The sequence below is a fragment of the Oryza brachyantha genome, chromosome 10 (genome assembly GCF_000231095.2).
Source record: "Oryza brachyantha chromosome 10, ObraRS2, whole genome shotgun sequence".
Classification (NCBI taxonomy): domain Eukaryota; kingdom Viridiplantae; phylum Streptophyta; class Magnoliopsida; order Poales; family Poaceae; genus Oryza; species Oryza brachyantha.
This window is the reverse complement of record NC_023172.2, coordinates 9,218,994-9,286,683: the sequence shown is the minus strand read 5'-3', so window position 1 is coordinate 9,286,683 and position 67,690 is coordinate 9,218,994. Positions and strand designations below refer to the sequence as shown.

General features: G+C 39.6%; 10 protein-coding genes and 1 pseudogene across 15 annotated transcripts in view; 9 read left to right on the top strand and 2 right to left on the bottom strand.

The window, feature by feature from the left end:
- LOC102708368 (general transcription factor IIE subunit 2) overlaps positions 1-69 on the top strand; it is a 4,424-nt gene extending 4,355 nt beyond the window's left edge. The window contains exon 5 of the mRNA XM_006661684.3: positions 1-69. This exon is cut by the window's left edge and continues 645 nt beyond it. The gene's annotated coding sequence lies outside the window, so the exon portion shown is untranslated.
- A 13,450-nt stretch (positions 70-13,519) lies between these two features.
- On the top strand, positions 13,520-14,819 carry LOC102704456 (annotated as a pseudogene).
- Positions 14,820-15,371: 552 nt separating this feature from the next.
- LOC107305147 lies at positions 15,372-17,629 on the bottom strand. Its single transcript, XM_015841806.2, has 4 exons — positions 17,576-17,629; positions 17,162-17,497; positions 16,187-16,308; positions 15,372-16,109 (listed from the first exon to the last, which is right to left on the bottom strand). The coding sequence occupies exons 1-4, from the start codon at positions 17,625-17,627 to the stop codon at positions 15,534-15,536; spliced, it is 1,086 nt and encodes a 361-aa protein (XP_015697292.1). The 5' UTR covers positions 17,628-17,629; the 3' UTR covers positions 15,372-15,533.
- Positions 17,630-19,184: 1,555 nt separating this feature from the next.
- On the top strand, positions 19,185-27,934 carry LOC102704182 (F-box/LRR-repeat protein 15). The gene is made up of 17 exons (XM_015841901.2): positions 19,185-19,677; positions 21,241-21,502; positions 21,587-21,719; positions 22,401-22,500; positions 22,581-22,778; positions 22,872-23,142; positions 23,259-23,357; positions 23,445-23,533; positions 23,633-23,732; positions 23,846-24,016; positions 24,321-24,473; positions 25,043-25,203; positions 25,285-25,483; positions 25,960-26,423; positions 26,505-26,568; positions 27,302-27,391; positions 27,475-27,934. Exons 1-17 carry the CDS (start codon positions 19,250-19,252, stop codon positions 27,550-27,552), a joined length of 3,060 nt encoding a protein of 1,019 aa, XP_015697387.2. The 5' UTR covers positions 19,185-19,249; the 3' UTR covers positions 27,553-27,934.
- Positions 27,935-30,927: 2,993 nt separating this feature from the next.
- LOC107305196 (MOB kinase activator-like 1A) lies at positions 30,928-33,632 on the top strand. 3 transcript variants are annotated; one of them, XM_015841997.2, is made up of 8 exons: positions 30,928-31,145; positions 31,239-31,363; positions 31,854-31,905; positions 32,188-32,296; positions 32,400-32,493; positions 32,580-32,713; positions 32,826-32,989; positions 33,308-33,632. In XM_015841997.2, the coding sequence occupies exons 2-8, from the start codon at positions 31,338-31,340 to the stop codon at positions 33,380-33,382; spliced, it is 654 nt and encodes a 217-aa protein (XP_015697483.1). In that variant the 5' UTR covers positions 30,928-31,145; positions 31,239-31,337; the 3' UTR covers positions 33,383-33,632. The 3 variants fall into 3 exon arrangements, with proteins under 3 accessions (XP_015697483.1, XP_015697484.1, XP_015697485.1); XM_015841998.2 differs by having other exon boundaries at positions 31,228-31,363; XM_015841999.2 differs by having other exon boundaries at positions 30,929-31,363; positions 31,857-31,905.
- A 1,274-nt stretch (positions 33,633-34,906) lies between these two features.
- Positions 34,907-37,255, top strand: LOC102703903. The gene is made up of 4 exons (XM_040527991.1): positions 34,907-35,165; positions 35,274-35,578; positions 35,756-35,815; positions 35,897-37,255. The coding sequence occupies exons 1-4, from the start codon at positions 34,907-34,909 to the stop codon at positions 37,253-37,255; spliced, it is 1,983 nt and encodes a 660-aa protein (XP_040383925.1).
- A 909-nt stretch (positions 37,256-38,164) lies between these two features.
- On the bottom strand, positions 38,165-41,181 carry LOC102707712 (proteasome assembly chaperone 3). Its single transcript, XM_006661682.3, has 8 exons — positions 41,025-41,181; positions 40,522-40,616; positions 40,117-40,164; positions 39,988-40,034; positions 39,384-39,450; positions 39,263-39,306; positions 38,706-38,763; positions 38,165-38,518 (listed from the first exon to the last, which is right to left on the bottom strand). Exons 2-8 carry the CDS (start codon positions 40,597-40,599, stop codon positions 38,468-38,470), a joined length of 393 nt encoding a protein of 130 aa, XP_006661745.1. The 5' UTR covers positions 40,600-40,616; positions 41,025-41,181; the 3' UTR covers positions 38,165-38,467.
- A 136-nt stretch (positions 41,182-41,317) lies between these two features.
- LOC102703620 (probable glutathione S-transferase BZ2) lies at positions 41,318-42,898 on the top strand. The gene is made up of 2 exons (XM_040528458.1): positions 41,318-41,729; positions 42,305-42,898. Exons 1-2 carry the CDS (start codon positions 41,370-41,372, stop codon positions 42,689-42,691), a joined length of 747 nt encoding a protein of 248 aa, XP_040384392.1. The 5' UTR covers positions 41,318-41,369; the 3' UTR covers positions 42,692-42,898.
- A 1,945-nt stretch (positions 42,899-44,843) lies between these two features.
- On the top strand, positions 44,844-45,942 carry LOC102707432 (stress enhanced protein 1, chloroplastic-like). The gene is made up of 4 exons (XM_015841784.2): positions 44,844-45,017; positions 45,155-45,208; positions 45,328-45,518; positions 45,643-45,942. Exons 1-4 carry the CDS (start codon positions 44,957-44,959, stop codon positions 45,745-45,747), a joined length of 411 nt encoding a protein of 136 aa, XP_015697270.1. The 5' UTR covers positions 44,844-44,956; the 3' UTR covers positions 45,748-45,942.
- A 2,989-nt stretch (positions 45,943-48,931) lies between these two features.
- LOC121055597 (myosin-15-like) lies at positions 48,932-54,126 on the top strand. Its single transcript, XM_040528457.1, has 9 exons — positions 48,932-49,692; positions 50,171-50,316; positions 50,396-50,552; positions 50,878-50,936; positions 51,259-51,415; positions 52,760-52,909; positions 53,011-53,147; positions 53,850-53,973; positions 54,065-54,126. Exons 1-9 carry the CDS (start codon positions 49,615-49,617, stop codon positions 54,071-54,073), a joined length of 1,017 nt encoding a protein of 338 aa, XP_040384391.1. The 5' UTR covers positions 48,932-49,614; the 3' UTR covers positions 54,074-54,126.
- LOC102707155 (protein OPAQUE1) lies at positions 54,120-67,299 on the top strand. Of its 4 annotated transcripts, XM_040528453.1 has the most exons (28): positions 54,120-54,166; positions 54,542-54,643; positions 55,376-55,413; positions 55,487-55,613; positions 55,712-55,885; positions 56,453-56,584; positions 56,946-57,055; positions 57,165-57,225; positions 58,367-58,544; positions 59,116-59,321; positions 59,842-59,961; positions 61,146-61,244; positions 61,419-61,640; positions 61,930-62,048; positions 62,260-62,350; positions 62,445-62,489; positions 62,572-62,655; positions 62,926-63,096; positions 63,162-63,311; positions 63,766-63,942; positions 64,210-64,347; positions 65,458-65,528; positions 65,619-65,718; positions 65,789-65,845; positions 66,169-66,225; positions 66,343-66,423; positions 66,709-66,791; positions 66,916-67,299. In XM_040528453.1, the coding sequence occupies exons 2-28, from the start codon at positions 54,554-54,556 to the stop codon at positions 67,046-67,048; spliced, it is 3,114 nt and encodes a 1,037-aa protein (XP_040384387.1). In that variant the 5' UTR covers positions 54,120-54,166; positions 54,542-54,553; the 3' UTR covers positions 67,049-67,299. The 4 variants fall into 4 exon arrangements, with proteins under 4 accessions (XP_040384387.1, XP_040384389.1, XP_040384388.1 ...); XM_040528454.1 differs by lacking the exons at positions 54,120-54,166; positions 54,542-54,643 and having other exon boundaries at positions 55,383-55,413; positions 55,474-55,613; XM_040528455.1 differs by lacking the exons at positions 66,343-66,423; positions 66,709-66,791; positions 66,916-67,299 and having other exon boundaries at positions 65,796-65,845; positions 66,169-66,226.
- Positions 67,300-67,690: the final 391 nt, after the last annotated feature.

Below are 67,690 nucleotides of genomic sequence, written 5' to 3'. Positions count from 1 at the left end.
AGGATGCTGTAATGCCATATGGTATGCTTACAATCCAGAACAAGCTACACAACACATGATTTCATCTAATTAGTTAGTGCAGATTGTATCATTTTGGCTGTGTTCTTTTGTTTGATTAAGATGAAAAACAAAAGATTATCTGATTTTTTAATGTTATCTTATGATATAAACAATAAATATGATATGATTAAGTTTAGAAACTTTTTATTAAAACTAGAAACAGTGTCTGCGTTGCAACAGGAAAAAATATACGTTCTGCGGTGACAAGTGACCTGATTTAAAATCAATTGTGCTGAAAGAAATATTTAAGAGATATTAAGCTTTCTATCCTCTCTGGACAAAAAACACTATATGAATTTCCATTGCTATGCAGTACTTGTTTGCAGAAGTCAAAATTCAAGAACGCGTGAAGTGAATTAGTAGTTAGCTCAAATTCCCAAATACAGAAATAAATTGCTCTTTATTTCATCAACAGTTTGAAATTTAACTGATACCAAATATAAACTGTCCATGCTCACAGTGAATAAGCACCGATATGTGGATCCAATATTCCCGTCACATCAAAATGTGCCAAACAAATTAACCACATCCCAATCAAAGAATCGAATTTATCTTAAGAAAAACAAAGAATCAAAACAGTTCACAGGAAGAAAAAGATGTGCCAAAAAAACCACAGCCCAAACATGCTCCTCGTTCGAAAATTCTTGGTAGAAACAGCCCATAGCGTGAACGGACGAAAATTCTTGGCAGAATCAATACTGTTTTTTATAATAGTATAGATATAGATATACCATTTATCCCTTTGACAAATGTGCGTAAAAAACCGATGAATAATGTGTCAAAAATAACGCAGCCCTTGTTCTTTCAGAGTTGAGGAAGAAGGGTTTCCCGTGGTATGTCCCTAAGGTAGAGGTTGCCACTTGCAACGCACCAACGCATCTCGTCCATCGGTAAAATAATTTTATTTTATATGGAGAGAGGTGTCTCAGGTTTGTTTATTTGCAAACATCTGGTTACAAATTCTGAATGCAAACATTTTATTTGGTCACAGTGTTATATCATGGGCCTGATTTCGCAACATACTTCCCCTGCCTCAAAATATAATCATTTATATGATTGAAATCTTGTTTCACAATATAAATATTTTTATAATGGCTCACAGATCATATCATATTAATCATTTTCCATTGAAAAATCTTTTTATTCTATCTCCACGTAATCTTTCAACTTCGTCCATTTTTTTATTTATTTAAGGACACCGTAGTCTTTTCTACTCGTCCTTAATCCTTACTAAATCAGCTAAAATTACTTATGTTTTGAAGCAGATGCAGTATATTCTTGTTTGGCAGTACCTACTAGGGTTGTATTTGCTACTAGTACATACATACTTGTTTCATCGTTCATGCAGGTTAGGGTGAGCATTTTCGGTCGTACGAAAGAATATGGTCTCTATTTTTGGTATTCAACAAATTTGGTAGTCCACTGTCAACTTGACCACTAGTAGATGGATGACAAGACAAGTTTGCCCTTGTATAGCATTTCCCATGTAGGCCCCGTTCGGCAAGGCAGCTTAGTTCGTCTTGGTTATCGTGTGCACGCTTTTCGAACTGCTAAACGATATATTTTTCGTAAAAATTTTCTATAGAAAAGTTGTTTTAAAAAATCATATTAATTTATTTTATATTTTTTAATAATTAATAATTAATTAATCATGTACTAATCTATTAGAACGTTTTCCGCGCCGGATAACTTATCCCCCCTCCTCCACCAGCCGCGGCCGTAGCAACAAAGCTTATTGATTAATAAATAAAGTATAGATTGGATTTTCATCGTAAATGTTAAGATTCATCCAAAGGAAATCAACCAAGTAAAAACAGTTTAGTTCTTGACTTTTCTACTTATATTCTTAGGTGTTCGAGCCAAGATGGATTTTTATAGAAAAAACAAAACCCTTTAAAAAAATCAACTCTAGAATTGAGTTCTAAAATTTAAATTCTGCTGGTAGTAAAAGAAAGTTCCTTTTAGAAGAAAATATTTTTAGAAGCGTAGTGTAAATAATAAATTCCAATATTATGGTGAATAATATGAAAAGAACAAGAAGACTATGGTCCACCCAAATAATCACTGGGGCAGTTGATTATTACTATCTTTTTGAACGGAACAGTAGTTTTTTGGTGATACAAACAAATAACAAGTCAGTCAATGATCAATGTGTAACCTCAAAAGGTCCCACATGACAGTGGGTACTTTCCATGAGTTCTTACTCCTGACCACGTATAGGACAATTATTTTCTTTCTTTTTGTTTCTTTTGATATCTGGTAGAAAGCTTTCTGGACCGTTCATATAAGAGATAAAGCAACAAGCCAACACCTGTTAACTTATTACCGCTCCCTCAGCCTAGTAATATAAGACATTTTAGTATTTTTTTATCAATATATATTGTTTGTATATATATATAGGTTTATTGGTATCTATAAAAATCGATTTAATGCTAGAAAATTTTATATTATAAGATAGATGGAGTACTATTCAGGCCGTGCTCGGTAGTAGGATAAGTAATCCGCACGGAAAAATAGCATAAATTAGTATAGGATTAATTAATTATAATTATAAAAAATCAAAAAATGGATTAATATCATTTTGAATGCAACTTTCCAATAGAAAATTTTCAAAAAAAAGCACCGTTTGGTAGTTCGGGAAACGTGTACACGAAAAAGAGTAAATCTAACTTAGAGCAAGGCTAGTATAGCCAACTACTAGCTTCAATTCATCTATAGTCAATCTAATAGTTAATTTATACAATAGTTACCTATAAAACATTAGTACATGGTCCCACATGTCATACGCACTCTGTCTTGGAGTCCGTGTGCAGCTGGCTATAAATTAGTAGCACACCTCTCTTCTCTCTTCCATCTAATCTCTTTAAAATATGTTTATAGCTGGCTTATAGCCTGCTATTGTACATGTTCTAATAATATAGCGAGCTTGCTGGCTATAAGACTCTTTGTAACTTTTTTATAGCTCACTCATATAGTAGTTAGTTCTTCATCATTAATACATGATCCACTTAATTTTTTCAGAGTTTCTTGGTTCGTGTGCCCGACCAGGCTATAAGCATAGCCCGTATCTCCTCTCTCTCCTCCTCTTTCTCGCCCACTTCAGTATTTAGTCAACATACAGCTTGCTATTATAGCTCACCGAACGAACACGGCCACACAGTGAAGGCTATCTCGATTCTTCTCCTGGTCATCCAGTGAAAGCAAAAACTAAATGATAGAGAGATGAGAAAACAAAGGCCATCATGCGCTCAGTCTCTTCTCCTGGTGATTGTGCTAGTGATTGTGGTTTTTGCTATGTCTACGCTTGGTACTGGTACGTTTTTGTAACAAACATTAGCCTATTTGATTTTTTTCTCTTTGAATTAAGAAATAATTAATCTTCCTTCATCTAAAAACGCTTCCAACGTTGTGGAAAGCATTGCCATGTTTTATTTCTGTTTGAAACAACGATTTTTCATAAAATTATTGTTCTCTTCTTTAAGGCAACATGTTTTGCTGCTGCTTTAATTTTTCATGTCAATTAGAAAAAGCTTATGCTAATTACTTCTGAAATCATGTGTTTCTTGTGTAGTTTTTCCATCTGGAAGGCGAGCTCAATCCACGAATAATGGCGGCTCAATTGTAGGCTGTGCTTCAGTGCCATGTCCATCACCACCACCACCTCCGTCACCATGATGCAGGGTTCCTACGCAATTGGATCTTTCAGATTAAGAGATCTGCAGCTTAAACTGTGATCATTTGTTCAAGCGGTTTGAGTCAAGAAACTATATTTCGAAGAGCAAGAATTGTCCAGGAAACACCTAGCTATATATAGGGTTAATTTATCCTAATTATCCTAGTCGTGTGAAATGTGTGTATGCTAATTGTAATTGGCACAATTAAAAGTAATACTCCTAATTTCACTCGAGTGAACAAAAAGAGTAATGATATACAGTTGGATCTTATCTAGATATCAGATATGTGTGTGTGTTTGTATGCGTTAAATAAATAAGGAGATGAATTTGGTTGACAGGGCAAGCCTCTTTTGGTTTGTTTATGAGCGGCGAGTGGCAACTTAATATGTATAAACAATCAATAATCATATAATTAAATGGCCATAACTTATGAGCAACATAACTGACTTTTTATTTTATTGAATCGTTGTTCTATTAAATCAATAATTATATAATTAAATGGCCATAACTTATGAGCAACATAACTGACTTTTTATTTTATTGAATCGTTGTTCTATTAAATCAATAATTCAAGCTCATATTGTCCATGGTTTGCCATATATAGGAAATAGAATACAATGTTTAGAAATCAGAACTTCTTTTTACCAAATTTTTTAGTATAAAATTTATTCTCTCAAAGATATAATATATCTTATGGTATCAGAATTTTGAAATAAAATTTTTGGTATCCTAAGATACTTCATAAGAGCAAACCCATTAGATCATCCATTCTTAATATAAATGATGTGAGGGAAAAAAGTTTCTAACAGATCATCTATCACATCATCCAAAAATAGATCATCATCCATATTAAAAAGAGAAACTCCAAATAAGGACGTTCTCTCTACTCCATCCATATCTTAACATTCAATCATAATTAGAGAGAATAATATCAACATGAGAGCAGATGGTTGTAAAATATTAATAATATAGATAGATGATGCAATATGTATGTTTTGTTTAGAGTGATGAATGATATGAATAAAAAAATCTATTCTGTATGGTTATCCAAATGATAATATGCATGATAAAATTTAGATGACCTTGGGTTTGCTCTAAGGTCGACGGTAAAAAAACCGTAGAAATAAACCCATGCCCTTCACATGGCAACCAAATATCAAGTGAACACTAAATAATTTTTACAACATATATTATGTCATCGTAAATCATTGTGCAAACAAGCGCCACGAGATTAGATCAACAGTATCTGGAAAAAATATATAATGTGAGGCGTGAATAATATTTTAGCGTACCTTTCGATTGAGGCTTGTTTGGACATCATTAAATTTAGCGCATTTAATTAGGAGCGTAGCGAAGAGTTGCGGTCTTCGATCGGCCGGCTGATTAATTAAGTGGCCAAATGAAATGCCTGGCTGCTGGTTAATTGAACGCATTGTTTATGAGAATTATAATTTCCAAATAACATCGATCAACAGAGATGAGTGCTTATTAACCCGGTATCCAGTTATTTTATAAAAGACCGTGGTATCCAATTATTTCCTTTGTCGATTGGAGGTTTGCAGATTAATTAATGTAGTTAATTAGCCAGTGAAGGAGTACCAACAATTTGGTTTAGACACTTCTTTGTTTGGACAATTATATTACCCTTACAATTTTTGAGAATGCTCCATTTTGCCCGTTGCATCAACGTATTACAACGGGTATTGTTATGGTAACTTCGGTAGGAAGGGTAACCATATTTTTTTATAAGTATATTAAATATTTTATTTATAATTTTGTTAAGATATACTTAGCAATTTATCTATTTTAATATGAAATATTATACACAAATTTATTGCAATGTTATATATTTTAGTTCTAATTTTATCCTTATAAAATTTTTACTACACTATTACACAGTGTAGTATAAAAAAATCAGATCCGTTGGATCTAAAGTAATGGACGGCTCACATTTACAGAAGGGTACCTTAAAAAAATCCATTACGTACTCACAATCATAAACAGTTAAGAACCTCTTTCAAAAATAATAATAATAATAATAAACAGTTAAGAACCACAAATAATAAGCATTGGGACAGTAAATTTTTAGTGACACTAGCAAGTGACAAGTCAGTCTGGGGGCAAGAAGCCCTCTAGCAGAAGAGATTTTCTTTTCCTTTCTACCCCTTATCCTTTTGAGAGATGATCTTAATTTGCATGGTCGATACAAGGCGAAGCTACAACCAATTAACCAGTTGAGTTGAGCATAAGGTGAAAGCAGTGAAAGGCTGGAGATTGAAAATACAGAGGTGAAGTCAAAGAGAAAAAGAGATGAACAAGCCAAGGTTCTCCTCTCACTCCCTTATCTTGGTGGCTGTGCTAACAGTTCTAATTGTTCTTGGCATGCCAACACCTTTGCTGGGGCTCAATATAGGTACTGTAGGATCGAAACAGAGTTAAACAGACCTATCAGAGGAGGGTGAATGGTAGAGAAAATCAAAACCCAAAAAAAATCTTTCGCGGAATAAAAGATTTCCTCTGTCGAAGAATATCTTGATCGCCTCGCTACTTATGCCACCGCTACCTTTATCTCGCCGCTCTTGTGCCGCCGATCAGATCATCGAAATCCAGAAAGTCACCAGCGCCGATCAGATCGTCAGAATCCAGAAAATCACTAGTAGATGAAAGTCGAAGACGTAGATCAAATGAACTTGACTTTATTGCATCAACTAGAATTTACAAATCGCACCAACAACGCTCCTCTCAAAATTATTGATCTAGAACCAACAACTATTCAACTCAAATTTTCTAATTCTAAATCTCACAAAAAAGCATACCGAAGACAAACCCCTCGGTACCTATTTATAACAAAATAAATCTATCTACTCCGGCCTCGCACGCTCGCAGCCGCACGAAGACCGAACCAAACTCCCGTGCACGTGCAGAGTCCAACCGTGACCGGTCTCTTGTGCACGTATCGGACTCGATCCCATCCAGCCTTGCCGCATAGCTAATCCAGCCCTGTAGCTCGCACGACAGCCGTGACCTGCTCAACTTTCCAAAACAGCAAACAACCCGAACACGATGCTTGCTCGGGCCTTGAACCCACGCACGACAGCACTGCACGCTATAGCAAAACACGCTACAGTAACGACTCCGATTACTGTAGCAGGCATCCTTCCATCTTTTCAATTACATAATTTTTCCCGGCGCTAACACATGCTACATGCGAAGCCCGTTACGATTACATCCCTACACGGTATCCATCTACCATGTGTCACATCGTATTCAACATCGTCACCCGGCATTCTCGATCGTCCGGACCTCAGCTCCTCCCTGAGCGTAGTCACGACCCCACTGTCGTTGACCGATATTGACCTCCAAGGATCATAACTTTAGTCTAACCATGTCATATGACATCCCAACCATCCAGACCTCGGTTCCTCCCTGAATCTAGTCATGGTCCTCGCCATTGACTACAGTTGACCTTAAGTCACCTGCACACATAGAGACAAACCAACCGTTTCCGAGCACAGATATCACAACCTGACCCACATTAGTCACACACACTCACACCAACACAATAACTGTTTACAAACTAAATCTATCAATTTACAAGCCAATTGTTCATCACAAAATATAGATCATGACTATGATCTTACAGGTACTACAGCTGACTTCCTTTTCCCCCATGTTTTCTTTTCTTCTTCAGTTAAGTTTCAGTTTGGAAACACAATTATGTTTGGCCGTAGTCATTATGTATCTTTAAAAAGAAGCAAAATTTTCTTTGCAGGATTGTTTCATCATCTGGCTTGTTGTAAATAAACATAAGTTATGTTAAACGGCTTCCTATAACTTACTTTAGATTTTTCGTAAGTCAAAACTTTCAGGTTCGACCAAATTTGCAGAGAAATATACTAATATCCATGACACCAAGTTAGTTTTATCAAATCCATCATTGAATATATTTTTATAGCATATTTATTTTGTGGTAAAAGTATTATTATATTTTTTTATAAACTTGATAAAACTTAAAATATGTTTAACTTAGGATAAACCCAAAATGACCTGTAATATAAATGAAAAGAAGTTATCTTATATATTCTACACAACAATGGGAATCTCTTTTAGATTATTTGTGCTGAAATGATCTTTACACCAGGGAGGCGTGCTTTAGGTGATCCTGATGGAGTTCAATCCACATCGGCCATGCAACAAGATGCTCATGTAGGTCCTGCGTGCAGAACAAATGATCCGAATACTCTATGCCCACCTTCATCATTACCTCCCTCGCCATGAAATGCTGAAAATTTGTAACATGTTGCAGAATCAAAGTTGTGCTCTCTTAATTACTCAATCAGGGGATTTTGAGCCATATGGCCGGTTGCACTATTAGGTAATTATAATAAAGCTTTGTCTGTAACATGACAATTATGAATAAAACGTATAGATGAACTCACATCTGAAGTCCTTTTGTTTGGAATGGGGCTTAGAACATCCTTTCAGGATGTTGTGCCTACACAATTGTGTTGAATAAACGAAGTCATGGATTTGGTGAACCAACAAGAACTCTTCTTGTTTGTTTTCAGGAGGTTTCTAATGCTATTCTTGTAGAATGTGTTGCCAAGTAAGCAGTCTGTACAATATATTTTAAAAAAATGTTTCTCATAACAACTTTAAGTTTGATCCTTAATATATTTTTATTAACACATGCTCCATGACGAAGTGTGGGACAACACCTTTTGTTTCAAAATTGATGTATATCTTGTCCTAAATTGGCAAAAACTATCAAAGAGCTAGGATGCTTCCCATAACTTTTTATCAGTCAAACACGACGGTACAAATTGCTTTGAAACTCACACATTGTTCGAGAGTGGGGGACTCAATTTGCATGAATATGCTTTCCGGACTGCTAAATGGTATATGTTTATAAAAGTCTTCTATAGAAAAATGATTTTAAAATAACCATATTAATCCACACTACCCGAAGCCGCTCCCACACTTCTGTCAGATGGTGAACAGTGGGGAGATTGTTTCATGCATAACAAACTAAGACTTCACGAGATCTAACTACACAATGTGCCATCCCATATCTTGGATTTAGCTCAGTTTCTATAGCTGAAGAACAGGTAAAAGCTAGCCAAATTCTAAGCCCATTCCGTAAAAAAATGTTTGCAGAAATTCATAAAGAATTTCATCTCGCACATAGGCTGTCAAGTGATATTTCCTAGGCAGATACCATATCACCACTGAGGGATCTTCTTCTTGTTATGTCAGTACGAAGCAATTTCCTCTTCATCAACAATATCATCATCCTCTAAAGATCGGTTAGAATATGTATCGAACAAACTAGTCATAGTAGATTACATTTGGACTTGGAGTTGTATTAGGTGGTAGGGATTAGAGTTTGTGTCGAACTCTGCAACCTAGTAATCCTTTAAATAGAGAGGGGAGCGCCATAATGTAACCATGCTAACAACATATAGTGTAGACACGCAGGGGAAGGATGGCGGCGTGGCTATGGATCCGTAGCAGTTAGGTGCTATGTTGATTGGCGAGCAACGCCCATGACAAAGAGCCTAATGATTAGGCTTCGGCTAAACCTCACTAACAAATATTGTGTGTTCCTATGCCATCATTTGGCGTGTATGAGTTGATCAATGTCTCACAAGATTGGGGAGGTTAGTCGTGGTTTTGTTTTATTCGGCTAACTTTTATAACAAGTGGTATTAGAGCCAATGGTTTCAACATTGGATCCAGTTGACTCGTGGAAGAGCAAACATGAAGTGGGTCGTGCAACGATAGAGATCGTCAACTAGGGCTGGGCAAAAAAGCTCAGGCTCGTGAGCTCAGCTCAAGCTCCTAAACGAGCCGAGCTCGAGCCTAGGTTTTAGCTCGTTTGTGAACTGAGCCGAGCCCGAGCTAGCTCGCGAGCGGCTCACGAGCTAGATAGGTTCGGTTTGTACTGCTGCTTGCTGTTTCCCGAGGGGCTCGTGGTCTTGGCGGCATCACTGCCCTTCTCGTCGTCGACCGCGCTAGCATGCTGCCGCGCCTTCTTGTGGGTGTCCCTGCGCTCGGCGGTGGGGAATGCTTGGCTCGAGGACGACAGGGCTAGACTCCTGCTGCTGCTTCCTCGCCGGAATGGCTGGCTCAATGACAGTGACGTCGACGTGCTGCTCCTGCTCGGGTTCGCCGTCTTGTTGCTATCCCAGCGATCGCACGCATCCGTGCGGCAAGTGCTCCTGCCTCTGTTGGCAGCACGTCGCTCGGTTAGTGACCAAAGTTGTGTTGGCAAAGCTCACCAGCCGGCTCGAGCCGGACCACGAGCCAAGCCGAGCCTCGTTTGCAGCTCGGTTTGAGTATCAAGCCGAGCCAAGCATTTCGCAAGCTTTCACGAGCCGAGCCGAGCCTGGTTTCCATCCCTATCGTCAACCATAGTGATGATGAGATCGATGGAGATAAAGAGGATATTGCGAAGGTGACAACCTCGCTCGTAATTAGACTAGCAACTAGAGAGATCAGAGAATATAATGTTATGGGGACAATGTGCCTGACACGTGCGGTGATCACGAATTTGCGGTGGCGAGGAGGCCAGGGCAGCAGGCGAAACCAGCTAACATGGCATGGCACAATAGACATGCAAGGCTAAGGACAACAAGGTTGCCAATGGTGAACACAAGGGCTATGACTACAGTGCGTGCGAAGGCCCAAAGGTCATGTACATATATGCAAATTATGCACACATGCAACAACCGGTTGGTATCATTGGTGATGAATAGTATTGTTTAGTGGTACATGATATATCCAAGATCTGTGGGTTAACATGATAGGTATTTGTGAAACTGCATTACTGAAGGGATAAGAGTGAGCTATTGTGGTAATTTCTTCGAGTGATTTAAGGCAACGATGAATTTTCTCAAAGTATCATTGCCATAGTCTAAGGATACAATAAACATAGATGTTGAATTTGTTAGCTCAGTTCATAAGACACAAATGAAGAAAGAGTTCTTTTCATATGGTCTGGTGAATTTGAATTTCTCTATGTTGTGATGACATCGATTTTCTAGCCATGAAATAGATAAATAAAACTTAAAACGGAAGATAGAGATGAGCATATTCTTCAAGGAGTCGGACATGTGGCAATTAAATCTCTTGGCAAAATGTTTGTGATGGTAGCGAAAAAGGTGGAACAATGTTACAGGTGGAGTCCAGAGGAAGAAGTTATAGTTATACTTGGAGTTGTATTAAGTGGTAGGGGTTAGAGTTGGCGTCGGAATCTGTAACACGACAACCTATTAAATATAGAAGGAGAATGCGGAAATATAGCATAGACTTGTAGAAAAGGATGGTGGCGAGGCCATGGATCCTTAGGGGTTAGGTGCTATATCAATTGGAGATGAACACTCATGAATCAGAGCCCTAGGAATTAGCCTTTGGCTGAACCTTGTCAACAAATATTTCTCTCCCTTCTCCCCATCACAATCTGTCCCTTATATATTACTTAGGGGTAACACATTGACCAAGTAGTAGGAAGGATTATAGTGTAAAAACGAGGACTTGTGGCCCCCATAACATGGATTAGGTATGACATGTTCAATCGGATGATAGAGGATAGACATGCAGCGTTGTGGCAATGTTCAGTTCTCCACACCACCACCAATATGAGCCCTGCCAGTCAGCCCTCATATCGGAGAGAGCAATGTGAATGGCTAGCACATAGGTCCGCTGTAACCTAGCCACCCACGTGCATGGGGAGCGATAATCATCTTGTCACATGTCTTTTGTCCATCAAGGACGCTTTTATTTTTGTCTCTCTTACTAATGCAATCACGTGAACTTACATAGTGCAAGGCACCCTGCCTACCATATTGAATGTGGTAGATGGGGTAGCTAGGGCTACCTTAATGTCGTGCTTCCTTGGGCCTAGTTTCCAAGGGGGAAGAACAAAAACTCAGGAGTAAGTGTCAGTAACTAGTGTCTCGAGGGGAGGGGAGGTCCTGAGGCAATCAGATCAGATAGGATAGCTCGGGATGATCTCCTAAGCTGGTAAGCTTGGGGGTCGATAACTTAGGATTGAAGGTTGCCTATGTCCACCACCTGAGCTAGATGCCTTTGGACCATAACCATTTGGACTCAATGCTTCTTAGGGAGTTTTACCTCTCGAGTGACACCTGTCCATCTCTTGGCTACCCGAGTGGGGACTTGGTTCTGACTTCAACAACATACAATATTTAGTATGAATTATACAAGTTTTATTTTTAGTTTAAAACGTGGCATAAACATTATGACTATTCAATTGACTTCATGCACGTTATTTGCTTGAATTGCGTACATGCACATGCATGATTAACTTAGGAAGATAATAATGTATATTAATATTTCTCTTTTCTTAGACAATATATTTATGGTGAGAGATATTTTTTAAAAAGAAACTATCAAAATGTATGGCTAGGATATTTCAAAACTCTCTTACCTCTTCAGAGGTAATATAAAACACTCTAAAAGAACTCTTAACAATGATGTAACATTCTAACCCAATCATCATACACGAAATCATGGACTATGGCCATGTTCGGATCCCCTACCAATAACCCCAGATTCCCTCGTTTTTCGCGCCCACGCTTTCCAAGTTGTTAAATAATATATTTTTTGCAAAAAAAAATTCTATAGGAAAGTCACTTTAAAATATCATATTAATCTATATTGCAATTTTTTATAATTAATAATTAATTAATCATGTACTAATCTATTAGTATGTTTCTGTAAGTTTTTATTCTCATATGATTGTCTTGCAAATGCATGAGGTTCATCATTCTCAATTACATGGGTAAATGGCTTTGATAGAACCCTTGGTTGGAAGATTAGTTCTGGAACAAATCGAAGTATACCTGATATAATCAATTTACTGTGCACACGTATATCCTGATTTCTAAGACTAGATGAAGATGCTCATCTAGTCACCTAGGTACCCATCTTTTCACTTATTCCACGAATAAGCAAACAACATATTTACAGACGAAAATAATGCGTGAATAGAATTTTTATATTCGTGTTCTCAATTATTTAAAAGACAAGACTGAAAAATAAAGTATGATGAAAAGCGTACTAAATTAACTCAAAATATATGGTTAAAAATTTAAATTTTGAAAAGATGAAGGTGCTTGAGCTTATGCTAGTAATGTCCAGCAAATTTCACCCATAATTACATAAACACGTAGTCGAATATGCTACGAAATTCAAAAAAAAAGGATAAGCATCGAGGGAATATCCTTAGAGCATGCCCAATGGTCCCCTTAAAATTTTTCACCCCCAAACCCATTTTAGTGGGTTGTAAGATTTAGGTATGATTGAAAAAAGAGTTGGTGTCCAACAGATTTAGTATATTTTACTCCCTAAACCAAAAGGTGGGCCATGCTCAATAACAACCAACAGAAATTTGCTAGCCTCTAGAGCCGCACGTCCTGGCCCAGTTTGACGTCGTGGAAATTGCTTCTTTGCTAGTGTTGCCCTATACCCTATGCCAGCAGTAGCCGTGGTCCAGTTTGACGTCGTGGAAATTGCTTCTTTGCTAGTGTTGCCCTATGCCCTATGCCAGCAGTAGCCGCTGCCCATCTCATCCGCCTACTGCCGCTGGCAAGGAGCAATCCCCTGTTTTTTTTCTACTGGACAACACCATTAGCCATCTCCATCCGCCTACATGCAACACCATCACCTCCCCTACTACCGATTAGAAGATCTCCTATAGATCCCCTCTCATCAAGAAGAAGGTATTGTCCTGCCCTGGTAGAAGAAAAAAGGTACAAGAGATGAGCAAAATAATTGAGATGCTTATGGATGATGAGTCTTCATCGGATGACGACAATGGGTTTTTTTATATGGCTACACAAGTTGTAAATGAAGAATTCATGGACGATGAAGAACCCAAGCGTGGAGGTTCTGTTTTTGGTCACCAAGTTATTGATCGAGATAGGTTGGGTGGTCATTCGAGACTTTATAATGACTACTTCTCCGAAGATCCGACATATGACCATGTTTTTTTTCGGCGCAGGTTCGTAAATGAGTTGCAACTATCAATTCATGATATATTCGTTTTTATTTAAGCATTGTGTAGAACGTATGTCTCAATTATGAATCTATGATTCTTTTTAAATACACAGGTTTAGAATGAGCCGTCCTCTTTTCTTACGTATAATGAATGCCGTGGAAACACATGATGACTATTTTGTGCAAAAAAGAGATGCAACAGGAAAACTTGGATTGTCATGTTTACAAAAGGTAACATCGGCATTTCGGATGTTGTGCTATGGATTTGCAACAGATGCAATTGATGAGTATGTGCGTATTGGTGGAAGTACAATAATAGAGAGTCCAAAGAGGTTTGTCGTAGCTGTGGATGAGATTTTTGGAAAGGAGTATATGAGGACACCTAATGAGAAAGATATTGCTAGATTACTTGCGATTGGAGAAAAAAGAGGTTTTCTAGGTATGTTGGGGTCTTTAGATTGTATGCACTGGAAGTGGAAGAACTGCCCTACCGCATGGCACGGTCAGTACCATGGTAGATCAAAGGATGTTACAATGATTTTAGAAGCTGTTGCCTCACATGACAAATGGATTTGGCATGCTTTCTTCGGTTTGCCTGGGTCTCATAATGACATAAATGTTCTTCAACGGTCACCGATCTTTAACAAGATAGCTGAAGGCCAGGCACATAAGGTTAATTATAGTATCAATGGCCATGATTACACAATGGGGTATTATCTTGCAGACGGTATTTATCCGTCATGGGCTACACTTGTGAAAACTATACAAATGCCGCAAGGTAATAAGAGAAAATATTTTGCTAAAGCACAAGAAGTCGTTAGGAAGGACGTTGAACAATCATTTGGGGTTTTACAAGCCCGCTTTGCTATTGTTCGTGGGCCAGCTCGTCTATGGGACAAAGAAGATCTCAGACGAATAATGAGAGCGTGTGTAATCATGAATAACATGATTGTTTAGGATGAACGAGATGATGATTTAGATATAGATTATGAAGAAATGGGCGAGCAGGTTGCCGCTTCACATGAGCGTACTACATCTTTTGATGAATTCATAAATAACTAAAAAAAAATCCAGGACAAGACAATTCATAACCAGCTTTAAGAAGACCTCATTGAACACTTATGGCAGCGCCATGCAGACCTATACTAAATTATGTGCACTTTGTTTTTTCATTAGGTATGTGTGGTTTCTTGCTATATGTAATAATTTGAGATTTAGTAATGTTTTCGGTCCATATTTTTCCAACAAAATAAAATATGTGTGCAACCATATATATCTGTATATTGGTGTATGTTATTAATCCCAAGGTGATCAAGATCATCAACATTGCATTATGTCAGCCTGAAAACATATGAGAGAACTTAGAACACCATTTCAGCACTTTCCAGCTGAAACCAAAACCATTTAAGCAATTCCCAGCTGAAATCAGCACCATTTCAATAACTCTTGCTCAAATCAGCATCATTTTAGCAATTCCCGGATGAAAACAGTGGCATTCCAGCTGAAAACATCATTTCAGCAAGTATACAGCCCTGGACAGCTTTATTCATAATATATTGGCACCATTTCAGCACACTGGAGCATTCAACAGTATCATTTCAGCATTAAAAAAAAGGACCACTTAAGCTGACAACAGAACAATTTGGCTAACAACAGAAGCATTCAAAGGATAACAATACTTATAGTTCATCCAAAACATACATGTTTAAATGTACACAAATTATAAAGTTAAAGTCTAGAAATTTATCCAAGTAAAAAAAGCTAATATATGAGAAGCTATGATGAATCCAAGTTGATGGTGCGGCGAGCTATAATTTGTTGTTTCAGTATCTTATAGAATTCCTGTTGATCTGCTGGCATTTCGCTAGTATCCATTCTCACAATTCTCTCTTCTTCTAGCATTTTCCTCAGTTCAAACTCCTCTTTTTGTATAGCTATCTTCTGCTCCTGAAGAGAGAATGCGCGAGCGTACCTCTCTGATCTCTCCTTCTTCTTGTCAGCATCACTCTCTTTTTCCTCAGCCAAAATAAGGGTTAATGCGTCCAACCGTGATTGATCCGATCGTTTCGCCAACTTCTCTTTCTCCTTCTTCCTTCCCGGTGGTCTTTCCTGTCCATTTGCAGCTACATCCCCAATAGCAGCGGCATGAACATCGGTGGACATTACAGGAGCTGCGTTGGTTGTACTCTTCTGCCTTTTGTTCGGATTCTTCTGTTGTTCCACCAACTGAGCGCGTTTGGCCATCCAAACCATCCATTTTTGTTGGTTCTTCAATAGGCGGTAACAGTTCATGAAGTTAAATGTCCTCTGATGTTCATCACCTTTCTTGTACCATATTCTAGCCTGCATTTCCTGCAAATAATGAAATAAAACTTTAGTTTACTACTCATATTAACAATCATATAATATTGTTCAACAAGAAGTCTAACCTGGTCGTCAAGTCTGACACCACTTTCATTTCTTTCTTGAATCTTACTAAGATATCCACAATACTTGTTCACGGCTTCTTGAATAGTAGACCAACGGTGCATTAGTGAATTTTCATTGCGTTCTGAAATAAAAGTCTTGTTAGAATGGTAATAATCGTAGATTCTATTCCAGTATGTGGATTTTGGTTGATCAGATCCAGAGACAGGATCCAATGAAACGTTCAACCATGCCAACACAAGTAGTTCATCCTTCTCATTGCTAAAATTCTTCAACCTCTTTTGCTTAGGTTTAACAGATGTTGTACAATCAACAGCCGACGGCTGTTCATCTTCTGGCTGGCTTCCTATGCCACCCAAATCATAATAGTTGATATCTTCATTTACCAAATTCATGTAATACCCCATGCCTACCATATCTTCTAAACATGAAACACAGGAAAAAACATAACTTTAAGAACATAAAGGTATGTTATTACCAATTTAAACTACATCCAGGTTCCTGGTTCATATGCTAGTTGGGGTCTTGTATCAATGCTAATAATATCATATAAAATGACACAGTGTACAACTAGCTCAAAATTCATGCCCATACTGTTTTGACCGGTGTAAACCCCCACCCCCCACACACACATTATATATATATATATATATATATCATTTATACTCTGCTACATAAATTTCAGTTTTTTAGTATCTGAACTCAATCCAGAAAAAAGTGATGCTGTCCAGAGCAAGCTAGTATTGCAACTAACAACTCACTATGGGTGGTGCCACCACAGTTAACTAGCATATAGTTCAGTTTCTATATCCATCGTATATAATTTAGTTAAATTCAGATAAGGTACGTGCGTATAACATATTTCACTAGTTTCACTGCAATTCGTAAAGTTCAGTCCATTCATCTCAATTTCACAATACCAGTGCAGTCTATTCATTGCAAATGCACAACAACAAGAAATTGTTAGAATCCATCACCTTGTCTCATGTACTGTTGCTCACCAACATTCCAACCTAGATACAACTTGTCGGTGGCTGCGGCTCCGCTCATGGCATCAGCTATGTTCGTCACCTCGTCGGCTCTTGATCCTGTCTCCTGAACATCTCCACACAAAGTCGAAGCTCCAGGACGGGGAGGAGCCAACCCTACTCGATGGACAGGGGGCCTAAATCCAGCTTGCAGAGACGGAGATAGGGATGGCGTGGCATGTACTGGCACCGGCGACGACATTCTTAACCCTACCATCATGGGAGATGAAGGCATCCGATAAACTCGATGCACTGATGGGAAACGACCATGCCCTGCATTCAGATCTAGGGGTACAAGGTAAGCAAAATGGATGATGGCGGACTGACTAGGACGATTCGATTCACCGGCGGCAGAGCACTTACCAGACACCATGGAAGATGGGGGAGTTGGCGGACGACCTTGACCTGCTGCCATGGTCACTGCCGCAGCTGACAACCGAACTTGTTCGACCCCCTGTTGAGTTGCGCCAGATTGTGGGAGCGACGACGCTGATTTTGTCGGCCGGCTGCCGCGTCTCGCTGGCTGTCCACCGCCCATCGCCGCTTTTCTACTGCGCGGAAAACTTCTAGCACGCGCGAAGACTTTTCCCCTTGCGCGCGCGACCAATTTCGGGGGCTCCCGTGACCTCCCCAGAAGTGCGTACCGAAAACCGCGGAGAAGGGGATCGCTAGTTTAGGAGGAATGGTAGCGATACAGTTGGAGTTGATTTTTTTGCACAAAACCCCCTATTCCTACTAATTCGGGTGGTTTAGGGGATCCATTGGGCATGCTCTAACCTCACGCTGGATTCCCTCCCAGAATGACAGGTGGGCCCCACTCCGTGGGCCAGTTTGGGTACAGGCACCACCCACCTACCCATCAACGGTGGGAAGTCAAACCTACGCATCACGGCTGACCGCCCCCCCTCCCCCCCGACCCCCCCGCGGGGATGCAACCGCAGAAGCAGAAAGAAGGCGCGCCACATGGTCTCTGCCAGGTGGGCCCCACGCGGTACAGGATTACGCAAACACACCGGGAAACAGCACACCCCCGTGAGGGACACCGTGGGCCCACCCCTGTCCCTCCCCTGTCTCGTGAGCGTGTCCCCGCGGTCAAAGCGCACGTCAGGCCACACGGTGGGCGAGCGCGCCTCACCCTACCCACTCGATGACATGTGGGACCACCAAAGTATGAGCCCCACCTGTCAGTAGCTCCGAAGAGACGAATCGGGCAGAACTCTCACCGAACCTGACTCGAGGACATCTCCTACGCACGCTGACAGCTGGGCGCCATGCCGCCTCGAGGACCCCATGGCCCGCTCGTCAGCGCTCGTGAAGTGGGCCCCGTATAAACTGTGGCCCACCCATCATTGGATGCGGGTAGAGGGGGCGTTGCGTAGGACGGTGCGTGCTGAGCGAAATGCCGCGCACCCACGGGACCCCTGCCGCGGAGAAACCCACGTATCGCTGACAAGTGGGCCCCATCACCGGGTGACCCACCTGTCGGCGGTCAGATCCGCCCCCGGTACAAAAGGGCCGCGCCTTCCCATTCCACGGACCTTGCAGTCTCTCTCTCTCCCTCTCCCTCTCCCCCCCTCTCTCTCTCTCTCTCTTCCCCAACCTCTTCTCCCCCGCTTGTCTGTCTCCCCGAGCGCTCGCGAAGGCAGCGGCGGTGGTGGCCGCGGCGCAGCGCGCAGATCCGCGCGGTTCGGGAGGCCGTTGGGCGAGAGCGGCTGTACGGACGCGGAGAGCCCCGGCGCCGGATAACCCACCGCCCCCGCGCGTTCAGCCGTAGGCGCCGCCCTTCCCCCCCCCCCCCCCCCCCCCCCACGCGCGCGCGTGGAGCCGCCTCGATTCGTCCAAATCCGGTGAAATTCGGCGCCGCGGGGGAGTTTTGGTTTGGGGGTGTGTGTGGCGGCGTGGTGGGCGGGGGGTTTCGGCGGGTTCGGTGGCCCGAGGAGACGGGGGCGGGGGATGCCGGCGGAGGGGGTGGTGGTGCTAGGGTTAGGTTTCCTCGCGGTGATGTGGTGACGGGGGGTGGGGTGGGGTGGTGGGGGGATGACGGACCGGGGGAGGATGAAGGGTGTGGAGGGTGGCGAGGGAGGGAGTGCTGGTGGGGAGGGGGAGGAGAGGGACGGGGAGGCACGGGAGGAACTGGAGCTCGCGCTCTCGCTGGGTCGGCGTGGGTGGCATTTGCCACCGGCGCCGCGGCGTGAGCCACCCACTCCCACAGCGATGAGGTGGACGGTGCCTCATGCCTGGGACCACGAAGCGGCAGGGAGCTCGAGGACTGTGTCGAGGATATGGGAGGCACCGCATGCCCCTCCGCTTAGGTTACGGGACATGTGGAATGGCGGACACGCAGACAGTGGTGCAGGGGCCGCTGTAGATGCCGCTGAAGAGGGGGAAGAGGATGATGAGGACGGAGATGAAGATGGAGACAGGGATCTGCAGAGTAAACGAGCCAAAGTGCGCGGGTTCGGCGAGTAAGTTGATTCGACCGTTACTTTACATTTTTGCTGTTTTGCATGGTTGTTTGCTGTGTTAGAGTTTTAGCAGAGTATTATTGTTGATTACATGCCAGCTACTAGTTTGTAGGTAAACCCCATCACTTTGATACTGTAAATTGGAACAATTCATGGATGCCATAACTACCGTTGGATTTGTGTTGTTACTTAACGGAGTTTTTCATGAAACCCACTTATTAGAATGAAGATAAGGAGGGAAAGAGTACGAAAATGCACTTGTATATGTTTTATTCTTGTTGATGGAACTGGTGAGACCCATTGGATTGGTAATGATTAACGAACTGCTTTGCTAGTTGTGGAGGTACTTGTTACCTATTCCATTTAGTCAATTTTTTTTTGTATTTTCTGCTAAGAACCAGCCTAATTAATCATACTGTGCCTATATTTATTCTTGAAGTTTTACAGGAACCGCAGGGAGATCCGCGTAGTCATGTAGTTAATCCCTTCTTTTCACCATTCTTCCTTTCTGATGGACTTCTGTCCCATCTATACTCCTTAGTCCTTACACAATAATACAATAAGATGAAAATTGAAATACGTAGTTTGCAGCAATGTTGTCTGATCGACCGATCGGACCTGATCGCCATGGCACCGATCAGGTCGATCAGGACGATTAATTGTCGATCAGCCCGATTAATCGAGGCTGATCGGTACAGTAGTGCGGTATATTTACCAGAACATAATAATTCTATATACTATTTAGTGTGCAGCATAATATGCAACAATAGAGATTATTTGAGGGTTAGATGGTACTTACCTTTGAGGGATAGAAACCCTACAAATAATGGGCCGGCCCAATTAAAATTCTAAGTGACAAAAGATTGTTCAGGCTGGCCCAAAACATCATGATCGGTCTGATCGTTTGGAGCATCTGATCGGCCGATTGATCGCCCCTGATCACTGATTAATCGGACGATCAGAAACCTGATCGGCCTGATCGTTTAGAATGCCCTGATTGAGGTCAGGGGACCGATCAGCCCGATTAATCGCGATTAATCGGACGATCAGATAACATTGGTTTGCAGTCATGCTATTGGAATGAACTAGGCTTCAATCTCATTGATCTGTGGCAGCCATATTTTGTGCATTGCTGTTTTAAATGTGAAAGAAGCTATGTATTTTGAACCTCCACCCTCAGCACTTCTCAAAGAACTTCCACTGCTCCTATAAACACTCTATGTAAAATGAATTACGTTGAACTATATTTGTTCCCTGCGATATTCCTTTCTGTGCTACTTCTTATCTAAACCTTGACCTGTCTATCTGATAGTTTAGTACTCTCATTGTGTAGATTTTTCCATATATTATCTCCTACATGATTTGCATAATGTTATAGTCTAGGCCTTATCTTTCTCTGTGGTTGGCAATGCAAAATGATAACCTTGTTTAACTGAACATTAGTGATATTTTCCTTTTATGTTCACTTGGTCACGACAGTCATGAAGTATCCTCTTGATTAATCTTCTTTTTGCTTACAATTCTTCATGTACATTGTGAGTAAAAATATTTTTCTCTTTGCAGAGAAACCCCGCAACATTCTGGTGTAAATGCTTCCTTCTTCGGCTTTGAAACAACTCATTTCCCTGGTTCTGATGAACATGTCCATTTCAAGCTGTCACACTGTGCAGAAAATGAATTAAATTTTGGTTTGTCGCTTTTTCCAAATGATGGTGTTAATGAGAACCCAAGGGATGCCAATGTTGACGATGCAGAAAACTCAGGTGGAAGAAATTCTGAAGATGTCGAAATAAGAATGGATCTATCTGATGATCTATTGCACCTGGTGTGCTGCTTGTTTCTTTTGTACTTCCTCTATGTGCAAAGTGCTTGGTTGAAGTATGCTAATTTGTTAAATATGCTGTTACAGATATTCTCTTTCTTGGGTCAGAGGGATCTATGCAAAGCAGGTGCCTCTTGTAAACAGTGGCGCTCTGCTAGTATGCATGAAGACTTCTGGAAATGCTTGAAGTTTGAGAATACTAGGATATCTCTGCAAAACTGTATGTCATTTGGTTGGATCTTTTTTTATTCTTCTTTTTAAATATTGTAATATTATATTATGCTGTGTCGATTTCAATGGCTATTTAGTTGTGAGACAGCTAGATAGATACTCTGGGTACTCTTTTTTTTTTTTTTTGCTTGGTTGACTGAGGCATTTTTCAATATTTTACCCAATTCTCATGTTCCTTTACCAATTTCTTCTGGGTTAGAACTTAGAAGGAACACTCCTTATGTTTACATAATGCTACAGATCGAAGAGCTTTGGAGTCTCATTATCTAGCTCTCCAAATAGACTTTATCTATTGTATACTTGCATGATGTTAATGATTGGGCATACTTTAACTTGTCCTGATAAAACACAAATCTAAGGAGGTGGTGATGTGGAGTCTGCTATCATCTGCTACAAAATTGCATTTGACTAGTGTAAACCATCAAATAATTACTATTTCATTTGGATTGAATAAAACATCTTGATGAGAACCCATTTTTTTATTTATAACTTTTAATTACTAAACATGGAATTGTTCAGCTCTGCTATTCAACAACGCTAAGCATCCTGTTCCTTTTCTATCTGATACATTATAACTGTTTCAACATATCCATTTTATGTTTGTGATTGTATCCTTCTGGGTCATTACTTGATATTACTGACATGCTTTATCACCCTGTTGCCTTTGCAGTTGTTGACATTTGCCATCGTTACCCAAATGTGACATACCTCAATCTGTCTAGTGTCCCACATGCAGAATTACTGGTGATGGAAGCGATAACATGCTTAAGGTTTTCTTCTAATTCTATTTCATCAGCCTTTGATGCGATAAATCTTTCCTTGTATTTATCAAAACTACTGGCATTTTTAGGCATCTCAAGACATTAACGATGGGCAAGGGGCAACTGGGAGAATCATTTTTTCAGTTGTTGTCTGAATGCCCATTACTGACTACTCTGACAGTTAGTGATGCATCCCTAGGGAGTGGCATTCAAGAAGTGACTATTAATCATGATGGATTGCGTGAACTTCAAATTTTGAAATGTCGTGCACTCAGAATATCTGTCAGGTGACGATCTTTCTGTTGCAAATACTTCATCTTATATGATAGTTTCATATTTCGTTGATCTTTTCAATTAACATTTGTTGCTTTGTCATCCAGATGTTCCCAGCTTCAAATTCTCTCCTTGAGGCGAACTGGCATGGCTCATGTATCACTCAACTGTCCTCAGTTGGTTGAATTGGATTTTCAATCCTGCCATAAACTTTCTGACAATGCTATCCGCCAAGCTGCTACAGCTTGTCCACTGTTAGCATCACTAGATATGTCATCTTGCTCCTGTGTTACTGATGAGACACTGCGTGAGATAGCTAATTCATGTCCAAATCTTTCTGTTCTTGATGCATCTAACTGCCCAAACATTTCATTTGAGGTTAGTTTTACTCCATATTCAGTGCTCATTTTGTACTGATAGATCCTGTCTACCACTGGATGTGAATTTGCAGCATGTGTCTGACATGTATTCTGTTTACTTGTGTCTGTTATTAGTCGGTAAGGCTTGCGATGTTGATAGACTTGAGACTACTAAGTTGTGAGGGAATCACGTCTGCTTCCATGACTGCAATAGCTTACAGTCGTCTGCTCGAGGTAGCTATTTGGTTCTCCTTGACTCCTTGTAATGCTTTTCTACCTTTCGTATAAGAACTAATGCAGCTTCTTTTGAAACTGTTTCAGGCATTGCAACTTGATAACTGCAGTCTGTTGACATCTGTGTCTTTGGATCTGCCACATCTTAAGAATATAAGCCTTGTTCACCTGCGCAAGTGAGTGGGGATTGCTTTTGTTTCTTAGCTGTCACTATCATTTATATTTAAGGTTCTTTCATCGTTTCTCTAATATGGTCGTCATAAATGCCATGTTAGGTTTGCTGAGTTGACTTTGAGAAGTCCTGTGCTTTCTTATATTAAAGTTTCCAGATGCTCAGTTCTTCATCGTGTTAGCATAACATCAAATGCTCTTCAGGTTAGCTTCCATGTTTGTTGAAACTTGCAAGGCTGAAATTTGTTATTCTGTCTATAGCTTTCTGTGCTGACTTCTTAAACAAACAATATTGATCGAAGACTCTGTGACTGCAGAAATTGGTGTTGCAAAAGCAAGAGAGCCTATCAAGTCTATCATTGCTATGCAACAATTTGATCGATGTGGATCTTAGTGACTGTGAATCATTAACAAATGCAGTTTGTGAAGTTTTCAGTGATGGAGGTGGTTGCCCAATGCTCAGATCATTAATTCTTGACAACTGTGAGGTATGCCACTCACCCTCTCTACTCTAATCAGTCAGTGGCTTTCAGCTGTACACAAGAATGATTTCCAGCTATCCAACTTTTACTGGAATCCTTGTATATCTACAGAAAATATGGCTGTTGAAATGCATAAGCATTAAGGAGTGATGCATTTGAAATTTTGTAAATAATTAGTGCCATTTTGCCATTATTTGATGCTAATTTTGAGCCTATGCATGCCTACTATTTTTGTGTATTCAAGATAAAAGTTGTGGATACTGAATTGTTGTTTTGTTAAGTTGAATTTATGGTTTTCCCTTCATCTCAGAGTCTGAGCACTGTTGAACTGAATAGTAGTTCCATGGTCAATCTCTCTCTTGCTGGTTGCCGATCCATGACATTACTAAAACTCTCATGTCCAAATCTTCAAAAGGTGAATCTTGATGGTTGTGATCACCTTGAAAGAGCATCGTTTTGTCCAGTAAGTGTACTATTTCTTTTATCTACTTGGGCGTGCAAATATATTTTCTTTGGAACTATTTGTGAACATTGATATTATATGAACAGTTGTTTTTATTTAATGTTGAATGTGTTGATTACTTGGAAAGAATTCTGGGGTTTGCTGTGATAATTCTTTTGTCTATCCATATAATAAGAGTAAGGATATTTCTAACGAGATTAATACATGAATATTTCTAATGAGATATCAAACAATGTTAGTTGTTCATTACTGGGTTACTTCAGTAATTGCACCAATTTAATGTGTCGGTTCCTCCTTTCACCACATGTTCTATTCATTGTACGACTGTACATTACTCTTATAATAATAGTACTAAGAACACTAGTAGTTCAATTTTGAGCTGACAATTTGATTTATTCAAAAGCCCTTGTTTGGAACTATTACGAACTGTTTGATTTGTCAGATAACTCTCCTTACAAACATCTAGGAACTGTATTTATCTGTGGTGTTCTATTTAAGATCGGGTGGGGTGGTTTTGCAAAATTGACTCTGTTTATCTATGAGCTCTTTCTAACAATGGCATCTTTTAGGTTGGCCTTGAATCCCTAAACCTTGGAATCTGTCCAAAATTAAAGGTTCTTCACGTTGAGGCCCCTAAGATGTCTCTATTGGAGTTGAAGGGTTGTGGTGTTCTTTCTCAGGCATCAATAAATTGCCCTCGCTTGGCATCCTTAGACGCCTCATTCTGCAGGTTGCGTCATCCTCCTTAATTTCATTCTAGATATCACTGACTGGTACTAACTGTTGATATACTACTATTTTGTGTCTTCAGGCAACTTATGGATGATTCACTGTCTCAAACAGCAGAGGCGTGCCCCCTAATTGAAAATCTTATCCTGTCGTCATGTATATCGATTGATAGGAATGGATTGTCGTCTTTGCATTGCCTTCATAAGCTGACCTTGCTTGATCTGTCATACACATTTTTGGACAACTTGAAGCCTGTTTTTGACAGTTGCCCACAGCTAAAGGTGTGCGAATAAATTATTGTACTATCTAAATCATTATTTTGTTGCAGATCTTGGTTCATGCCATAGCAAATAAAAAATCTTGGTTTAGTGTATTTTCTCTGTCTACAGATAACAATTATATTTTATATCTGGTTATCAATACTATAAAAAACCTCATGAAAAATGTAATTATTTTTAACATATTCCTGCTGTTCTGCTGCATATTAAGGAATTTTCTCATTCTGTATTACTCTTTGGAAGGGCTTGTGATGAACTGATGATACAATATATTGCATTTATTAATTGGGTTGTATGTAGCAGTTCATTTTTGTGTTACTTTCCAATTTTTCACTATTTTGAAGTTTCTTATATGAAATCCATTGGGAATACACAATTTTGGAATGAAATTATTCAACTTACAAGGGAGATTTAGATTTGTAAACTGTAATGGATCATTGAAATGGCTGCTTTCTGACCACATGCACTCTTATTGACAGACGTTGAAACTTTCTGCGTGCAAGTATCTCCGTGATTCATCATTAGATGCTCTCTACAGAGAGAGTGCTCTTCCAATGTTAGTTGAGCTAGATCTGTCCTACTCATCGATTGGGCAGATTGCAATAGAGGAGCTTCTTTCATGCTGTACAAATTTGGTTAATGTGAATCTGAATGGATGCACAAACCTGCTTCAATTAGTGTGTGGTTCGGATGACTGCAGTTCTGGCGACATGCCTGTTGATGTTTGTCCAACTGATTCAGCACCAGTGAGGAGTGAAGAGATCAGTGAGCGGTCTGATCGTCTGCTTGAAGTTCTGAATTGTACTGGTTGTCCAAATATTAAGAAAGTTATCATCCCTTCAGTGGCAACCTATCTCCATCTGTCCAAAATCAATCTTAATCTGTCCACAAATTTGAAGGAAGTAGATTTGACATGCTCCAATCTCTATTCTTTAAACCTGAGGTATTGTATTGCGTGTTTCTGTACTGTCTAAGATTTATTAAATATTTTTTACCTACTGCATATACTTGTATCTTTTTCCAGCAATTGTAGCTCCCTGGAGGTTCTGAAGCTTGATTGCCCAAGACTGACAAATCTCCAACTTCTGGTAGTATTCCTATAGGCCCCTTTTGTTTGGGTATTTACTTCTGCTTATACACTTAAACGCTAAACCTTACAATAGATTAATTTTTCACTGTGCTTCTCCAGAGCCATACCTCATAGTAACACTAGAAGCAAAATCCAACTGCAATAATCTCTTAACTAGTTTGTTGGCTTGGATACTTTGCATATAGGAGCTTGATTTCAATTCTTCACATACGTTGTAATCTGCCCTAGGTCATGTTCTGGTCATGCATTTTAGATTTGTTCATAATGGATTGTGCTTCCATGATACATAATGCTGTGATGTTTAGTAATGTATTATGGTAGGAACTAGTGGTCAAAGTGTGTTAGGAGGCCTTTTGATGTCCAGAATGACTTGTGCCCAAAGTACCTTGGGAGGTAGTACAACCTTGCTTAAAGTTTGGTTGATTTTCTTTTACTAAACTCATGCTGCTTGGGTTGATTGATGAGTGTTTAACTAATTCACTAAATGCATGTAGCACCAAGATGTTCAGTAGAAGTTTGAAGTTCCATCTGAGTTCTTAACATATAAATGCATTATGTGCAGACTTGACTTTACTGTTTTATTGGTATTTTTGTATCATGTCTTGAATTATTAACTGGTACTAATAAATGTTCCATAGTGGCCTGTATTTATTTATGAGCTTAGTCATTGTGTTGTATGGTGCCCAGTTATAACCAGCTGTTCTGTTGTTTCCAATGTCAATCGCTTCCAGGCATGCACCATGTTGCAAGAGGAGGAAATAGAATCTGCAATATCCCTCTGCAGTGCATTGGAGATTCTCAATGTGAACTCTTGTTCAAAGGTAAACTTTGCCCTAGGTTTTATCTTGTGTGCTTATATTATTTAAATATCTTCCCCTAAAAGGTTCATTCCTGTTCCGGACAGATAAATGTGCTGGACTTTAGCAGACTGCGTGCGGCTTGTCCAAGCCTCAAGCGCATCCAAAGCAGCCTTATCGCATAATATGAAGGCTGCAATCGTTTTGAGGAGTCGTTGAGGCAATAGTTTGCTGTATCTGTGTGCCCTGTTCCTTCGACGTGGGAGATTCTAGCTCTAGATTTGGAAAGAACAAAAAAGAAGCCCTTCATGGCACTCTTGTACAGGCTAGCGGCAGCATCGCCATTATATTGCATGGCAACGTATATTAGGAGCCAGGGTGGGGGTGATGCGAGCGGTTTCAGTTGATTCTCGTGCGGTAATAAGTATCATCTCTAGCTGAATCTTGGTGGGTGTGTAATTGTTTCTGTTTCCTTTTCTTTTACCTGTATTGCGCTCCTATGGAGCGACCAGATCTGTACTCCGGTTTACATATGCGTTAATAATCATCTTGGTTGGATCTGAGCTATTTATATTGCAATGGTTGATTGACAACATACATACATACGAGTTTCTGTCGCTCTAGAAGCTGCTGTGCACAAGCATTCCCCGGCAAACTCAAAACGGGAATGATGCCTTTTCTATCTCTTGGTGGCTGCTTCTGCTGCGATGGAAGTGGCACAAGATGTATCAGCTTTGACCTGAGATGTCGTTCTGCTATGAGCTGTTGCTGCGCTGGATGCTGATGAAGAAAAAACTTGGGGACGTCCCTGTCAAGCACGCACACGCAGGCATGTACCGTACGTGATTGTTACGAGTTTGTTCGACGATGCGTGCTTTGATGCTAAACCAAACGGGAAGACGACGAAGGCCGTCGCCGTCGCCGTCTCTCTGCACTGTAACGATGAAGGGGGCCAATCTGCTCTCGCTGTGATGCTTTGGTTGATAGAAACGATTAATCTGACATTGAGCTAATCTACTACTGTATCTCTTCGCTGCGCCATATACTATTACTAAATTATTATTATTATTATTATTAAATTAAACTTTACCCTGGATTATTATTAAATTAAACGCTACACCAATTTTTCACTTAAGATCATACATCATCATATTAGTTTTCAGTTTGAAATAGGGATGCACATAAAAGGGATATATCAGGAAAAAAAAAGCTAGTCAATACCATCATTTTTAGTGTCATAGTGTTAAAATAAATAAATTTTAGATAATCCCATCAAAATACTTTTAGAAAACCACAAATATATTTATTTCCAGATCTTCCCAAAAAAAAGAAATGCATGTTTCCCAAGTTATGGCTTTTAACTCATTTTTTACATCCTATGACTACATATTGTCACAATCCGAGTGTCGTTCGAGAAAACTTCTAACAATTGGTGATAAGTTGTAGCTACCATAAACTCCAAATAAAACTGGTATATATTCAAAGAGACAAGAGACTAATGGTAAATTCCTAATCTCCTTTTAAAGTGCACTCAAATGTACTGAAGGAAAGAGACCCATGGTAAAGTTCCTAGCATCACTAGAATCCTGTTAAAAGTGTGTCGCGTGTATATAATTGTCGACATTAAGGTTCAAACCCTATAATTCTAAAAAAAAATGGTTTAAACCCAAGTGCAAGACTCCACCACATCTATGATGCTTCCTTTTTTTATGACATAGCTTAGATACAGGAACAAAACTACTAGTAGTTCGTTATTTGGATAATTAGAGATTAATTAGTTCGGATCCCGTTCAGATATGAACGCTCTGAGTCCTGTCGGAAGAGGAAAAAGCACCAGCATATGATTTAAGAGCATTCTTAATACGAGACACTAGTCATGATTTTTATATCCTTCATATCATCAAGAAACTAGTACTAGACGTCTCTCTTACAATACAAACACTATTAATTCGCGTATGAATTTAATGTTACCCATCTCTCATTATAATTTGAATTTTACTAGAAACTATGTCTCATGTAAGGCATAATTTTCTTTACTTTTTTCATTAACTTGTCATATCATCTTACATCCTAGTTGATAGTTGATCTAATTCTATGGACACTATTCTAGTCAATGTACTGTGAATCGCCGTCGTTCATTGGTGAAGTAACTGGCTACTGCCACCAATAGTTTGGACCGTACTTATCATTGACAAGAAAGAAAGAAGTGGAAAATGACTAATCAACTACCCTGTTTGTGCTTTACAGCTAAAAGGAAATTATGAGCCGATCAAGTTTTGCCGATGGAAGTTTGGCAAAGTTGGCGTCCGACTGGTGGCGTCAGATTTGATCATTTCATCACCTTGGTTGAGTAAGATGACGGCCGATATGATCTTTTAACATTCTTAGTCGTAGTCGGTCTCTTTTAATGTGTCTCCAGCCTGTTATGTACTATTTGCAGTCTCAAGAAGACCTTTTAGAAGTTAATATGACATAGGGTGTTATCTTATTGCTTTTTCTACGAAAAAGCCAAACTACGTCTTTGCAAACAAAAAATAATAGAACTTTTATATATGTGTTTTCAACGATCCAAATCAAAGGTTGCAAAATAAATTATGATTATAAACCTTAAAATCAACTGTAAATTTAAGGTTGAAAATTTAAATTTTGGCTTATAAGCATAAACAGAAACAAAAGAACATGGATGATAAGTTTTTTATTAACATTTAAAAAATTATGTGCACAAGTATAATACAAGAAAAGCAGATAATTTGATCCTAGTCTGACATAAATAAAAAAAATGTACACAAGCATTATATTATGAAATTTTATGTACCCAAAACAAGTATTGCAGATTTATGATGGCTGCACACATCCTACAACGACATTCTTTTATGGTCAGATGTAATATATTGCATATTTTCCTTAATTTGATACTACCTACGTAGAATTAAGTATTTTTTTCTTATCCGAACTGTTCCTACTTATTAGCAACATAAGAATAGGAAAGTAAAACTATCCTTCCTATCAGCACTAGAGGAGGTGCATTAACCATGCTACGCTATGATATGAGGAATAATTAACTTTTTGCCACTCTTACGAGCGACAATAATAGATTTATCACTAGACCCAAATGTCATAGACATATAAGAGCCCACGTGGGGAGGCAGTAAAACGTACCAAAAAGAGTTTAGTGTAAAATTTGATACGTATTAGCATGTACCGTAATATAAACAATTTGCTACCTCTCAAACCCTATAAAATGTCTTTGATTCATATCGTCGAATTAGACTACCACTTGTTCCTTCTGTTGAAACCTAATGCCCCTAGCCATTTTACTTCATGAGACAAAAAAAAACACCCCAAAAACTTCATCATCTAATGATACGTAGGCCTAAACCCCTATTGTCCAAAAAGGCAAATGACATGTAAGATGAACACCAAGTGTCTTGACTTCTTGTAGCCCCACTTTGTTAATAGTGTAAACAACTGTTAACCCAAATCATGGCCCCTAAATATAATAGTGAGAGAGAGAGAGAAAGAATGAGAGATGTTGTGGGGTGGGTCCAAAGGAGAGGAAAAAGGTGGCAGCAGCCAGGCTGGCCAAAGCAGGAGTGGAGGTTGAGATTAACCTCTCCTCCCTGAGACCCCGCCATGCTCATCTAAAATAAACACCTCCTCCTCCTCCATTACAACACCTTACACCTTCCTCTCCCTCTCCACCCATCCATCCATGGCAACCAACAGCTAGAGCCAAAGAGAACAATAACAAAAGCAAAGAACACAGCCAGTGCAAAAGGTGAGGAGGAGGCAGCTGGACCGAATCAAATCTCTCCACGCCGATCCTCTCCTTCCTAATTTTCTTTCTCTTGTATCTTGAGGAGAGGAGCAGGGCTATATATAGAGAGAGGAGAAATCGATCTCTGATCCTATCGAGAGCTGTGAATTCTGTTTGTGCTGTGGTCAGGGGAGGGACAGGAGAGAAAAAAAGATGAGTCTTTTCGGCCTTGGAAGCAAGTATGATCATCTGTCTCTCTCTCTCTCTCTCTGGTTTCTTTGGTTTCTGAATTTGTTGTTAGTTTTGCTCGTGTTTCTTGACCATGTCCTGTTTGTTGTTGTTTTTTTTGCATGTTATGTTTCTTGTTTTAGTCTTTATTGCGTGCCGATTTGATTCAGATGAGTGCTAATTTTATTGGATTGTGATCACCTTGATTTACAACAAAAAAAAAAGGTGGAATAGATAAACGGTTCTGACCTGAAGAGCAATCAGGCTTGCATGTTCTGCTTGTTATCTTTGAGTATTTCCTTTATGTTGGTTATTATTTGACTGAATTCAAAATTACAATCAATTCTGAATTGTTCAACGGTCATTGCATTTTACGGAGCATGGACTTTTTCTTGCTTTGTTCAATGGCCTTAGCAAATGCTTAATTGCCTACGTAGCTGATCATTTTTCAATATTGATTTTATGAAATATATTTCTTATTATTGTATTTTAATTGGGCAGCAGGAACCAGAAGACATTTAGACCAAAGAAGAATGCACCATCCGGCAATAAGGTTTGTAGTTTATTTGCCAATGATTAGATTGTTAAAGTGTATTTATTTTCATATTTGCACCAACCATCAGGTGATCACAAACTCCTGGCAAACTTCTCAGATGCAAAATATTGCCACAAACAATTAGGCAAAAAAAAAAAGGAGTACTCCAGAATTACAAGTCAATTGGAATATTACATAAGAACACTGCATGGATATATCATATATCATCCATCACTCCAGATTCTTGCAGAGTGAAGATAAATGTTCCCTCCTGCTGATTCTTTGGTGTCTGTAATGCAGGGTGTGCAGCTGAAAAAGCACATTGATGCAACCTTAGGAAGTGGGAATTTGAGGGATGCAGTTAGGTTGCCTCCTGGAGAGGATCTCAATGAATGGCTAGCTGTCAATAGTAAGTCTCAAACAGCTATGTCTTCTTAGGAAATGTCATACTTTAGGTGTTTCATTTCATTGATTCTGTGCACTAATGAATGACTTTACTTGCCTGTCCACAGCTGTTGATTTCTTCAATCAAGTGAACATATTATACGGCACTCTGATGGAGTTCTGCACACCTACTACATGCCCAACAATGTCAGCTGGACCTAAGTAAGATATATATGCCTCTTTCGAACATAAATTTGTCATTTCACAGAACCTGTAATTTTTACTGCTGAGAACTTTTTTTTTGTCAGGTTTGAATACAGATGGGCAGATGGAGTTCAGATCAAGAAACCCATCGAGGTCTCAGCACCGAAATATGTCGAGTATTTGATGGACTGGATTGAGGTCCAGCTTGACGACGAATCCATTTTCCCTCAGAAACTTGGTATTTAACAGTTCATAATATATCACCTGATCCATAAGCTACAGTAATCTGATTAATTAACTTCTTGTTTTTCTGCTGGATTGATTTGATTTGCCTTCAACTACTTATGCAGGAACCCCTTTCCCCCAAAACTTTCGGGAAGTCGTGAAGACAATATTCAAGCGGCTTTTCCGCGTTTATGCTCATATTTACCACTCACATTTTCAGAAGATTGTGAGCCTCAAGGAAGAAGCCCACCTTAACACCTGCTTCAAGCACTTCACATTGTTCACCTGGGTTGGTTGCCGTTTGATCTCCACCTCTCTCCTTATTTGATAATGCATTTAATCAGTTAGAGGACTTGTTCTTATTAGTTTGTAAGATCTTTGCGTGTTATTTCATCAAAGAAATTCTGTCAATTTAGATGGAGAAGATATAGAATACTTTTGATTGACGATTTGACGGAATTTTGAGCTGCTTGATTTGTTTGTCAGATATGCTCTTTAGACTAACCAGTGTTACTCAATATTTATTCTCCATGTAAAAAAGTGAGATAGGTTTTATGTACTGCTCCTTTTTATTTGGAAATTTCAACCATAATTGTTCTTTGTGCAGGAGTTCAAATTGATCGACAAGGCTGAGCTCGCGCCACTTATCGACCTAATTGAGTCCATTGTTTCAGTTTGCTGAGACGGCATCAACAAGTGTGAAGACCTTTTTTTTTTTTCTTTGCTTTTCACTTATTTTCCGGGTACAGCAAAGTGTGCAGAAAGAGTGAGTTCCTGGCTAAAAGAAATGGCCAAATAAGTCGTTTTTTTTTTCTTCTGATCTCATGTTCCTTTTTTCGTCTATTCTCTAAACTTAAGAATTGCTTGTCTCATCAACGCTGGGATAAACTCAATGGGGGAATAGAGGAGATTGTTGTTGTTGTTCTCTGCTATTTCTTGCATATATTGAATTCTCTTTACCAAGAAAATTCTACTAATGTAACTCAGGATAATCTAATAAGGTTCTACGCTTTTATTCCCTGTAACGAAAAATTGCTATATTTGAGAATTCCTAGCCGCCAGCACGCAGTATTGTTAGGGTTAATTTTCATTGAATTCGAGTATTTCGAGACTAATAAGGAATCAGCACTATTTAAAGTTTTAAACCTCCTACCGTTCAAATTAATTTCATGAACTAATCATGAATTCTAATTGTAAATCAAGAAAACTATGTTAGAAAACTGGAAACTGCATAAAACTCGGATCTTTCTTTTTGAGAGGGATAAAACTCGGATCTGGTCACAAACTTGCACCGTGTTTAGACTAAAGCATTAAAGACACTTATTTACCCACTCATATTAACCAAAATATATTACTTCTCCTGATTGATATTTAGGATAAGATTCAATCAAACTAAAGATTATGAATGCATTTTATACTAAATTAAGTTTATGATATTATGATAATACCTACACCAAAATGTCAACGTCATCGTTTATTTATTAAAGTACGGAGCGATGGAGTATTTAACTAATAAGATATATTGTTTCACGTTATCGTTATCGTCTTTTTCTTTTACTTATCTCCAAACTAAGCCCAAGTTACATAAAACTAGAAGAACATATTTAGTAAATGAATGGTTAGGATAAAATGACGTGCGAAGAATGGCAGCTAAGATGCAACGCTCGATCGGTGGGTATTTCATACGCCAAAACATGCCAAAATAGGTTTGAGTGTAAACTGATTGCATATTTGATCATACCCTGTAATGCTAAAGTAATTATATACTAATTAAAAAAACTGTCGATCATACTCAAAATTGAACAATTAATTATAAAACGGAGGGAACATTAATTAACTACCTGCAAGAAATTATACACTCCAAATCCTTCCAGAAAAAGAAAAAAAAAACATGTCATAACGCCAGGCTGTTGCATGCCAAAACTGGAGTTGGAGCCGGATTCCAAACCAAATCATACTCTTAACCCCTTTCAATTTCAAACCCGAATCCGAATCAAACAACCGCTTCGCTCCCGCCAAAAAAAAAAAAGGAGTACTTCTTCTCCCGGGTCTCGGCTTCCCTCAAATACGCACCCCGCGCCACGCCTCCCGCGACCGACATCGACGCGGCCAAGCTGATCTCTCCCTCTCCCGATCCACTACAACTCCGGCCAACTCCCCGGACCGAACGAGCGAGCGAGCTAGGTAGGTAGGTAGGTAGCCAGCCATGGCGGCATTGCCGCCGGGGGATGGGGAAGGCGGCAGCGGCGGCGGCGGCGGCAAGGAGAGCAAGGGGAAGGAGAAGGTGGTGGAGGAGTACGGGAAGAACCGGCACGGGCAGCCCGTTGGCTTCTACATGGTCCCCAGCGACCTGGAGCTCATCCGCATGCTCAGGTGCAAGCTCCTCCGCGGCAAGCTCCCCGGCGCCCTCAACGACGTCTTCCACGAGCTCCGCATCCTCGACTTCCACCCCGCCGTTCTCTACAGTACGCGCGCTCATTTTCCTTCCACCTTATTCTTCTTCTCCGGCGACGGGGACGCCGCTACGCTACTTAGTTTGGGGTTTGGGCGGTGGTCATGGCGCATGCATGCAGGCATGTACGAGAAGCGCATGGAGGACGACTACATCTACTTCTTCAGCAGGAGGGAGTACCCGGCGAAGGCGGGGAGGAACAAGAGGCGGCCGGTGAGGGCGACGAACGGCGGGACGTGGAAGGCCTCCGGCGGCAGCAAGACGGTGGAGACCAAGAAGGGCGGCCGCGACGTCGCCGTCGGCCAGAGGCTCACCATGGTGTTCTACGAGCGCAGGCTCGGCGGCGACAAGAAGGCGGAGTCCGTCAAGACCAACTGGGGCATGCACGAGTTCTGCAAGTTCATTCCTGGCTCCAAGAACAAGGAGGTCAGTTCGAGCTACTAATTTAGCTTCGTTTAAATCAATCTGCATCGCGTCGTCATCGCGCACTTGATCTCTTGATCTGTTCTTGTGATTGACTTGATCGTGTTCGTCGGCTGATCGAATTTGGATGCGATTAATTTCGGCGCCTTGATTGATAAAATTTTGTTGGTTTTGGGAAAGCTCGAGGACCTTGCCGTGTACCGCCTGTACAAGATGGGAAGGAAGGAGGAGGAGCAGGAGGCGGAGGAGGACGAGGAGGTGGTGGAGCCCTCCACGTCGGCGTCGACGGAGATACCGCCGCAGTTGCCGCCGGCGCCACAGCTACTGCTGGAGCTGGCCGGGTCGTCGCCGCCGATATTGGCGCTGCCTCCACCGGAGGGCTTCGACGAGTGGTTGGCGGCGACGGCGCTGCCACTGCAGCAGGTGGCGCCGGGGCTGGCCGGAGGGATGATGTCCATGGCGGACCAGGCGAACGTCGGCTCGACCTCGCAGCCGTACGCGGCGTCGCAGACAGGCACCGAGCTCATGGAAGAGGAAAGGGAAACGTTCGAGAACAGTGTCTTGTCGCCGCTGAGCTTGACCTCGCCGGACCTGGCCGGATCGTCGTCGCCGATATTGGCGCTGCCTCCACTGGAGGGCTTCGACGGGTGGTTCGCGGCGACGGCGCTGCCACTGCAGCAGGTGGCGCCGGGCCTGGCTGGAGGGATGATGTCCATGGCGGACCAGTCGAACGTCACCTCGACCTCGCAGCCGTACGCGGCGTCGCGGAGAGGCAGTGACCTCATGGAAGAGGAAGACTGGGAGATGGTCGAGCACAGTGACTTGTCGCCGCTGCGCTTGACCTCGCTGGACCTGGCCGGATCGTCGTCGCTGATATTGCCGCTGCCTCCACCGGAGGGCTTCGACGGGTGGTTGGCGGCGTCGGCGCTTCCACTGCAGCAGGTGGCGCCCGGCCTGGCCGGAGGGATGATGTCCATGGCGGACCAGTCGAACGTCGCCTCGACCTCGCAGCCGTACGCGGCGTCGCGGAGAGGCACTGAGCTTATGGAAGAAGAAGACTGGGCAATGTTCGACCTCTTGTCGCCGCTGAGCTTGACCTCGCCGGACGGGTTGCTGTCACCGGGCGAGCCGATGGATTACGATGACTACCTCCAGGAAGATGATACAACAGATTGGCCGCTGAATCCGCTGATTCAGCCGCTCGCCGTGAGGCCGCCGGAGCCGGACACCACCGGGCAGAACTCGCCGGCGCCAGCATCCGTCGACCACCAGCTCTCGCCACCGCAGGGCGCCGCCGCCGCCGACGACTACAGCAGCCACCAGTACGGCCTCGTCGACTACGGCGTCCTCCAGGACCAGCAGGAGCCGCAGGCAGACGGCGGCGGCGCCGCCGCCATGGCCGACGGCGACGCGCAGCAGGGCTCCCCCTCGACGGTGGCGCCGTGGCTCGATCTCTTAGGCAACTTCCAAAGATCGGATGGTGACTTGATCTTCCGATTTGACGACGGCACCGAACTTGGCTTCGACAAATTTTGCCACGACGAGGACACCGGGGGCGAGGCCGAGGAGATGTTGATCGACGGCGGCTGTGATGCCGCACATGGAGGCGACGGTGGCTGTCAGGGCATGGGAGGGCGTCGAGATGTCGACCGATTGCGGCGATGCCGGAGATGGAGGTGACGGTGGCGCTCAGCGTCATGGCGACGAGGGCCAAGGTGGTAGCTGTGAAAAAATTGAATAGAGAGAAAGTTACGATCTATTGTGTATTGTATTAACCGTTGTAGTATATTTATCGTGTATAAACGAGAGAAAAATTTAGAGTACAACATAAATATTTTATCGTATCTCTCTATGATTTTATCTTTAAATCTAAAGGTTTTATTTAACTCTGTTATTTCTAACGGTATGTATCTAAATCTTTACTATATCGTGTACATAAGAGAGAAATTTAGAGTACACATAAATATTTTATTATATCTCTCTATAATTTTTTTTATCTGTAGAATTTCTATTTAACTCTGTTATCTTTAACCGTACAGATATAAATCTCTAACGGTAGCAGCGGCAAGACCCATGCAACAATTAGGCTCCGTTGCTGACGCTGGAATTTTTTCACTTCTCACGACTCTATTCATTCTTTGTTCCAAGGTTTACTTTTGTTTTTTGTAAGATAATGTTCACCGCTTATTCAGTTTGGAGGAATTTCTTGATAATTTTTGAAGGGATTAAAATGTTTCTGTGAAAATCATATAAATTTCCTGCGCTCGAAAGAACTGCACAGATTTTACTCTCGTTGCATGTTTGTGCTTTTGCTTTGACGTAATTGTACCATGAGATGCTGCAATTTTCTGCAAGTAATCTTCATCTGTTGCTGCTTGATGATGCCTTGTGCTGGTTCTAAATTGTTCATGCATGCAGGATTGGTTTTTACGTAAGATAATTTTCCCTGTGTCGATCGAGTTGGGAACTTGGGGTCAGTTCTTCAATTGACTCTCATGTTCTGTGGAGGTGCATGGTCAAATCATCAGATTTTACGGGAGGTGGGTTTTCATAATACAATTTATTGTCAAGAGAAAAATATTAGGTGAACATGCCAGCTTGGGACAAATTTAGGCCAGAAATTAGCAATGCAACATGAGTACAAGCATTAGAATTAAAAAGATCATAGACCTGAATACTCATCAAAACTATCATCGAAACTTGTAGAACATTGGTTACAGAATTACTTGGTGGAGATATCACTTTGTGGTAGATCAACCCCAAATAAATCATAGTTACAAAATTCTAGAAGAGCAAGGGAGTATTCAACAGAAAATATGTCAACATCTCTTTGCTGATGAGCTGCATATTTGTTCCCTGCCCATCCCAGACCCAGCTTGGTTTAATAAAATATTACCATAGGCGGTTCTCAATTATGGTGGAAACTATATCTTTGACTGTTGCCTGCAGAAATGACGAAATTGCATCAGACATACACGAGAACACTATTGATTTCAATACAAAAAATGATGAGACTATCATCAGACTGCACTAAGACGCATGAATAGTTTACTATACTTGCTGATTTGCCAAGATGCAGGAGAAAAAATAACACGAAGAATTACAGACATGTGAAAGGAAGCTAAAATACCTGGGAATGATCCTTCAGACCAAGAGAAATCATCAATGAACGTGCTGAGCCACTACCACTGCAACAAACAAGTGCGAGTTCAGCTGCACAAAACAGCAATACAGATACAGTCCCTCATACATAATATTCCTTTACCGTGTCTTTAGAAAATGGGGTGCGGTACAAATGCGAAGGAAAAGTTTACAAATCAGAGAATTGGACAATCAAATGGCCATAGTTGGAGACATTACGTAAATAACTTCAGCAATGAAAAAGTCACCAAAATAGTTGAAGATATAATTACATTGACCACAATCAAATGGCTATTGTTCGGAGACATTTGTATCTTCATAATGAAATCCAACGGCAGATTAAAATAAGAGTCGCCTATTGGTACAAATTATGTTCAAAAGTAAAAGGAATCATACATAGATGTGGACACAGCTTCAAGTGCATATCCATGAAACTAGCATGAAGTTTAATTTTTAGTTGCATGAGAAGCAAGAAGATATCATAAAAGAAGTTTTTGAATATGTGGGGAAACCAAATAGCGGAAGTAAATGGTGAACAGATCAAACCTTATATGTTCAATAAGTTGGCGTGCACAAGCTAGTAGTAATGGCTGCAATCACAACAATATGCACATTCATTAGATGTATCCATGGTCAGAACTTACATTGAACAATATAATAATCTTACCTCATCTCTCTTTCCAAAAAGAACAGATACATTGTAGGTTGGATCAGAAAAAACACTTTCCTCCTTCCTATTAAGGAGTAAGAAAGCGTGATCAGGAATATTAATGTGGAAGGAAAAATAGCACATAGTAACAACAACAGCAGCAATGCCCTAGCTTTTTCTATAAAATGTTATCAGGTTAGCTTTTCCTAAGCTACAAACCTCCATAACATTGCTGTCACCTTATAGTCAGAATATCATCAATAAAGTGCTATCTGTGAACTATCACATATCATGTTGAAGAAAGAACAGAAGCATTATCCTGCATAAACTAGACCATCCAGAAAGTTATGAGTTATGACCTGATGTGCATCAAAATCTATGCTCAACAGTTACCTAGCCTTTTTGCAACTAGGAAATAAACACAAAGACATATATATGTTGATGGATTCTCACTGCTCTTTCAGAACCATCATCTAAAAGCAGAGATTTGAAGGTTTCAAATTTCAATAGCACCATACTGGCAATGCACAGAACGAATTGTCTATCCTGAACTGGAAATGCTCAGAATAAACCATGTTTACATGTTAATCAAAAGGCATCTGCATGAGAGTCGGAAACATACTTGGCAGATAATATGGTTCCCATGCATCCTATTTGTGTCACAATCACCTGTAGATTTATGATACGTGAGCATATTTCAAATGTGAAAACTTGGCATCCGATCAAATATCAATTGCAAGGTGTAACTGACCAGAAATCTATCCTCATACTTGCTGATTACAATGTCTGTCTTATTGCCCTAGAAAACAGAATGAAAATAATTTAGCTGCACGCAAAGAACTCAAATAACTACCACCAAACTATGCAAATGTGATTCTTGCAAGGAGCCATCACAATTTGCCAAAGTGATAATGGTTGACAAAGCAACATTATCGAATGAAGATCATGTTCTGTCCAACGACAGACGATATCTTTTCCTTAAGACAGTGGCTAATGATATCTGGTCATATGTCCCATTGACCCCTCATCAGGAACAGTTCTGTTACACTGTTTTTTCCTTTCTAAAGGTGTTTTATCGAACTGTCGTATATCCTTTAGTTCACAACGAAATAAGCCCCAAATAAGATCTGATAGGTTACTTGAGCCAGAATCTCACCTTGATATCCAACGAGATGGACTTGTGCGACACAGGAAATCTAGCATTGGGCTGCACGAAATTCATCCCCATCTCCATCAGTGAAACCAACACAACTGCACACGAGATCACCGAGAAGCTCATCCATACACAATCACAAATGAGAGAATCCAAGCAAGCATAAGTACATACTAGCTATGCTACAAAGCTTCAAAATTCCTAAATCACAGCGTTTGCTTCGAGAAATCCCAGCGGAATTCCCAAATCAAGACGAACTTAGGGGCCGAAAGTAGAGGGGGCTTATGGCCGTCGGGAGACGAGAGGCTTGCCGGCGCACTGGACCGACTCCGCTCCCTTCGCGCGACGGCGGAGAAGGGGAAGGGGTCGGCGAGCTCCCAAGGGCACGCGCACGGCGAAGCCGTCGCGAGAGGGGAGGAGGAGGGGTTACCGAGGTTGCGCAGAGCAGGCGGGCGAGTCAGGGGAGCTCCGAGTAAACCAGGAAGGAGAAGAGCAAGGTCTCGTACCGGCGCAACCCGACGGCGAGCTCTCCGGCCTTCGTCGTCCCCTCCGGCGCGGCGGCTGAGCGAAGCAGCGGAGGAGAGAGAGTGGAAGCGACCGCGAGCACGCGACCAATCGGCGAACGAGACGTATCCGCCACTGCGGCCGTCCGATCAGGAGAGCGCCCGCGCCAAGATTCGTGCAAAAGAAAAAGAAAAAAAAGATCTGCAAGGAGTAGCTCGCAACGGCACGCACGCGCCGCAGCTACCCACCTACCTCTACCGGCGACGGCGAGCGACCTCCATTTAAGCAGTCAGGGAAACCTTGCAGAAGCGAGAGCATCGATTCGAGGCTCTCTTTCTCAGCGTGCGATGGCGGCGCGGGCACCCAACGGCGAGGCGGCGGCGGCGGCGGAGGGGGTGCGGCTGCTGGGCGGGAAGCTGAGCCCGTTCACGCTGCGGGCGCGCATGGCGCTGGCGCTGCGCGGGGTGGAGTACGAGCTGGTGGAGGAGCAGTTCCACCCGCGGAAGAGCGACCGCCTCCTCGCCGCCAACCCCGTCTACGGCAAGATCCCCGTGCTCCTCCTCCCCGACGGCCGCGCCATCTGCGAGTCCGCCGTCATCGTGCAGTACGTCGACGAGGCGTGGGGCGCCGCCGGCGGCGGCATCCTGCCGGTGGACCCGTACGAGCGCGCGATGCATCGCTTCTGGACCGTCTACATTGATGATAAGGTAGTTGGACGGTGTTAATTAATTAACACTAAATTCTACATAATCATGAGTAACAAGTGTCCTGCTGGTGATCTCTGCCAATAATCAAAATAAATCTAAACCATTAATCTAATTTCATTAGAGCGTGGAGATCTATTTCTACTATCATCTTACTTGGATGCACATGAAGAGATATAATGATCCAAAAAAGTATGGAATGAGGGATAAAGTTTTTTTTAAAGTATGTGTCATCCAATGATATGATCTAGTCTCTCCGTTTTATAATATAATATATTTGACTTTTTTTATAATGTTTGACCATTTATCTTATTTAAAAAATTATGAAAATATCATTTATTTTACTTGTGACTTACTTTATTAACAAAAGAACTTTAAGCATGATTTGTCATTTTTTATATTTGTACTAAATATTTAGATTAGACGAATGACCCAAGGTTATAAAAAAATCAAACATATTACGTTATGGAACGGAGGTGGTATATAATCGTAAAATTTACTCGTTGACTAATTAAACTTGTTGATAATAATTGATGATTGTTTTACGATTAACGATTGATCATCCCCAATTTTTGCAGTTCTGGCCAGCGTTGGACGCCATCTCACTGGCGCCGACGCCGGAAGCCCGGGCCGCCGCCGCGACGAACGCCCGCGCGGCACTGAAGCTCCTGGAGGAGGCCTTCACGGCTCGCAGCGACGGCGGGGCCTTCTTCTCTGGCCGCGGCGCCGCCTCCCCGGGCCTCCTGGACGTCGCGCTCGGCTGCTTCCTGCCGGCGCTCTGGGCGTGCGAGAGGCTCAACGGGCTCAGCCTCCTGGACGCCTCCACGACGCCGCTGCTCTGCGGGTGGAGCGAGCGGTTCGCCGCCACCGCCGCGGCCAGGGCCGTGATGCCGGAGACGGAGGAGGTGGTGGCGTTCACGAGGTTCCTCCAGACCAAGTTTGGTGTGGCTGCAATCTCAAAATAATTAAGGACAATTGAATTTCGTTTTAATTGGAGCATCTGCAAGAGCTCCTTGCTTTATGTATGGTGTGGAATAAAAATCCGTCTCAATTGAATTCGATCATTCCGTCGGCACAAGACCAAAGTGCCCTGTGTCACATAAAAGGTTGGGAGTTTCTAGAACACATGAGACATACAACAAATTGAGCCCACATATTTAGTTGTTCCAGAATACCCCAAGGCTTATATACCGTAACGAACAAGCTCTAATAGCCCAAGCTGGTGTAACCCTGATCCCTATAGGTAAGAAAGAGGGGAAGAAAACTTTTTAATAAATGAGAGAGAGGAAGAGGAATGAACACCACCAAACACCCGATCATTACGAGCCAGAGTCACTTAGAGCAAAGCTAATAATATAGCCAATAAGCTAGCTAGCTATAAAACTCTTTTGTACTCTTCTTTTTGCCCACCCATACAATAGTTAGTTATTCATTATTAATGCATGACTCATATGTCTCTAATAGAGTTTCTTGGTTCTTTGCCTGAGCTGGCTATAAGATTGTAGCTCGCTTCTCCTCTCTCTCTCCTTCCATCTCTCATTCACATCATCATTAGGCCAGCTTACAACTTGCTATTATACTTGCTCTTAGGAGTAGCAATCCACGTCCCAAGGAACAAGAGGAGGAAAAAGGTCGTAGTTCATTCAGTTGATCCACTCCTCGTATGAGGAGGTCCTAAGGCTATTGGTCGCTTTGATAGAGCCTTCCCTACTAATGGCCTTCATCGACACTGTTTAAGAAAACAATTTATATAATTCTATATGACCTTGTGAGATGTGTAGTCTGGATTTATTGGTGTACTATATTCATGCTTGATGTTTATGGCTAATGCATTAGATATAGTCGTGCCTGCTTTGATTATATTTAAAATGACAAATAAAAACTCTACATACATGCAAGCCTCGCAAAACACAAGGCACTAGCAACCACACAAGCCAAAGGGTCTATGAGGTGGTGTAATTTGACGACATCGCACCCATCGTTTTGTGTAACCTCTAGGCCCATGACGCACAAGATTCACCCTGTATCATTCTTATGATTATCAAAAAGATTGAAGTTCATTCTACCATGTATGCTAGTTTCGTCCAAATACATGCTTCATGTGATATGACCTAAATCCAAACCTGGTTCATGCACCGTGACTCTAAACAATCTAAAAAAATGCCTACCAATTTCACTATTTCTTCTTCTAAACTTCTAGGCCATGATGGACATGGTGATAAAAGATCATCCCATGCATTTAATCCACCGGTCTTGATTAGAGAATCATTCTCCTAGCCCATGATGCACGGGTATTCTTCTAGTTACTTTTGTAAATAAAAGGATTCCAAATTAGGGGCTCAAAATCCTAAATGCACTTTCGGCGATAGCGACCACTGGTGACCACTGAATCTAGAAGATAGAGTTGCTTATGAGCGACGATGCACATCATAAGCTGCAAGAGGAGGCAAGGTCATAGCCCATCAAGTTGATCCACACCTCATGAGGCCCTAAGGCAGTTGGCCATGATGATGAGGTTCGTCAATGTTGACTTCTTCCTTGACCTCCTCAATCTGGTCTCTAACATTATTGGCAACACTCTCATTGCCTGCTGCAGCTCCACTTGCAAGCATTTTCACTTAGTAGTAGATGAGACATTCAACAGTGACGTCATTTAGGAGTATGAGCTCAAGGGCATGGAGTGATGCTCCTACGCAGTATCCCTATACCGGTTACCTTGGCTATGAACTATATCAAATGAATTTGTCTTTCTGCACCAAAACACAACAATCAAATAGAACAAACAAGTGATCACACGTTTGCCAAGAAACCAATCACAACTAGGAGTGGTAATGGGTCAAGGCTTTTGAGTACTTTTGCAGCCCTATTTAATTCTTAAAAAATTTTAGCTCAAAACTCTATATAATTTTATTTTCAACCTAACTGTTAAATTTTATAGGCAAAGTGATTGACCCATTACCACCCATAATCACAGCTGCTCTTTTGAGAGTTGAGACTTGCACGGAGCGATCCATCTGGGCCGCTTATGTTTTGATCCAACGGTCAAGCTTAGACCCTCATCCAGGCCGCTGAACTGAACCGAACCACCGCGAGCTCGCTCCACACCTGCCACCGCGCGCGGATAAGAAACCACAGGAAGCAGCAGGCACGCACCGACCGCTCCTCTTCTTCCCCAACCCTCCTCTCCTCGATCTCCAAGCAAGAAACAGCAAGCTAGCAGCTACCCATCCATGGCCCAGCTCCTCTCATCCTCTGCTCCTCCTCGCTTCCACCATCTCGCGGCCGCACCAGGTAGGTGGTGGTCGTACCTCTCCTCCGATGGTCCTCTTGTCCATGGCTGATCTGCTGCTGCTTCCGTAGTGCTCTTTATTCTTTTTGCGGATTGGTACGATTTGATTGCCTTGGTGATGTCGCTCCTCCGCTTCCAGGCCATGGCCGCGGCTCGCGCTTGTCCGTGACGCCAGCGTGCTCTGCGTCTTCAGGTAGTAGCAATTTCTTGATAATTTTTGGGTTTCTTTTTGTTTTTTTTTTAAAAATCTTCTTTCGTCCCCGTTTCTTCACACCATGCATGTGATCGAGCTTGTCATTTTCGAACGGGCAGGGTCGCTGGTGAGGATGAGGAGGGGTAGCACGAGAAGGCGGAGCGCGAGGTCCCTGACCGTTCGGTGCGAGCAGGGGGCAAAGGGCGGCGGCGGCGGCGGGGGGCTGGACGTGTGGCTCAGCCGCGGCGCCATGCTCGGCTTCGTCGGGGCCGTCACCGTCGAGCTGACCACCGGCAAAGGCGTGCTCCAGGTGAGCGAGCGATTGATCAGGAAACCGTGCTGATTTCACCAGAAAAAAAAAGAGAGAAAAAAGGGGAATTAATTCAGTCAGTGAGATGATGATCGAGTTGGGTTTGATTCTGGTCCTGCTGCAGAACGTGGGGCTGACGTCGCCGGTGCCGACGCTGGCGCTGGCGCTCACCGGGGTGGTCGGCGTCGCCGCCGCGTTCCTCATCTTCCAGTCGGCGTCGCGGGACTGATCGAGCTGCCTTTTCTCGCTGCTTACCGGTGGCGTCACTCCGATCCACTGGTCTCTCTGTTCTTGGGCGTGTGCTTACTGGTCTTGAGAATCCTAGACATCTTTTCTCCGCAGAAATTTTCATTTTTCATTTTGTTTTTGTGACGTTGCTACTAATTTCCTGCCTGTTGATTGTTAATACTGATATAAATACCTATGGGTTTCATGGCTCTCCGTTTTACTGCTATGTCTTTGGTTCCGGGGAAAAATTAGAACCATTTTCTGCAAGTCTTAGGGCATGTTTACATGTTTAAAGGCTTATGATTGACTTTTTTCTTATCCACGTCAGCAACTCATTTTATAATCGTATGTAGTCATGTATAGTTTCTTAATTAATACAATAAAATCATTTTTATTACTCTTTTTTTTTCCTTTTTACCTATCTCATGCAACAATTTATTTATAATAAATGTTAAAAGTCGAATATAAGCCATTGTTATGCATAACCATTATTTTGTCTTTCTTTCATGTATCATATTTACCCACGTGGCTAGAGATTTAGCTAATAATTGTTATTGTACATGACCTTAAAGACTACCATCTTTTTTAATTTGGTGGTTTGTTACTCTCGGTACTCCATGCTCCATTTCCAAAATTTAAATATTATCCTACAATATAAGCATTTGCGCTATTAAAACTTACTCCACCTATCCCTTTCCATTTTATGTGCATTTTCATCTATTACTTATCTTATCCATTGATTGAGGGCATTATAGTCTTTTCTATACAAACTTAATCCCAACTAAGCAAACTAGAAACAATTATATTATTTATGGATAGTGGGGATAGTGGGGACGAGCGGCCTATGCACAATAAAATATGAATATCTCGTTAGCTAATAATAAAATATCGAACCAAAAAATTAACTTAAACATGATAATCCACGTAAAATTTCTACTCAAACTCGAAAGTTTTGAAGGCGAAATATAAAAAATCAACTAAAATGTTGAAACTCTCTACTAAAGTTGTTTAAAGCTTTTAAATGAAATTTATCTCTATTATTCTCTAATAGAAAATATATTAATCGATGAAAAGAAATTGTAACGAAGAGAGAGAGAAAACATGTATTTCTGGATAGCGGTGAGCACAAGATGTATTTGTCGCATGTTCGGATCTACTAGCTATACTGTTACTCATCATTTTGCAACATTGACACGTAGAGTGCTGTTAATCCCTCCGTATTTTTTTATAGGACACCGTTAGATTTTAAGTTTACGTTTGACCGTTCTTCTTATTTAAAATTTATATCTAAATATGTAAACTTATAAAACATACTTAAAGTTCCTATAATAATAAATCATATTATAACAAAATAATTAATAATTATATAATTTTTTAATAAGACGAATGGTTAAACGTGGACCTAAAAATCAATGACGTCATATTAAAAAAATAGAGAGCATACTATTTATGTTTACGTAAAAAGAAGAGCCATGAAATTCCTATTCTCCAATCTAACGAGTGGGCAATCATTAATGATCCGTTTGATAAGGATCTAACTCCTAAAGTTAATTCTAAGAGTGGAGTTTGCGACGAAGCTGTGGAGCTAGCTGTTTGAGCCTATCTCTGCATCTCTAGTTTGTTTTTTTTTAAAATTAATCTATCCATGCTCTGCTCTCATTTTACGTAGAGCTAGAATTGTTTGGTTATACTCTAACACCCAAAAAGAAGTAAGATTGGAGCCGAAGACAAGCCATAAAAGCCTTAAGGGAAAATTATAATTTCTAGTTAAACTTGAACTGCTTGACCCTGGCCCAAAGAACGGGTGCACACCACGTGTTACACCTCGGCTATGTACAAGATGCATCTCTACTGCTCTGCATGTGGTGTTGCTTCTCTCAACTTCTTTACTATATGCACATACTAGTGTAAGCTTGCATACTCTCCATGCATGGCCTTCTCTTTTCTCTCTCTCCATGCATGTATGCAAGTAAGCTCTTAGCAACCTTCAAATAATATTTTCTTCTCGACTACTTATCCAATCTATGATCTAATTTGACCATTCTTTTCAGTGTAGCTAACTCGTTATAACATGATCCCACATGATTATATTATAATCAAATAAAAGTATATGTTTCTTTGTGTTAGATCGAGATGTTCCACCGGATATTTTGTTTTTCTTTCTTGACCATTTCAGAGGACCAGGAACTAGATATGAAATAGTACTCTTTTGAGATGATGTTCATTCAATATATTTTTGACGTTCATTTGTATGAAATCAAAATGTTGCAGTGACTTTTATTTTTTTATCTTTGATATGATGGGTAATACATGTTGTATCAGTAGATAAAACTCATTGTTTTGTACTATGCAACAACAAATGTTTCAGCATACTAGTTAAATACCCGTGCTTTGCTATGGATCTTATAATGTGTTATCAAATTTTCTTATATGAAATAGTCACCTTAATTTGAATTTATATGTAGATATCAATCTATATTTAACTGGTTTTTAATATCAAAATTTGAGAGCTAAATTGTAAAACTGTAGTGAGGGTAGGTGATGGCACCACTATAGGAGTATAGATGAAATAGTCACCTTAATTTAAATTTATATGTAGATATCAATCTATATTTAACTGGTTTTTAATATCAAGAAATTTGAGAGCTAAATTATAAAACTGTATTGAGGGAAGGTGGTGGAGGCAGATTCACTTCCACCACCACTACTTCTTTTTATAGAAGTATAGATGATTCAATTGCATTTCGTCATTTTAATCGTAGAAACATTTTTTCTATGAATAATAGATATTTTTTTCATATGTGATGAAACATAAATAATGTGGGATCCAAAATATAGTCACGTGAGATCTTGTTGTAATACATTAATTATAGCAAATATAAAATTTCAATTGGATTATAAATTAGATAAATATTTAAGAAGAAATCATGATTTAAAGTTAGTACTAGATATATTAAGAAATTTCATACACATGCATGCATAACAGATCCTCTAACTTACTGTCATCTGACTTTGAGTGGTGGACATGTGCACCCCGCACCTTATGGGCTCACATATTAGTGGTCCACGTGAGAGGACAATAATTTATGCATGCATATACGTGGTTCTCTCTTTGCATGTGGTCATGTGCATGCATGTGTTGCAACCATGCAGTATCAAAGTACATTAGGTAGCCATAGATCGAACAATGTGGATGGATGAGTTATGAATCAAATGGTGGGGATGGGTGCACCCGATCAGTAGGTATGTCTGAACTATTTTCTTCAAATTACCTGCAGTCTTGCATTGCGCATAAAAGGGGGAATAATCTCATGCGCCTATGAACTGCATGGACTCCAAATTATCAATGGTCGGCAAGTCACCACGCGTGCGTCAGAGCGCGACTCTTCCCGCCATTTTCGTTGCTCCACCCTCCCCTCCCTCCGTCCTACGCTCCTTCCCCCAGATGCCATTCATGACACCACCACCACGGCTCCTGCTTGCTGTCGCTGCCGCCTTCCGCGATGCGCTTTCGTCCTGGCACTGCGGTGTGGGTGGAGCACCCGGACCTTGCATGGGCTGAGGCTGTCGTCACGTCCCCCGCGTCCTCCTCTTTCTCCCCATCCTCCATCACCGTCACCCTCTCCGACGGTGCTAAGGTAGTTACAAGTTACAATATTGGCATGAGCCGAGTGCTCCCCTCCCCTGCATGCATGTTTGAAATGGTTGATGTGAGCAAGAGTACTCGCTGGCCATTTGCAATCTAGGTGTTTGATGATTTGTGTGGTAGGGATTGTCTGATCTCTAGTAGTGGTGTGGTTAGGTTGTGATCGAAGGGAGGAAGGCCCTGCCAAGGGACACCGAGGCCGACCTTGGGGGCGTCGATGACATGACCAAGTTGGTCTACCTCCATGAGCCTGGTGTGCTCTGTAATCTTGCACGGCGGTATGGACTCAATGAGATCTATGTAAGTTTTTCCTTATGCATTCTCACTTTCTTTGAAATTCATCATCACATCTTAGTATTTCTCTGTATTTGTAGTATGTTTGTGTGAAACTGGATGGGCAACTTTATTATGTGGGTGTATACTGTGCAACATGTGCAGGGATCATCACAAATTTCTAATGGTACTTGTTATGGTGCGCATTACATATTATGAGGTACCATATACATATCTATATGTATGGCCGTATGGCCCACTTGATTCCATGGTTTTTACAGTAGTGAAATTGTTGTGTTTTATCATTTGTTATTGACATTGTTTCTTGGGTTGCATGAACTTAATCTTGTAGAAACCAGATAGATGTCTGCAATCACATATGTTCATCAAAAGCAAAGTTTGTATAGTTTTATGGAATATGATATGGAATTTTGTATATGTTACTTGTTACATGGTACTTTGGATAAATTTACTGATTGAGTGATGACTCTTTGTTACTTCATAGACATACACTGGACGCATTTTAATAGCAATAAACCCCTTTGCAAAGCTACCTCATCTTTATGATATGCACATGATGGAGCAGTACAAAGGCATACAGTTTGGTGAATTGAGTCCACATGTTTTTGCCATTGCTGATGCATCATACAGGTACAGACGGGAAGCTTGCAGTGAGGATTTATGATATAGAGTATGCAATAACATACTAACAATATCTCCATTCTTGTAGAGCTATGGTTAGTGAGGAGTGTAGCCAGTCCATATTAGTCAGCGGGGAAAGTGGCGCTGGAAAAACAGAGACCACAAAACTTATTATGCGATATCTTACTTTTGTTGGGGGCCGTGCAACAGGAGATATAAGGTCCGTGGAGCAACAAGTTTTAGAGGTAAGCTTTTTTAGATCTATCATGAAAAGCGATTCTGGAGGTAACTAGCATGTATTTGGAAACGGTAGCTAGGTCAAACCAAATGCTTTTTTTGGGGGGGGGGCATAAAAGTTGAGTAAGGGGTTAACCTATTGAACTCCGAAACATGTCTTAGAATCAATTATATACTTTTTTGGAAGCAAGAGGGTGTCAAAAGTCAAAAGGGGGCTTCTGATGTAAACTAATTTAAATTCCTGAAAGCACGACTAGAGGGTTTTCGCAAAGGCTTTATTTTCCTTGGACAATTTGAAATAAATGTAAGTTGTCCTTTTTTATTTTAATACAGTCAAATCCACTCTTGGAGGCTTTTGGTAATGCGCGGACAGTAAGGAATGATAACTCCAGGTGAGTTTATTTAATAATTTCTACCATCACAACGAAATTTATGTATCCTCTTGTTTGGCACAAATGTAAATTTAGTTCTTAGTTGGGAAAAGTGCAACCAATACAGATGTATTATGTGTCAGTAAAATAGAATGATGAAATGTAAGAGTGTTTACAACTAAACTCCATAGGAGCACACCTTTTATAGTATCATATCCAAAGGGATGATGGAAAGGGTCGTAGGCTTTTAGATTGGCATCATAGCACTTTAGGTTATGCACTAGTTTGTTGTGTATACCATGATGTTGTCCTTATTTATTTACTTATTTATTTTTCATTGCAGTCGCTTTGGGAAATTTGTTGAGATTCAATTTGACAAATCAGGTAGAATATCTGGTGCTGCAATTCGAACTTATCTTCTCGAAAGGTCTCGTGTTGTACAAGTATCTGAGTCTGAACGGAATTACCACTGTTTTTATCAACTTTGTGCATCTGGGCAGGTTTGTTTATATATTTAGAGTTAATTTTGTCAACCTTTAGTAGATTGTTTTAATGTTCCCTATTGCTTAGGATATGAAGATGTAAATATTATTATACATATTTCACAGTAGTCCATGGAAATGCCATAAATTTTCTTAATGGTCTTGTTCTTACATGTTATTGTTACATTGATGAGTATATCATCAGAGATTCATGGTTCATCTAAAGCTCTTAAGGGGAATGGGCAAGGCTCAAACATTGATGGAGCACTAAAAAGTCAAAATAGCTATGGAAGTAAAACTAGGGTTGACATTGGTGATTTTTTGTGAACCACATATTGATAGCAGGGGAATGATTTGTTATCCAAAATAATATTGTGTCCATGCTGTAGTGAAGTTTGGCATTACTTTCTATTAGAAAGATTGAGATTGTCTTTGCTTTTAGCTCGTGAGCTTAACGAGCAAGCATGTGAATTGCTTGTTTAGCTTGTTAGTACCAAACATCACTATATTTTTATACATTTAGAACTTATTAAATAGTGCTTAGTCCTATAATCACATCTAAACTATTATATTTAGTGAGTTATTTGTTAGTTAGTGCCCATTCTTATGCTAATATATAATAAAATCATAAATTTATAAATTATAGAGATAATTTAAATGATATATATTTTGTTACCGAGCCTAACGAGCCAACTCATAAGCCAAGCCAAGCTAGGCTTTTAGCTCGTTAACAACTCATAAATTATGAACTTATGCTCATAATTTAGAATATGGACAAGCTGCATGGCGTGGAAAGAAATTATCTATATCTTCGGGACAACTTGAAAAAGTAAATTTCCCTCTTAAAGTAGTATATATTTCCTAATCTTCAGTGTTATTCTAGGCGAGTATTTTGCATAAGTTCTGTTTTTTTTCTCTATAGCTCAGATAGTTACATGTTTTTACTCAACAAGTATACGGAGGAATTTCATTTTTCTTATTTTGACCACTGTGTCACGCTCAACTCACTAACTATATAATTTGGATCTGATTGTGATAGCTTGGAGGATAAGATCACAAATTTAGAAGATAATTTAAATGATATATATTTTGTTACCGAGCCTAACGAGCCAACTCATAAGCCAAGCCAAGCTAGGCTTTTAGCTCGTTAACATTAACGAGTCGAGCCGAGCTAGCTTGTTAAGATAACGAGTCCAAACGAGTCGAGCCTTAATGAGCCAAGGTGGCTCTTTATCCTTCCCTAGATAATAGACCACACGACAAGTCTTTATATATCAATCACCTTCTTCACACGTAATGTATCACATTCGAGAGTTACCTCATACATGATGGCTTATTATCCATAAATATTTGTGTCTACAGGATGCAGATAAATACAAACTTTCTCACCCCAAGAACTTTAACTATCTGAATCAAAGCCACATGTATGAGTTAGAAGGTGTCAGTGATGCAGAGCAATATTTGAAAACACGGAGAGCAATGGATATTGTTGGTATAAGTTTTTCTCACCAGGTTGATATTAATGTTATTTCTATTGGGGCCAAGTAAGCTATTCAATTTTATGTCTTTTTTTGTAAACATCTTGAACTCACAAAGCTTGCTTGCACTCACAGGAAGCCATATTTCGAACTGTGGCGGCTATCCTTCACCTAGGAAATATTGAATTTTCTCCAGGGAAAGAGTTTGATTCATCTGTTGTCAAGGATGAAAAATCTAAATTCCATCTGCAAATGGCCGCTGATTTTCTCATGTGAGTGTTCCGAGCAGTGATGCCCATGCTATAAGGCAACTTGCATGTGCAGTATTTGCTACTCCTGTTCTTCATAGATTTGTATAGACCATTTGATAACTTTCTAAAAGGTCTCTATTGACCATGGGTCTCTTTGAATCATAACATGTATTCTTCCGTAGAATAGCATAGATTCTAAGGATTTGTTTAGTTTCGTACACAAGTGGTAATCTTAGTTATTCTGTTTCAGTAACCAACCACATAGTTTAATAAAATAAAAACATGGATCTTCTATTTCTTTTCATAGTTTTTATCACCTTACATTGAATATTGTGGGAGACTGGGAGTATGTTGTGTGTATTGTTGATTTTTCTTATAGTGTGCTTGGAAATATTAGCTTGTTTCATGTGGTGCACTTTGTTTTACCGTATTCATCAAACAATTCTTATTTTGACTAATTTTGATAAGTATATTCCTTACCAGTATTTGCCTATGGGCCATGGTGCTAAAAAAAACCCATATTTATATATGAAATATTGCTTTCATATTTACTATTTGACTCATATGTTCATTTCCTCGAAGAAAGATGATTCTGACGGTACATGATACTAGTGCTTAAAGTTTTAGTTGCTTGGTTTTTTAAATTATTTGTGAGGATCACATATTAATTTACTAAGAAGTAGATAAAATATAATAATGATTCTAACTTGTTATTTTTCGTAGGGTTGATGAAAGCCTTTTGCTTTCAACTCTATGCTTTCGCACAATCAAAACTCCTGAAGGAAACATAGTCAAGGCAGTTGACAATTCTGCAGCTGCAATTAGTCGTGATGCTTTGGCAAAGACTGTATTTGCTCAATTGTTTGATTGGTATAACCTTTTTTTGTTCGTGACTTGTTTCTAAATTTTAAATGATGCTTACATTGTTCTTACTGCAGGCTTGTTGATAACATTAACAAGTCCATTGGGCAAGACATGGCGTCAAGGGCACAAATTGGGGTATTAGACATTTATGGCTTTGAGTGTTTTAAATATAACAGGTCAGCTTTTAACCAATTATCTATTGGCAAAAAGTTTTGTGTTACAACTTGTACTCAAATTTCGGATAGAGCCTCAATTCAAATTATGAAATAAGACACATGTTATTGGACCATTTATTGGCTCTTCATAAATTAAATTTATTCATAAAAGCTCTATCTTTTGGAAATTATTTTTATTTTCTATTTACTTAGTCTATTGTGTTTCTGGAAGCATTGATGACATTTCCTATTTGTAGCTTTGAGCAGTTGTGTATCAACTTTGCTAATGAAAAACTTCAACAACACTTTAATAAGGCATGCTATGACCTTCCCTCTCTATCTCGGTGACTCTTTGTGTGTGTGGCACTACATTGATCATTTTGTCCATCTATCTAGCATGTTTTCAAGATGGAACAAGAGGAATACAAAACAGAAGAAATCAATTGGAGCTACATTGAATTTATTGATAACCAGGACATACTGGATCTCATAGAAAAGGTATATACTTTCATAAGAATGTGTGATCTTTCATAAGAATTATTTTTCTGACTGAATAGGTCAAATATGTTGCTTTACATAAGTGGTCATTTTCATATGTCATTACAAACTTGATTGAATTTTAGCATTATTTGATGGCTCTGTAATACCTTTTGATGATAATACATATGAGGCATAAAACAAATTGTTTATACTCTTGAAACATCATTGCAGTACACATTGATCTAATAACTTTGATTGCTAAGCGACTTCCTTTACCTTTATATGAACATAATAATGGACTAAAGTTGATCTAATGCATACTACAATTAGTTCATACTACAATGCATACTACAATTAGTTCATTTAATGCATACTAAATAACTTTGATTTATGCTTGTTTTTTAAAACTCATAATTATGGCCATATTAACACTTTGATCTTTACACAATTATACTTTTAATATAAAAGAAACTATGAATAGATCTTGTTTCAGAGTTTGATGTGCATGTAGTTGTGCAGTTGTGTAATGTAGTACGGTGCCCTATTTTTGTTTTATCAGTGGTGTGATCTTCCCTTAATTGCAGTTGTGTAGTCATTTATTGTAAATATGATAGTATTGTTGTAGTTGTGCATATTTAATTGATCTCTGATTTTGTACTCTAATCAATTTTGTAGAAAATCTTTGTTGTTTCTATGCTTTTCATTTATATTTGAATTATTTGATTGCGCTAATTTTGTTATGCTCTGCAGAAACCAATTGGCATTGTTTCACTTTTGGATGAAGCATGGTGGGTTGCTCACTTTAATTATCGTTCACTTCTGAGTTCTACATTTTGATTTCTTTCTAGTATTGTTACATAGCATGCTTGGGAAATCAACACATGATACCTTTGCAACGAAGCTATTTCAAAATTTCAAAGCTCATCCACGACTGGAAAAACCAAAGCTCTCAAAGACAGATTTTGCCCTCTTTCATTTTGCTGGAAAGGCATGTCCCATGACCAATATTTATTGTAAGACACGTTTGTAGTTTCATTGCTTTTTAATTGGTTAGAACATGTGGCATTGACATGTGTCTTTTTGCAGGTGATATACCAAACCGAGTTGTTTTTAGAGAAGAACCGAGATTATGTAAATTTGGAGCATCAAAATCTTCTTTGTTCTTCCAAATGTTCATTTCTTTCTGGGCTCTTTGCTTCGCAACAAGATGATCCATCAAAATCATCTTATAAATTTTCTTCCGTAGCTTCCCGGTTTAAGGTATATTTTTCATAATATTGTTTTCCTATTCTAACTCAAATACTTAAATCAAATGTTGTTTCTTTCTGTCTATCTATTGGACAACATTATAGATAGACAACATATGGCATTATATCTTGTTATCATTTCTTCTGCTTCTTTATCCATGACGTTTTGCTTTCTCTAATTATTGTGGTATCATAAGTTTATTTACCTCTTAGATCAGGTATAAATAAGATGTAACACTCTATTTGCGATTTTTAAATTCCGGTACCATTTGTTTATTTCACAAGTTGAAATTTTAATTTTCTACAACATTCATGGTTGTTTTCCAGTAATTTTCAGGATAATAAGATGATCAATATTACCCCAGTAGGCCAGTAGATGAAAACAAGAAAATAAAAAGAAAGCATTTCTATGTATTTGCACGTGTGTGTGCATTAATGCACATATATATGTGCACAAGTAGACCTGACACTTGGATCTTTGAATGTTCTAAATGCTCTCTTAAGATATATATGTATGTATATGAGAATTCTATTTTATTTGGTTTTACTTATGATGTGGTCAGCTGTCTAATCTTCACAGCAACAACTCCAAGCACTTATGGAAACACTCAGCTCAACAGAACCTCACTATATTCGTTGTGTAAAACCAAATTCTCTGAACTATCCTCAGAAATTCGAGAATGGAAGTGTGCTACAGCAACTGCGTAGTGGGGTTAGTGTTGTTAAACTTTACATACACAAACTATTGTGTCAAGTATTTTTCCTATTCTTGAGGAGGTATCAAGAGGTATCATTGTTTTCTATATAAAATTTTATACCTCTTAATACCTTAGATACTAGAAAGTACCAAATTTTACATAGAAAACAGTGGTACCTCTAAGTATCTCCTCAAGGATATAAAAAATGCTCATTGTGTCATGGTTTGTAATGCACGTTAACATTACTTCATTCTACTTAAGGATTGGTCATGTTACAATATGGCTTATCTTGATAAACATTATGTACATCATATAAGACACTTACCATCCAAGATAATCTGATTTATTTAATTGAGTTACTTCCTTGGATTTTAGGGTGTCCTTGAGGCTATTAGAATAAGTCTTGCTGGTTATCCGACAAGGAGGACATACACTGAATTCATCGACCGTTTTGGACTTCTTCTTCCGGATCATATGGATGAAAGGTAACGCTCTTGAGTCTTGACACTGCATATACATTATTGTAATAGTGATTTGCTTACAATGATTACATAATTAATTACAGCATGATGAACAAAATGTTTTACTTTACAGGTTTGATGAGAAATTGCTGACGGAGAAAATACTAAGTCAATTACATCTCGAGAACTTTCAAGTACAGTATCCTGATTTTGCCCACCCTTTTGTTATGAAAATTTTATTTATTCCGGATAAATTCCCTTTTTTTCTTTTCTTAGCTTTGGTTTGATCGAGTCTCTTTAATCCTGAGCATTTAAATTGAAAATCTTCCAGCTATCATTTCCAAGGCAGCTATTTTTTTTCATTATTTCATTATTGATTTTCCTGTTTTAGTTTTGGGTTTTATGGAAAAAAATGAAGGATTTACATTATACTCTCTCCTGTTCCCTAATTCTTATCATTTTGGATAAGAGTGTGGTCAAACTTTTAAAATTTTAACTATTAATAACTTTTCAAATATTTAGTTTGCAAATACTAGAACACTATGTATAAATGAATCATCAAATTGTTCAAACCAACCATTATTATCAAACTGTAGGGAGTATGTATGTGAATTGAATGCTCAAATCATTAGGTGGAACTGATTATGAAGTTTAAGATCTATTAAGTACATAGCTCTTACTCCTACATTTTTATAATGTAAGACTTTTTAGCATTAACTAATTTTATTTGGATGTATATGAATCTAGCCATATATATAAACAATATATATTAATATATACATAAATTATAGCCAAAACGTCTTACATGTGAAAAGGAGAGAGTATACTGTGGGTGCTGGGGGGCTCAAGCTCCCCTACCCGCTGGATCTCCATAGAAAATAAGAGGGATGAAGGGAAGAAAAATAGAGAAAATATGAAGAGTAGGGGGCTAGAGGAGAAAGAAGGCAATTAGCCTCCCCTAATATGCTAATCTGGATCCGCCCCTGGAACCAATCGTAAGATTGAAGAATCCAGCTCCATCTTTTGGTTGTTTAGAAGTATAAGCAAAACCGGCTGGTTAACAACTAAAAACATATTTGTGAGAAATGTTTTTATATGTGCTCTTAGGGATCTAAAAGCAAATGCTAAAAAATAAACCACGATGAAAAAAATCCAAAATCAAATCTAATTTAAGTTTTAAAATTTTAATTTTAGCTTATAAGCATATGTATAAGCGAAAAGATTACATGTGTTGCATGTGGATCATCTAAGATAGTTATCGGCATTGATTTTCCATGTAATGTAAACATTTTTACTGATTTGTGGTAGAGCATTTGCGAGTGATATATTCTTCAGCTTGGCAGAACAAAAGTTTTTCTCCGGGCTGGCCAGATCGCTGTTCTTGACTCCAAACGTACAGAGATTCTGGAAAAGGCTGCCAGGATAGTTCAGGGTCGCTTTCGAACCTTTGTTGCTCGCAAGGAGTTTCTTTCTGCCAGGAAAGCTTCTGTTTATCTCCAAGCATATTGCCGAGGTAAATTATGATATACTGTATCTTCTGTTTCTCTGATATTTTTTTCAGTGATGTGTTTTCTTGTGTCAAACCATTTATATCCTTTATGAAAGAGCGATTTTACGGTTCTTGAGAAAGTATCGTAAGAAACCACTTTTTTATATGTAAATTTTGGTATCTTTTGATACCAACTCAGTTACTGTAAAATTGCTTTTTATGAAAACTTTGTTGAGCTGGTGACTAGTGGGTTTCCTTTAAACTTCTATGGTGACTTGTCCAGAAATCAAATTCATATGATGTCTTATATTTCCCTGAGACAAATTGAATGTTTCTATGACAAAAAATTCTTAGCCTCCAACGTCATTTCCTTAAGTTTCTTAATTAGAAGTCCTACAGAACCTTATTTAACATGTTTTTTCTCTCCAAGAAGATTAATTTCTTTTCCCCTTATGTAAATGCCTAATCAACCAATCTTTGAAGCATCCTAGGTAAAGGAAATTTATTTAGATCATAGCTTGTGCATTATAAAAAAAACATCATCTCTGATGCTTAAATAATATATGGCCCTTCAACTTCAACTGTTGTTTTGCAGGGTGTTTGGCACGAGCTGTGCTTGATGCCAGGAGACAGATAGCAGCAGCTGTTTCAGTAGAAAAATATGCTCGCAGATGGTTCTGTCGCTGTGAATATTTGCATCTCCGTTCTTCAGCTCTTGTTATCCAGTCTGGTGTTCGCTATATCCTAGCAATCCAGAAATTGCTGCACTTGAAGAAGGACAAAGCTTGTACCGTTATACAGGTCAGCATGATCTTTCAACCTGTTAATTCAACTAGATGAACCAAAGTATATATACCCACCAGACAACTCTCCAGTATACGCTACCAGTAGAAAAATAGTATTGTTATACTTTGTTAATTACTTGATTATTAGTATTTTGTAATTTTATTTTTTTGCAATAAATATCACAATAAAAAGGACGATACTAACCCTTTAAATTTCTACTGCATATAATATTGCTGATAGTATAATTTAATCACAGTCGTCCGATAAAAATAGATCAACGGTATGGATTAAATTCTACTATCAGTAAAATATACCGGAGTCAGCCTCGTACCCACCTACTCAAAACCTACCATTTGCAATTAATTGATGTTGATTTCAGGATAGATAAGCTCTTTGTAAACCAACGTTTTGGATTTTTTTTTATGATCGGTTTTAACTTTCATGTTGCATGGAAAATTCGATTAGCCTTTGTAGAATTTGAATGTGCCTGTCCATGAATTTGATGTGTACTAACAATCCTGTACATTTAACACAGGCCTGGTGGAGAATGCGGAAGCTCCATAATTTCCATCAGCAATACCGACATGCAACAGTTCTGATGCAGTGTTGCTGGAGACAGAAGCTTGCTAAAAGGGCACTGCGAAACCTGAAAAGTGTAATGAACTATGACTGTCACCTCTCATCAACTTCAAATGAGTAATGTTATGTGACGCTTCTCACTTTTATCGCTGTAGATAAAAGTGTCAGACTTTGAACTATTTTCAAATAATAGCCCACAGTCTAGCACTTTTACCTACTATGGTAGAAGTGCGAGGTGTCACATGTTACTTCTCAAAATAATGTGTGGAAGCTTGTTAAATTTTCTTATACCTAAGATGTTCTTAAAATTTTGTCGAGAATTGGCTCAATAAGTAATGTTAGGGTGTGTTTGGTTTGTGGGATATGATGACGGTCCAGGTTTTTGATGCGTTTGGTTCGTGGGCGAAACTAGATATGGTGAGCTAGAAAGAGAATATTCCACGAAGATGCTAGATGGGTGTATCCGGCCAAATTGGCCGGATTAGCTCATCCACCTTCGCGAACCATGATCATTAGTGATTGTTTAGTGATAATTAGCTTGTTTTGACATTAATTAGTAATTACCAAGTTTAAATTAGTGTTAATTAATGATGATAGATATATTTTATTGATAATTTATATTAATTACGATAAAATCTATGATGATTAATTTATATTATTATTTATTAGTAATTCCATATGTCCATCCTATCCATCCTTATCTATCCAACCAAACAAAAAATTAGATCATCCCATCCATCTAACCAAACATAAAACTGGATCATCATATCTTAAAAATATGGATGGTCATATCCCATCCACCTTGACCACCAACCAAACACACCCTTAGTCATCAGCAAAACCTACTTTGCTAGTTGCCTACCACCATTTACCATACCAAAGCAAGCACTCCCATAAAATCAGCACAGTTGTCAGTATGCTTATGGTCATTGTCCACTGCTCAGTACACTAATTTTTTTCTGATAATAATAATCTCGAACATAAACAGTAGGGAGGCTTCTGATGGAAAATCATACCCACAATTATGATAGTTGTTGTGAGCAAGTTTGCCAAGATAGTAGAACTTGTCTGGATCTGACTCCTCATTTTCAATTTCTTTATTAGTGCCTTTTGTTGTTCTACTCTGCAAAATGGTTCAGATTAAGCACTAGAAGATTTATTCACATGAACCATATAGAGCTAACAACTAATTAACTATGCTCTACATCGGTACTCTTAGTGCACTTTGCCTAATGGAAAATTTTCCTACTTACCTTCAAGGCTGCATATGAGACTGGAGCTTTGCGTGAAGCAAAAGGGAAACTTGAGAGGAGCTTGGAAGATCTTACTTTGAGATTCACCCTAGAGAGGAGGCAAAGGGTATTATGCTTCTTTGTGGTACACATTTTTGTTAATTAATTCTCAATGAACATTTGGTGACTCCTGAAGAAATTTGGTATGACTGAAGGAAAAAAAAACCATACAATTTGTGATTGCTCATAACATTTCTTTTTGATAATATCCAATTTTATTTTCTTGTGTATGCATTCCCAGCTAGCTGCAGAAGAGTCCAAGGCGTTAGAAATCTCTAAGCTTCTCAAAATCATGGAATCATTAAAATGTGAGTTGGAGGAAGCCCGTAAAGAAAAAAATAATGGTTGCAAGGAAGTTGCATCAATGCAACAGCAGCTAGAGCTATCGGCCAAGGATCAACAAGTTCTTCGCGACAATCTTGCGCAGATAGAAGAACTAAAGATGGAAAATTCTTCACTGAAGGTGTTTCCTCCACCTAGAACAGTTAAATTTATTTTTTGTCCCTGATTCAAGTTTTGAGTTGTACATTGCTGGTCACATTTTTAATTCAATACTCCCAATTTTCAACAATTTGAGAGCCATGACCTATGAAAATTAGATCCTACTACCAGGTATACTTATTCTCTTCTCGTCTAAGATATAAACGCATCTTCTGCAGCTTCTAACTGAACAATGATGCAGTATAAGCATTCCTATATACAGTTCTAGCGTTTTCCCCTTTCATATGTTGACTAAATCTGTTTTTATGCAGGCAAAGAATGCAGAGATGGAACAAGAGCTCTTGGAGGCCCAAAAAAGCAGCCATGACAATATGGACAAGCTGCATGGCGTGGAAAGAAATTATCTGTATCTTCGGGACAACTTGAAAAAGTAAATTTCCCTCTTACAGTAGTATATATTTCCTAATCTTCAGTGTTATTCTAGGCGAGTATTTTGCATAAGTTCTGTTTTTTTTTCTCTATAGCTCAGATAGTTCCATGTTTTTACTCAACAGGTATACGGAGGAATTTCATTTTTCTTATTTTGACCACTGTGTCACGCTCAACTCACTAACTATATAATTTGGATCTTATTGTGATAGCTTGGAGGATAAGATCACAAATTTAGAAGATGAGAACCATTTATTGAGGCAGAAGGCCTTAAGCTTATCTCCTAGGCATAGCCGCACCATGGTACATGCAACTTATTCTCTGATCAGTTGAAATATACTAGATTTTCAGTCAAAAACTGCAGAATATTGATGAATGCATTTGTGTTTCTTGGTAGAGCCATCCTCTGGGGTCTTTCCCCTGCAGCCCAAAGTCATTGTTTGTAAGATACCCAAAACCTAGCTTTCATTTTAGTTGCAGTCCCATCTCAGTTACTCTTATGCAAATGGCAAATGTTCTTTCAGGAATCTTCACCTCTAAAACTTGCTCCTCTCCCCCACAACCTGACAGAGATAAGAAGATCCAGAATGAACTCAGAAAGACATGAGGTAGAATCTCTCTCTCTCTCTGAAAGTCTGAATTCAGAGCATTTTTTTCATCCTTAAGGAGGCCACTGTTTTCTGTAATAAATTTTACATAGAAAACAGTAGTATCTCCTGGTACCTTCTTATGGATGATAAAATTGTTCCTGAATTCATGAAAGATGACACCATGTGTCCTTATCTTCAGAAATTTTATACATGTTTTCTCCCTAGCTTCGGAAATGGATTATTGTACCAAGTCCGTTGTTATCAGGTTGAGTGGTTCTTTTTTTTCAGGAGTACCATGAGCTGCTACAGAGGTGCATCAGAGATGACATGGGATTCAAGAAGGGCAGACCAGTTGCTGCATGTGTCATTTACAAATGTCTCCTCCACTGGGGAGTATTCGAGGCTGAAAGGACGACTATTTTCGACTTCATCATTCAGAACATCAACACAGTTCTGAAGGTTAGCGTCCTATTTTATAGGTTTTGTGACCATCGTTTACTGGTGTTTAACCTTTTGTTCTTCAGACAGAAAATGAGAATGATATTCTGCCCTACTGGCTAGCCAATGCATCTGCCCTTCTATGTCTGCTGCAAAGAAACTTACGGTCGAAAGGATTCATCACAGCGCCTTCTAGGTCTTCGTCAGATCCTCACCTGTGTGAAAAGGCAAATGATGTCAGTTCCAACCCTCGAGCCACTATCAGTTTTCCGGTTTACATCTTTACCTTTGTTCACAATAAGATTTTCATTATCTTAAGCAAAACATAAAAAAATGCATTATTTCATATAAGGGTGTAATGAGTTACTACTAGTTACTCTCTCAGTCCCATAAAAAACAATTTTCTGGTTACGAATCTGTACATAGCTGTTTACTGGGTAAACTTCAAAAAAGTATTACTGCCATCTATTTAATACTCATACCAAACTATAGATAGAAATTATAAATAAAGGAAATAAAAAACATGTTAGGAAGAAAAATGTATAGAGAAGATTAGCTTAAACCAGCTGGTGTCAGGAATACACAACCTGGCACTGATATTTCTAATAAGAAAATAATTCGCCAGATGAATTGCTAGCCTATGCATTATATATCTCATTATTTCTTTATCATGTCTAAACTTTTTTGCAGACCTTCAGATCACCTTTGAAAATTTTTGGACAACGGAGTAGCATGTCACATGTAGATGCTCGATACCCAGCTATGTTGTTTAAGCAACAATTAACTGCTTCCTTGGAGAAGATATTTGGCTTAATCCGTGACAACCTGAAGAAGGAGATTTCACCTCTTTTAAGCCTTTGCATTCAGGTAAGCATTCTATTAGCTGATCTTTTCTTTACCAAAGTCATTGATGGCAGATGTACATTTAACCTATTCATTTCAAATACTTCCTCCGTTTCATAATATAAGACTTTGTAGCCTTATCTAAATTCATATGAATACGAATGAATCTATACATATATATAAATAATATACATTCATCAATTGATGAATTTATACCAGACTAGAAAGTCTTAAAATATGAAACGGAGACAGTAACTAATACTATTTTGTATTATATATTTTAAAAAAAAGGCACCAAAACTTGCTCGAGGAGGTGGTGGAAGGAGGTCCAGATCGCCTGATGTGACCTTGCAGCAGCCAATAAGTGCTCACTGGGATCGAATTGTAAAATTTCTGGATTCACTGATGGACAGGCTACATAAAAATTTTGTGAGTTTTTCATGCATTGTTTGCTATTCTTACTCCAAATATGCAGTACTTTCATAGTCTCATGTCAAATTCCCTTACGTTTAACTGGGCATTTTACATGCCGAAAAGACATGCAGATGTACCTCTGAACTTTCTCTTAGTATCTCTGGTATTTGATGATTAGATTTAGGTGAATGATAGCTGAGTCATCCATGTTTTTTTTGTGCTATCAGACAATTCAGTCTTTTTCTGGAATTATATTATTGCGTAGTTCACGGCAGGGGAAGATCTAGCAGCTGAAGTTTTTTTTTTTTTTGGGGGGGGCTCTTCTTTCTCCTCCTCTTCTTCCCCTCCCCTCTTCCTCATTTTCTATGGGGGATCCAGAGTGTAGGAGGGGCTGGAGCCCCCACGCTAGATCCGTCACTAGTTCACGCTATCTTATACCATTCAGTACAGTAGCAGTCTAGCAGATACGCGAGAAGAGAAGGCAAACAGTTACATAGGGAAAAAATGGCATATAGAGAACATTTAGTCCAAGGGCTAATTGTTGATATGGAAGATAATGTGTACAGTTAACTGCTCTCCAAAATTGCTACATGTAGGGAAAGATTTAATGAACGATTAACACTGTTGTCTGAGTTTTCCTGATTGATTTCTTTTATGAAAATTCTTGATTGATTTTAGGAGTTCTCACTTAGGCGTTAAAATGAGAGAACTCTTTTTAAAGTTCATAGGAAAAATGTTCCTGTGATGGATATGCATTTGACTGGTGGTAGTATGCATCAAACTGCTGCTGTCACTGGTGGTCACAAGTTTTAAGCTTGAGGACTTTTTTCCTCTCTCTATCTTTGTGTTTTTTTTGCCTTTTTAGGATTTGTTTTGTTTTGTTTAAAGTGAATTTTGGATCTCAGTGGGTTCTGAAATTTCTGAAAGGTAAATTACCTGAAAGTAAATATAGTAACTGGAGGATGCTATGGTGAAATTCTTCTCTTTTTTTTTCACTTACCAGCTTGTATTTCTTCTGTCCATGGTTCTTAGTTTTTAATCTTTGAATATGTCCTGATCTGATGGTTGTTTCTCTTAATGATCTAACCTTGCCAATCTTATAAATATATATGTTACTTTGTTCAGGTGCCCTCTTTTTTCATTCGCAAGCTAGTAACTCAAGTTTTCTCCTTCATAAATGTACAATTGTTCAATAGGTCAGTCTGATTCCTGCATCCCAACTATATTGTCGGAAAGGCTACAGGTCAAGAAGATATTGATTTAATTTTCTCTTCTTAATGTCCCAGCTTGCTCCTACGACGGGAGTGTTGCACATTTTCAAATGGAGAATATGTAAAAACTGGGCTCTGTGTACTGGAGAAATGGATTCTGGATGCTACAGAAGAGGTTTGTAGCAGCTGTAGCTCTTTTTTTCAATAATGATGAAATATAGCAGCTAATGTTTTGTACTTTATAGCATGCAGGTGCAGCTTGGGATGAGCTAAAGTACATCAGACAGGCGGTTGAATTTCTGGTAAAATCTACTACCCCAGTTCCAAAATATATCTACTGTGCCAAGTCAAACATTTTGAAATATTAATAAAAAGACAAAAAGATTGATCACACAATAATGACATTACTAAATTTATCACTGAACAAATTATCATGATATAGAACTCTTTTTATTTAAAATATATATTTTTATAAATACTATTGGTCAAAGTAGCATCTTGAAAACCATATCGAGATCTAAAGATAGCTGTATTTTGGAACGGATAGAGTAGTACCGTGTTAACGTAGCTAAATGCTGACGTATTATTATGCCTTTCTGCTAATAACACTTATTGGAAATCGCAGATTATTCCACAGAAAAGCAAAAGGACTCTCGAGCAGATCAAGAAAAACATTTGCCCGGTATAGACAACTCCAATAGCAGTACTTGTCCATGATACAATTTATACTTCACATTTGAAGAACTCCATCTTCCCCCAAATGGCACACTTATTTTGTTTAATAACGGGTGTCTGTCAGGCGCTAAGTGTGAGGCAGATCTACCGTCTCTGCACCATGTACTGGGACGACAAATACGGCACACACAGCGTATCAGCTGAGGCATGTTGTTCATCTCCTCTTGAGCTGGCTGTGATCCATGGATTTGCAGGTTTCTTTATAGAGATTTGCTCCGATCTAACAAAAAAGTATCTCGAGATATCGGTACCTCACGGTACTAAATCGTTTCTCACCATTGGATCTAGCTAAGAAGGATGAATATTGTTAGATCCAATGATCAGAAACTATTTGGTACCGTGAGGTACAGTACCTCGACATATGTTTTGGTGGATTGGAGCAAATCTCTTGTTTCCATTGGCTAATTGATGGAGTTGGTTTGGTTTGCAGGTCGTTGCCAAAATGAGGGACATGGTGAGCAGCGACGCGCAGAATCCAGTGTCAAATTCATTTCTTTTGGACGACGATTTGAGGTTAGTGACGCTCAATTGAAGATCACTGATCATCCATGGGAGATTTGGTTGCATTTTGTATTGATCACCCTGCACATTGATCATCATCCTTTTTTTGCTGAACCTCTGCAAAATTTGCTTGCAGCATTCCTTTCACGACAGAGGAGATAGCTGAGGAAGTGCCGGACATTGATATGTCAAACATCGAGATGCCCTCGTCGCTTCGCCATGTGCACTCTGCGCAGTTCTTGATGCAGCACCTCCCGACACCCTACTAGCTCGCTCGCTTGGATGAATTTTTGCCTAGCTAGGATTAGGCGATTAGGATGATCTGATTGCTTGTTTAGAGGAATATTAATTGTGTCAGTAACCACCATGTAGCTTCCCCATTCGTTTCTATGCTGTCACTTTCGTTTGTTATATGCTCACAGCTTCGCATGTCACTGATGCCAAACAAGTCCTGAACTAACTATTTCCATTTTTCAGTTACCTCTTAAGGTCGTTCGTTCATTTGTTGCAATGCCAAGCACAAGCCTAAAATTGCAGTGTCTCTTAAGGTTAAATGTGCAAAGTCTTCGCACGTGTTCTTTTTTAACTGAATACGAAAGATTATATAATTTTTATAAAGAATAAGTCTATATAGCCCCTAATGTTTTATCACCCGACCACTTAACCTCCTCACCTAACAAACCAGTTATTTAACCACCTAATCTATCTAACACCATTTAGATTACCCCTCACGGTGGTTTTGCTCCTTGTTTTGTCATAGTGGCAGACTTTTTTTTCACATGATTTTTTGATGCCTTATGCACTAATTCGAGTGAACATGATTGCATATGTACTAATTTGGATAGTTTGTATATTGCACTAATTTTTTTATGCTATGCTGAACATGATTGCATATGAACTAGAAAACTGAA

Bases quoted from the DNA above. Each gene is read 5' to 3' on its own strand.
- LOC107305147 (XM_015841806.2), bottom strand. From the start codon at position 17,627: ATGGCAGCAGGTCAAGGTCGTCCGCCAACTCCCCCATCTTCCATGGTG. The intron at 16,309-17,161 runs GTGATGGATTCT...CTTTTATTTCAG, and splicing joins GCAACAGTACATGAGACAAG to AACGCAATGAAAATTCACTA. The intron at 16,110-16,186 runs GTTAGACTTCTT...CATTATTTGCAG, and splicing joins GTGTCAGACTTGACGACCAG to GAAATGCAGGCTAGAATATG.
- LOC102704182 (XM_015841901.2), top strand. From the start codon at position 19,250: ATGACGGACCGGGGGAGGATGAAGGGTGTGGAGGGTGGCGAGGGAGGG. The intron at 19,678-21,240 runs GTAAGTTGATTC...TTCTCTTTGCAG, and splicing joins AAAGTGCGCGGGTTCGGCGA to AGAAACCCCGCAACATTCTG. The intron at 22,501-22,580 runs GTTTTCTTCTAA...TGGCATTTTTAG, and splicing joins GAAGCGATAACATGCTTAAG to GCATCTCAAGACATTAACGA.
- LOC107305196 (XM_015841997.2), top strand. From the start codon at position 31,338: ATGAGTCTTTTCGGCCTTGGAAGCAA. The intron at 31,906-32,187 runs GTTTGTAGTTTA...TCTGTAATGCAG, and splicing joins ATGCACCATCCGGCAATAAG to GGTGTGCAGCTGAAAAAGCA. The intron at 32,297-32,399 runs GTAAGTCTCAAA...GCCTGTCCACAG, and splicing joins TGAATGGCTAGCTGTCAATA to CTGTTGATTTCTTCAATCAA.
- LOC102703903 (XM_040527991.1), top strand. From the start codon at position 34,907: ATGGCGGCATTGCCGCCGGGGGATGGGGAAGGCGGCAGCGGCGGCGGC. The intron at 35,166-35,273 runs GTACGCGCGCTC...GCATGCATGCAG, and splicing joins CCACCCCGCCGTTCTCTACA to GCATGTACGAGAAGCGCATG. The intron at 35,579-35,755 runs GTCAGTTCGAGC...GTTTTGGGAAAG, and splicing joins CTGGCTCCAAGAACAAGGAG to CTCGAGGACCTTGCCGTGTA.
- LOC102707712 (XM_006661682.3), bottom strand. From the start codon at position 40,599: ATGGAGATGGGGATGAATTTCGTGCAGCCCAATGCTAGATTTCCTGTG. The intron at 39,307-39,383 runs GTAAGATTATTA...TTGTGATTGCAG, and splicing joins TTTTTGGAAAGAGAGATGAG to CCATTACTACTAGCTTGTGC. The intron at 38,764-39,262 runs GTTTGATCTGTT...TGTTTGTTGCAG, and splicing joins CAACTTATTGAACATATAAG to TGGTAGTGGCTCAGCACGTT.
- LOC102703620 (XM_040528458.1), top strand. From the start codon at position 41,370: ATGGCGGCGCGGGCACCCAACGGCGAGGCGGCGGCGGCGGCGGAGGGG. The intron at 41,730-42,304 runs GTAGTTGGACGG...CAATTTTTGCAG, and splicing joins CCGTCTACATTGATGATAAG to TTCTGGCCAGCGTTGGACGC.
- LOC102707432 (XM_015841784.2), top strand. From the start codon at position 44,957: ATGGCCCAGCTCCTCTCATCCTCTGCTCCTCCTCGCTTCCACCATCTC. The intron at 45,018-45,154 runs GTAGGTGGTGGT...CTCCGCTTCCAG, and splicing joins CCATCTCGCGGCCGCACCAG to GCCATGGCCGCGGCTCGCGC. The intron at 45,209-45,327 runs GTAGTAGCAATT...TCGAACGGGCAG, and splicing joins AGCGTGCTCTGCGTCTTCAG to GGTCGCTGGTGAGGATGAGG.
- LOC121055597 (XM_040528457.1), top strand. From the start codon at position 49,615: ATGACCAAGTTGGTCTACCTCCATGAGCCTGGTGTGCTCTGTAATCTT. The intron at 50,553-50,877 runs GTAAGCTTTTTT...ATTTTAATACAG, and splicing joins TGGAGCAACAAGTTTTAGAG to TCAAATCCACTCTTGGAGGC. The intron at 50,937-51,258 runs GTGAGTTTATTT...TTTTCATTGCAG, and splicing joins GTAAGGAATGATAACTCCAG to TCGCTTTGGGAAATTTGTTG.
- LOC102707155 (XM_040528453.1), top strand. From the start codon at position 54,554: ATGGAACAAGAGGAATACAAAACAGAAGAAATCAATTGGAGCTACATT. The intron at 62,049-62,259 runs GTAAATTTCCCT...TTATTGTGATAG, and splicing joins CTTCGGGACAACTTGAAAAA to CTTGGAGGATAAGATCACAA. The intron at 65,529-65,618 runs GTCAGTCTGATT...TTAATGTCCCAG, and splicing joins AATGTACAATTGTTCAATAG to CTTGCTCCTACGACGGGAGT.